General features: G+C 40.8%; 1 protein-coding gene across 1 annotated transcript; it reads left to right on the top strand.

The window, feature by feature from the left end:
- Positions 1–21,281: 21,281 nt before the first annotated feature.
- HSPA4 (heat shock protein family A (Hsp70) member 4) lies at positions 21,282–63,765 on the top strand (the record flags this gene model as incomplete). The annotated part of the gene is made up of 19 exons (XM_079702641.1): positions 21,282–21,388; positions 31,851–31,908; positions 34,158–34,298; positions 36,162–36,284; positions 41,748–41,847; positions 42,507–42,640; positions 45,575–45,819; positions 49,754–49,830; positions 51,540–51,691; positions 52,185–52,291; positions 52,700–52,833; positions 54,047–54,228; positions 55,497–55,586; positions 57,549–57,701; positions 58,587–58,712; positions 59,955–60,062; positions 61,751–61,870; positions 63,169–63,330; positions 63,521–63,765. 19 exons carry the CDS (start codon positions 21,282–21,284, stop codon positions 63,722–63,724), a joined length of 2,523 nt encoding a protein of 840 aa, XP_079558767.1. The 3' UTR covers positions 63,725–63,765.
- Positions 63,766–72,089: the final 8,324 nt, after the last annotated feature.

The raw sequence follows: 72,089 nt of genomic DNA, 5'->3' as shown, positions 1-72,089 counted from the left end.
GTGAATAGTCTAAAGAAAAATAATTTAGCATAAGGGGTAAAGAGTGATTCAGCAATGGGAGTTAGAGAAGGTGATGTCATGCAACCTTGTGCACATCTTGTTCCTTAAAAAGTGGAATCTTACTCTCTGTTCTGTTCCTCAGCTTGCTTTGTTCATTCCTCACTGTGTTTATGGACATCTTTTCCCATATCAGCACATGCAGATCCAATTCATTCTTTTCATGTATTATGTTATATGGATTACATGGATATTCCACAATTTATCCAACCAGTATCCTGTTGTTGAACAATTAGATCATTTAACACAAAGATGGAATGAATAGATTTTTAAGCACTCACCCATGTTTCTGTAACATGACTTCCTAGAAGTAAAAGTGCTGGGTCAAAGTACATGTGTATTTTTAATTTTGATAGGTTATACATTTTGCTCTTTTTAAAAAAATATTTATTTATTTAGGCTGCCCCGGTCTTAGTTGCAACACGCGGACTTCCTAGTTGCGGCATGCATGCGGGATCTAGTTCCCTAACCAGGGATCGAACTCAGGCCCCCTGCATTGGGAGCGCAGAATCTTAGCCACTGGACCACCAGGGAAGTCCCTATGGCTATATATATATATATATATATATATATATATATATATATATATTTTTTTTTTTTTTTTGCAGTACGCGGGCCTCTCACTGTTGTGGCCTCTCCCGTCATGGAGCACAGGCTCCGGACGTGCAGGCTCAGCGGTCATGGCTCATGGGTCCAGCCGCTCCGTGGCATGTGGGATCCTCCCGGACCAGGGCACGAACCCCTGTCCCCTGCATCAGCAGGCGGATTCTCAACCACTGCGCCACCAGGGAAGCCCTATCACTTCTTTATTGACTTGAAATGCCACTCCCTCATAACTAAATATGTACAAATTTAATTTGTTTGGACATTCTGTTTTCTTCCAAAGATCTGTTTGTGCCAGGATTTGTATTGCTTTAATTTCCATAATTTTATAGAATATTTTGATATCTGGTAGGGCAAGTCCCTCCTAAATATTCTTCTTTTCCTCAGTTTTCTTTATTGCTCCTAGGTATTTATTTTTCTAGATGAACTTTATTCACAAACTTTCAAGTTTTCCACAAAATATTAAGATGTATTTGTCAGGTAACTTTAAAAAAATTTTTTTTTTTTTTTGGTCACACTGTGCGGCTTGCAGGATCTTAATTCCCTGACCTGGGATCAAACCCTGGCCCTGGACCGCCAGGGAATTCCCATTTGTCAGCTAATTTTAAAAGAAATTGCACTGCAGGGACTTCCCTGGTGGTCCAGTGGTTAAGACTCCCCACTCCCAATGCAGGGGGCCCGGGTTCAACCCCGGTCGGGGAACTAAGATCCCACATACCGCAACTAAGCACGCATGCCTCAACTACTGAGCCCTTGCTCTCTACAGCCCATGCTCCACAACTAGAGAAGCCTGTGGGCTGCAATGAAGAGCCCTCGTGCCACAACGAAGACCCAGAGCAGCTAAAATAAATAAATAAATAAATTTTATAAAAAGGAAACAAATGGCTCAGGAAGAGCTTTAACAAAAAAAAAAAAAAAGGAAGAAAGAAATTGCACTACAGCAAATGTAAAATGGCAAGAGACAGAATAAGATATAACAAATAGAAAGGAGGAAGCAAATGATATTTTTTGTGATGATTTGGTTTGCACACCTGGAAAACCTACAAGAGTTAACTGAAAGCATCTAGATACAGGGGCCAGATACACACACACACACACACACACACACACAATACAATAATATTTTGGTTTTTCAGGACTTCTCTGGTGGTCCAGTGGTTAAGAATCCACCTTCCAATTCAGGGGATGAGGGTTCAATCCCTGGTTGGGGAACTAAGATCCCACATTCAGGGCAACTAAGCCCGCACGCTGCAACTAAGACCCGACACAGCCAAAAAAAAAAAAAAAAATCTTTTTTTCAACAGCAAGATCAAGCCAATGTAGCTCTTTCCCATTGAGGCCCATGGACTTGAGGGACTCTCAACTTTGTCCAGAGGGCTCAGGCTAAAAGTCAGACACTAAGTACTGTAAACCTTAATGGGTAGAAGCTGAAAAAAATTTAAAACTCTTGTGAAAGCTGAAAGTAATTTCTAGCTGGCAAAAATGAACACTTTAGGAGGGAAGGGGGGAAGGGCAAGATAGAGGTAGGGGATTAAGAGGCACAAACTATTAGGTTTGCTACAAGGATATATTGTACGGGACTTCCCTAGTGGTCCCAGTGGTTAAGAATCCACCTGCCAATGCAGGGGACATGGGTTCGATCCCTGGGCTGGAAAGATCCCACACGCCTCGGAGCAACTAAGCCCGTGAGCCACAACTACTGAGGCTGCGTGCTGCAACTACTGAAGCCCATGCTAGAGCCCGTGCTCCACAACAGAAGCCACCGCAATGAGAAGCCTGCACGCTGCAACGAAGAGTAGCCCCCACTCGCCACAACTAGAGATAGCCCGCGTGCAGCAACGAAGACACAACACAGCGTCCCCCCCAAAAAAAGATATACTGTACAACAGGAGGAATATAGCAAATACTTTATAATAAGTATAAATGGAATATAACCTTTAAAATTTGTGAATCACTATACTGTACACCTGTAACATATAATATTGTATATCAACTATACATCAATCAAAAAAAAGGAAAAAAATGAACACTTTACTAAGACTTAAGCAGACTATTCTTTTACCCTAGGAAAGCTTCCACCAAAGTGTCTTATAGTTATGTAAGATGTGGGGGAAAGGTGGGGTGGTGGGATGAATTGGGAGATTGGGATTGACACATATACACTAATATGTATAAAACAGATAACTAATAAGAACCTGCTATACAGCACAGGGAACTCTACTTCACATCGCTGAACAGCAGAAACTAACACAACATTGTAAAACAACTATACCCCAATAAAAAAAAATTAAAAAACAAAAAAAGAAAAAGAAACTGAAATTGAAAGACTGGTTTTGAGAATTAAACCTTACCTCAGCTAATGATTTTAATTGACACTATGTTGCTGTGAAACAAAGTTGGATTTATTTCATAACTCAATGTTAGAAAACAGTAGGAGATATAGACAAAAGGTACATTTTATTATGTGGTATTTATTTTCCATGATATATTCATTTTGGGACAATACACTTTTTTAAAGCTTTATTGAGGTTTGGTATACAATAACTTGCATATATTTATAGTGTATGAAGATGAGATTTGATATTTATAAAATATTTTATATAAGCTTTTTATAAGGCTGAAATCATCACCACAATCATGATCATGAACATATCTATCACCACCAAAAGTTTTTTTTTTTTTTTTTTGCCGTACGCGGGCCTCTCACTGTTGTGGCCTCTCCCGTTGCAGAGCACAGGCTCCGCGGCCATGGCTCATGGGCCCAGCCGCTCCGCGGCATGTGGGATCCTCCCGGACCGGGGCACGAACCCATGTCCCCTGCATCAGCAGGCGGACTCTCAACCACTGCGTCACCAGGGAAGCCCACCATCAAAAGTTTCTTAATGAAACACTGTAATTCCTGATTACCACCCCTCTGTCACCATCCTTCAGAAACCACTGATCAGCTTTTTGTCACTGTAGATACTTTGCAATGGGTTAAAATTTATATGAATGGAATAATACAGTGTTCTTTTTAACAATGCTTTTTTCACTCAATCATATTGAGATCCACCTAATTTATTACAATTATAGATAGTTTAATGCTAACTTGTACTCAACTTTATTGTTATTCGACAACTTGCTTATCCATTAACTTGTTGATGTGCCATAGAGCATGCCCAGTTGTTGGTTGTTATAAATGAAGCTATGAACTTTTGACTAAAAAAAAAAAAGATATGGGGGAAAGGTGGATGTAAAAGGATGGATGTGCTGGAGGGAGATTTGCATCTTTCTGAACTGGGTTGCTTTTGGTCAAGATGGTTGTTTCCTGCCCTGCCGCTGACCGGTTCATGAGCATCTGTGGTTAGAGAGCTGCACAGAACATAGCTTGCCACCTCATGAGCAAGGAAACGATACACTCCACAGGAACCTGTGCTTAGAAAAGTCCCACACTTGGCTTAATGCTTTGCTATTGCTGTCTTGAAATTCTTAATAACTTTTGAACAGGGAGTCTCACATTTTAATTTTGTACTGGGCCCTATATATATTATGTAGCTGATCCTGTTACCGAGTCCAAGCTCACTCTGCTGGCCACACGGCATGCCAATAAATCGGGAGATGAGGTGTTGAGGCAAGGAACAGCGACTGTATTCGGAAAGGCAGCAGACCAAGAAGACTGCAGACTAGGGTCCCCCAAAAACCAGCTTATTGGGGTCTGGATGCCAGTTTCTTTTATAGAACAGAGAGGAGGTGAGGAAGTAAATTTAGTAAAAAGGCCATTAGTTTTATCTGGCTTGGCCAGCATCGGGAAGGGGATGTGTTAAATTCTTCTTTTCTGCAGCCATTCACAGGTGGGCAGGGTCAGATTGTCTCCCTGTGACCTGAACAAAAGCACTTTAACATTCAGGCAGAGGGGCAGGGTTCCCTGTGGCAGGTCATTATGTATGATTATAATAACAAAAGCAACAGAGAGCAAAGGTTAAAGTCAAAGAAACAGATCCAACATGGAGTCTGATTTAATTCTTCCCTGTTACAATCCTGCACCAGAAGTTGGTGAATGTGTTTTCATAAGACTGTGAGACTAACCACAATGGAAACTAGCTCCACCAGGATCAGAAGAGGGGAGAGAACGGATCCACCAACTTTTAAGGTTTTTGCCCTTTCATTATGTTTTACAACTAGTTGTTGCAACTATTCAGGAAAAAGTGCTGTAAAATTGGACCCTGGTGCAAAATCAAATGTGGGTTCTTCCTTCATATGCCTTTGCGTACCACAAAAAGAGCTCTTCTCCTTCCAGTAGGATAAGAGAATTTGACTAACTTGGCTAAGTAAGGGAGAGGTTCAGAGCAGGGAGACCATTTGTTTTGTAAAGGGGAGTGGCCATGCAAGGGGACTGGTGGAAAGCCATTTGGGCCTCTGTGGATATGAGGCTCTGGTTCTCCAAATGAAAAACAGGATGGCCCTTCCATCCACCTCCGGGCTTGTGGGTGAGAGTGGTGCCTAAAGCTCCCTGGAGTGGGCTAAGAGCTGCCTTCCTCAATTATTTCCACTTTCCAAGGGGGCTTGAAACCTAAATACTCAAAAATTGTATCGTATTCTCTCATCTTCAGACACAGCTGCTTGGGTCCTTGGGCCTTGATGACATGTCTTGCTGTGATATAAAGCTGTGTGCTTTTGAGTCCAGGATTTGCTGGTTTAGGAGAAACGGAAGTTGACATGCTGAGAGAAGTAGAGAAGAGAGACAGAAAAAGACCTACCTAGACTTGATTGCCTTTTCCTTTGATTCTTTGGGTTATCACAGCCTTCCTTCAGTAAATCTCTTTTGTGACTAAGATGGTTCAAGTCAAGTTTCTGTGCCTTGCCCCCAGAGGATCCCCGTTTTACAAATTAAGGGACTGAGACTCAGATCTCTTTGTTAAGTGATTTATCCAAGGCCCACTGCCCTGAGCTTTTTCCATTACACAACTCTCCTTCCCCTCTAGCCAGTATTGTTTATAGTCAGCCCTCCTTATCTGCAGGTTGGGTATCTATGGATTCAATCAACCATAGAACGAAAATATTTGGGAAAAAAATTCCAGAAAGTTCCAAAAAGCAAAACTTGAATTTGCACTGGCAACTGTTTACATAGTATTTACATGTATTTACAATGCTATATTTATATATCATTTACATTTATATAAATGTATACATTTATACATGTATAAATGTATACATTTATATAAATGTATATAAATGTATATATTTATATAGCATTTACATTGTATTAGGTATTACAAGTAATCTAGAAATGATTTAAAGTACACAGGAGGATGTGTGTAGGTTTTATGCAAATACTGCACTGGTTTGTATAAGGAACTTGAGCATCCATGGATTTTTCAGGGGCATTGGGAAGTGTCCTGGAACCAATTCCCTGAGGATACTGAGGGATGACTGTATTTTGAGATAATATAGAACGAATTCCCTTATATCTTTTAGTATTCAATTGCAAGAAACACAAACAAAACTTTGGCTAAATAAACAAAGAATTTATTGGTAGTTTATTGGCTGGCTCATAATTTAGAAAGAGGACGTACAGCCTTGAGAAGGCCTTGAACCAGAAAAGTCCAGATCTTAGTCACAGGAGCTTGTGTGCTACCTCTTTAGGCAATTGCCAGCAGATGATCAGGTCCAACCCCCTGTGGTACCTGTGTGCCTCATCTCAACAGTGAAGTTCCCTTGTAGGAGTTTGCTTGGCTTCTTAGTGAGATGTGCCCATCCCTCTGGTGGGGGGTGGGACCCCACAGTTAGCAAGCCACCAGAATGAAGATCAGAGGAATACTTTAAGGAATGAATGCTGAGCAGAAAAAACAAAAGCTGTATATTATATCCTATAATAGGACCTCTTCATAAGATCCTTCCATGTAAAATTTTTCACAAGTGGACAACAGTGGGAGAGGTAACGTGTTTTACAAAGGCCTACAGGTGGCCAAACATTTAGAAATGTCATATAGGCACTTCCCTGGTGGGCCAGTGGGTAAGACTCCGTGCTCCCAATGCAGGTGTCCCAGGTTCGACCCCTGGTCAGGGAACTAGATCCTGCATGCATGCCACAACTAGGAGTTCACGTGTCACAATTAAAAGATCCTGTGTGGGGAGATCAGCTCAGTGCTTTGTGACCACATAGAGGGGTGGGATAGGGAGGGTGGGAGGGAGGGAGACGCAAGAGGGAAGAGATATGGGAACATATGTATATGTATAACTGATTCACTTTGTTATAAAGCAGAGACTAAAACACCATTGTAAAGCAATTATACTCTAATAAAGATGTTAAAAAAAAGAAAAAAAGATCCTGTGTGCTACAACTAAGACCCAGCGCAGCAAAAATAAATAAATAAATATTTAAATATTAAAAAAAAATAGAAATGTCATATAGCAAAAACAAAGGAAACTAGCTGAAATGAAGATACCCATCTCAGCTCTCTTTCCCTCTCCCTTTTCTGGTGAGGATGATAAACTTCTGTGCTCTAAATGCAAACATTTTAATTGCAAGGTCAGATATATGATGGTTGATTTATTAAAGTTCATGTGAAATTCGGAATGATGATCTAATATTTCTTCCAGACTTACCCTCATTCATCGAATGTCTCTGGCTGCCCACCCACTCTAGTGTACCTTTTCTGCGATGTGGGTCCTGATGCAAAAATGACTTTATCCCGGTTTGAGTTCGAATCTTGAAACCACACCCCTCCTGCCTTTATTAAAACACAAATGATCCATTTTCACTGTGGAAAAACTTAAAATAGAGATTGAGAAAACAATGCATATTACTTTCCACTATCTACAGATAGAGATGTCTGAGGTTTTATTTTAAAAAAATAAATTTATTTATTTATTCTTGGCTATGTTGGGTCTTCGTTGCTGTGCGCAGGCTTTCTCTAGCTGCAGCGAGCAGGGGCTACTCTTCGTTGCGGTGCGTGGGCCGGTGGGCTTCAGTAATTGCGGCTCGTGAGCTCTAGAGCACAGGCTCAGTAGTTTTGGCACACGGGCTTAGCTGCTCCGCGGCATGTGGGATCTTTCTGGACCAAGGCTCGAACCCGTGTCCCCTGCATTGGCAGGCAGATTCTTAACCACTGCACCACCAGGGAAGTCCCACAACTGAAACTTAACTAATTCTAATACATTTTAAAATATCATGGACAATGTTTCTGGAGAATTTTATTTATTTATTTATTTATTTATTTATTTATTTATTTATTTATTTATTTATTTATTTATTTATTTATTTATTTATTTAGCTGTGTCGGGTCTTAGCTGCAGCATGTGGGATTTAGTTGATGTGGCACACAAACTCATAGTTGTGGCACAATTATTTCTAGACACAATTATTTCTTAAGTTTTTGACTTTTAAAGAAAAGTTTTACTTCTGGTAAATGTAAAAAATATGGAAAAACACAGAATTTACTTTTAGGTCATTATGTGTATATAGATTAAACATTTGTAAAAATTTAGTATTGTCTATGAATGTATATCTTAAGGTTTAAAAAATATGAAGTGAGTAATATTTTACCGTACCCAACACTCCTTTCTGTGATAGATAAAACAACTAATAAAAGCTTTTAAAATTTTTTTCCAGGTTACTAGTGCTACTAGTGAAAAAACCCAAACTGGCCAAAATACTTAAAAATAAATACCTCTAAATCATTTTTCATTAGAATGCTAATCAGAAAAATACTAAATCAAGATTCAGTTTATGTGGTGTCTAAAGCAAAAAAGAAAATAGTAATTACACTTTTTTTTATGAGTAAGAGTGGCAAGATAGCCTCTTTCTAAAAAAAGCAGGTACATCCTAAGAGCACTTACATTTTTTGTGAGAAGCACTTTGTATAGCACCAGTTCAAGTTCAAGACGGCTCTGGAGTTGTCAACAGATCCTTTTCTTGTACTTGCCATGGGTAAATTTGCTATAAAGTTTTTCTTTTTACACCATCTGGTTTTTAGCAATCTTTTGAGAATTTGGAAAATTTGAATCAACTCTAGACATTGTTAAGAGTTGCTTCAAATTTCCAAGTATTACCAGCATTTGTAAATCTCCATTTTAGGTATTATACCTTTCCATTCATTACATGTTGAACCAGGATTATTTTTGTGACAAAACATTTATGCCCTGTCTCTGCATTTTAAAAATACTAACTGTTGGAAGTTCCCTGTGGTCTAGTGGTTAGGATTCAGCGCTTTCACTGCCATGGCCTGGGTTCAATCCCTGGCTGGGGAACTGAGATCCTGCAAGGCACCTGTCATGGTCAAACAAACAAACAAACAAAAAAACTAACTATTCTGTCTCTTTTCTATTTTCTTCAGTGAAGTTTCATGAATCCATTTAAAAATAGATGTCATGAAGGGCTTTTTTTGGGAGGTATAATTGACACATATTACTTTCAGGTGTACAACATAATGATTTGTATTTTTATATAGTGCTAATGATCACCCCAGTAAGTCTGGTTAGCATCCATACGAAGGGCTTTTTATCATTGATAAATCCTCAAAGTGATTTTTTTTTTTCCTTTTTGGCTGTGCTGCGCAGCTTGCGGGATCTCAGTTCCCCGACCAGGGATTGAACCCGGGCCACAGCAGTGAAAGCCTGAAATCCTAACCACTAGGCCTCCGGGGAACTCCCTCAAAGTGAATTTTAATCCCAAGAATTTTTACATGAAGATACTTATTGCATTTAGAAAGTGGGGTTGTTTTTAAATTATATCTCTGATTTTCTTCTTTTTTAAAAAAATTATTTTATTTTTGGCTGCGTTGGGTCTTCGTTGCTGCGCGAGGGCATCCTCTAGTTGCAGCGAGTGGGGGCTGCTCTTTGTTGTGGTGCGCGGGCTTCTCATTGCGGTGGCTTCTCTTGTTGCGGAGCATGGGCTCTAGGCACGCAGGCTTCAGTAGTTGTGGCTCGCGGGCTTCAGTAATTGTGGCGTTTGGGGTTAGTTGCTCCGTGGCATATGGGATCATTCCTGCACCAGGGATCGAACCCATGTCCTCTGCATTGGCAGGCAGATTCTTAACCACTGCGCCACCAGGGAAGTCCCTTCATTCTGTTTTCGACAACTTTTTTCAAAGTACTTGCCATTTCTCCCATTCTCCCTCAAAGCCAAATTTGCCTTAATGTGGGCTAGAGGTCACAGAAATCCCTGCTCCCACCATCTAAGAGCTTGAAGGTATATGAATCAGTATGGTAAGAAAATAGCCCATTGAAATAAAGTTCCAGGGAAATTTGATTCCAAAGAAGCAAATATAGACTAGAAGTCTTAGAGTCTAAAGAACATCTAAGAGTTTTGAAATTCCTCACTGCTCCATTTCACCAGGCCAACTGCAGATAAAGCACAGAAGCCCCATCCTGTGAAGGATCAGGATTATAACTTGTATTGATAGTTTGCTAGATTTAATTTAATAACAGGTTATTTAATCAGGCTGCTATTGGTGAAATCTTTTGTGGTTTCCTTCTTTTTCCCTGACATTAAAACCGTAACCCAGTTGTCACCTAGAGGCTTCAGTGCACTTAGAGAATTGGGTAAACCTGGCTTCGATATCCAGGGTCTGGGGTAATTCAAAGACTACTCTACTCTTTTAGTGGTTTAATTCCTCTTAGTTTCCTGCCCCAGGCCACACCTGGATATGAAGTTGCATTCCCCTTTCATGTGCCCACCAGAAATCCCATCACACCAAGCGGCTCATGATTTTACTGAAGATTTATGGGCTGCTGTAAAGGGTGGTCACATTGTAGATGACATGACCAATCTCTCTCTCTGTGGCAATCAATGACCTCTCTCATTTCCTCTCAGATCCAGTTCCCTCTGCCCTCCCAAACTCCCACATTCCCTACACATTACCTTGTGAAGCTCTCTGGAAAGTGAAGTATAGTAAATGCCCTCCCCTATATATATAATGTTTATTTCAAAGCCCACCCAGGACTATCTGGATTCCTCAGTGCTCTAGGATTCTGGGAGAACATCTTCTTCCACTGCATCAACACTGTGAGACATCTTGTGGGGTGCCTTTCCAGCTCATGATGACAGTCTTCTGAGACTGGGATTAGTGACCCTGTATTCCCAGGTATACTTGACTGAACCAGCTTGACTGATCCAAGCTGGACCAATTAGGGTCTCTTACCTGGGAATTTTATAATAGAACTGAAGGTCTTCAGTTTTCATCTCTGCATAGGGCTGGACTTGAAACATGTACATTCGGAGCTGACAGGCAGCCAGTACATGAAGAGAGAGAAATTGGGTCTACAGAGAAAGAAGTATATTAAGATACCTTTAGCTTCAAATAATAGAAATCTGGAATCAAAAGGTTTTATACTTGCTTGAGTGTGTCTGTAAGGTTCTCTGTTGACTGTCCCTGTTTCTCTAGTCTATGCTGATGGGTCTCTGTGCTAATACCCACTGTGTGGCACATGTCCAGGATAGATGTCCTTGGAGGGGCCCTCTGGGCCTCCTACTCCATAGTTCCCCGATGAGGGGATCCCAGCTCCAGCTTGACAATTCCTTCGCAATTGCTGCCTCCTGTTGCAAGGGTCTCTCCCAGCCAGCAGCTTCTTGGGTAGGATCTGGTGAAACAGTCCAAGTTCAGCCACCTCTTCTAATGTGCAGTAGATCCAGGGGGAATACTTATTTCCTTGTCACACCATATTACTTTCCTCTCTTGGTCCCTTCATATAGCTTGCTGTCTTCAGTTTTCTTTTCTTTTGTTCATATTTGCCCCTCCTTTGTTCAAAGCGGGAAACTGGCTAGCATGCTGCCTCAGCAAATGGCCAACTAAGGCATGGAATGGAGGTCTCCCTTCCCTATGTACCTCTCTCCAGTCTTTACAAGAGCCACCCTTCTCATTTGTTTTCCCTGGAGAGATAGCACCTTCTGCCCCTCTCCTACTGGGAAGAGAAAATCCCTTCTCATCATGAAGTAATTCTGCACTCCCCACAAAGCAAATCACCAAGTGCCCTTCACCACTCCTCACTTCTACAGAGACCTGGAAGGGTGGGGTGGCTGGAGTAGGGAGGAGGCTGGTAATGTCTAGTCTGTTTCTGCCTAGTCTCTTGGGGAGTTGCCTGGCTCCAATTACTGGCAATTTTCTTAAGGGTGTAGGTTAGTTTTCACTTCTTTGTTCTCACCTGTGGGCCCTAATCACCAATTCTGGAACAACTGGGAAAAATCTCACACAATATCCTATTAGAGCAACAACAGTAAGGACCACCTCTAATATTTCTTGAGCATTTGCTCTGTGTCAGGTAATGTACATTTTATAATAACTGTCTTATTTATGTGTCACATCAATCCTATGAGGTAGGTCCTAATATTTCCCCCATTTTGTAGGTGAGGAAACTGAGGCTTGTAGACTATAAGCCACTTGGAACTGGTATTCAAGCCCAGGCTGTAGGGTTAAGCAGTCTACTGTATTCCCTCTCTTGTATACACAGGGGAAGCATGCTTGCCCATCATTTTGTAAGGATATATTCCTTGAAGTAGAACTCTTGTCGCAGAGTATGCACACTTTTCCCCAAATGCTCTCTAGAACTACAGAACCAGATCATATTTTCCCTGATACCTTTGCCAGTAAGGTGTATGTATTGCAGTTTGTTTTATATCATATAATATTGTTTTTCCAATATGCTATAAAGAATAGAATTTCACTGTTGTTTTAATTAACATTTTAAAAAATCCCAGGTGAAGTTGAACATTTTATGTTTATTTGTCATTTGTACTTATTCTTTCTTTTAAACCATTTTATTATTTTATTTTATTTTTTTGGCTGCACCATGTGGCTTGTGGGACCTTACTTCTTATTATTTAGTGAACTTTGTCTTCTAATCTTTGGTCCATTTTTTATGATTGACTTATGACAAGTATGTATATATAAAGAATATTTGATGTCACATACCTTTTTTAAAAAAAAAATTTATTTTGACTGCACTGAATCTTAGTTGCAGCACATGGGATCTTTCAGTTGTGGCATGCAGGCTCATAGTTGCAGCATGCGGGATTCTTAGTTGCAGCATGCATGTGGGATCTAGTTCCCCGACCAGGGATTGAACCTGGGCCCCCTGCTTTGGGAGCGCAGAGTCTTACCCACTGGACTGCCAGGGAAGTCCCTGATGTCACATATCTTAAGGATATTTCTTCCCAAGTTGTTGTCAAAGAATAAATTTTTTATTGTGGGAAAGTATACAAAACATAAAATTCATCATTTTAACCATTTTTAAGTATACAATTGAATGGCATTAAGTATATTCACAATGTCAGGCAATCATTACCACTATCCATTTCCAGAACATTTTTTATCATCCCTAATAGAAACTGTGTACCTGGGAATTCCCTGGCAGTCCAGTGGTTAGGACTCAGTGCTTTCACTGCCGAGGGCGCAGGTTCAATCCCTGATCAGGGAATTAAGATCCAGCAAGCTGGGACTTCCCTGGTGGCACAGTGCTTAAGAATCCACCTGCCAATGCAGGGGACATGGGTCCGAGCCCTGGTCTGGGAAAATCCCACACGCTGTGGAGCAACTAAGCCTGTGCTCTAGTGTCTGTGCTCTAGAGCCCGTGAGCCACAACTGCTGAGCCCACATGCTACAACTACTGAAGCCCACGTGCCTAGAGCCCGTGCTTGCAACAAGAGAAGCCACCGCAATGAGAAGCCTGTGCACCACAAGGAAGAGTAGCCCCTGCTCACCACAACTAGAGAAAGCCCCCGCGCAGCAATGAAGACCCAACACAGCCAAAAATAAATAAATAAATTAAAAATTCATTAAAAAAAAAAAAAGATCAAGCAAGCCTCACCAGCGTGGCCGAAAACAAGCAAACAAAAACAACAGAAAAACCCTACCCCCCCAAAAAAAAACCCCAAAACTGTGTACCCATTAAAAAATAACTCTGATTCACCCTTTCCCACAGCCTATGGTAACCTCCATTCTATGTTCTATGAATTTGCTTATTCTAGGTACCTCATATATGAGGAATCATACATTTGTCCTTTTGTGCCTGGCTTATTTCAATTAGGATAATGCTCTCAAGGTTTATTCATATTGTACCATATATCAGAATTTCATCCTTTTTTAATGGCTGAATAATATTCCATTGCATGTGTATACCACATTTTGTTTATCCATTCATCTGTTAGTGCACACTTAGCTTGTTTCCACACTTTGGCTATTGTGAATAATGCTGCTGTAAACATTGGTGTATGTGTATCTATTTGAGTCTTTGTTTACAATTCTTTTAGGTTTATACCTAAGAATGGAATTGCTGGATCATATGGTAATTCTATGTTTAACTTTTTCAGGACAAAGTATATAATTTTTAAAAAGTTAAAACATACAAATATATATAGTGAGGCTATGTCAGTGATTTACTTACCTCAGTGAGGAGACCAGCAGGAGAGTAAAGCTGATTCAATGGAGAACTCAAGATCCTAAAGTGAAAGAAAGAATGCTGAAATTAGATTGCTAAGTTAAATACAAAACCTGTTATTGTTCTACAGGGCAATAAAAGCATAATCTTTGGGAGTATCTTTTCTACCAGATAGAAATCATTTGCATCTCTCCCAAACAAATACCATTTGTGATATCAATCTTCTACAAGTTAACAGCTAATTTTACAGAGTCTGGCGGTAATCTTTTTGAACTTTGTATTTATTGCTTTTCATTTTGTTTATGGTCTTTTCTGCATTCATTTTTCTATCTTTGCTTTTACTGTTTTTGTCTTTTGTTGTTGTCCTTACAAAAGATCATTATGTGTGTGTGTGCTTGCATAAATATATATAATGTATATATTCACCTTTATTTTCTGGTAATTATATATTTTTATTTTTGAAACTTAATTTGTAAACCTTTAAGTATCTGACTTACCAGGAATATATTCTTGCATACGGTTTGAGGTAGGGATCTAAAATTTTTTTCCCAAATGGTTAGCTAATGTCCCAATACCACCTCTCCCTCACTAGTGTGAAATGCCAAGTATCATATACTGGATTCTCATACTTGGATATGTTTCTGGAATTTTATTTCTGTTTGTCCTTGTCTTTTCTGGTACCAGTATCACAGCTGTAATTATTACTGCTTCATTACACTGTGTTTCCTCTTATAGAGGGAACAGAATGTCTCTGCTACCAGCAACCACGCCTTTAGTCAAAGAGAGCTACTTCTCACAGAGGCAGGGCAAGTGCCCAGCCTTGCTTCACAAGCAACAGCAACTCTCAAGTATTTCAGTGCTTTAGGAAATTCCTCTGAAAATTCTAGAGAAAGGCACCCACTTAAGGGATCTGAAAGTAAAGGCTGAGTGCTATGTGTGTGTGATTGAGAGGTGGGGGGCAGGGGGTGGGGTGAGGAGCTCATTCATGAACTTCCTCTCAATCACATAGTTTTACTTTCTGTTCGTTTACATGGAGATGCCAGATTGTCACTGTGTCCTCTCTGCTTTAGAAGGGGATTTTACTTTTAGAGAAGAAGCCCTAAGAAAGAATATAAGAGAGAAGCCCTAATGGAGGCATTTTCGTCACTCTACTGACATTCTAAATGACTGGAAGAGATCTTTTAGTGTGATGGGGCCTTCTTGGGGCCCTGGATCTCATCTCATTTAGGGGTAAGATGACATGCCAAAGACAAATATACTACGCTTTCCTGACTTCTCATAACAAGTGCTAGTACTACTGGAATAAAAAAAGATATCCCAAGCTCTGTTCACTGGCACAAACTACTGAATCAAGTAAGGATATTCAGCTGGGATCTTTTTATTGCTCTTTTCAAAAATAACTTTTGCCTTCAGTGGAAATGGCACAAAATATAGCCATATTTAATAGACTAAATAGTATTCTTAAAGGGCCAGTCATCCATTTCTGAAGAATGACTTATTAACCTCATTTCTACTCTTTGCTGAGTACCTATTCTTTCAAAGCATTTCAAGAATACATAAAGTCCTTATCATGCCTTTTGTTTCACAGTATCTCCATAGTGGAAGTTTCTTCCGGCTACCTTTTTTAGGCTTGTCTTTGTCTTGTCTGGAAGAGAAACTCTGATGCTTCCAGTGAGCTCAAGTCATCCCCTCTGTTGTTTCAGCCTGCTGTAGCTGTTGCTGCTGCCTTTGGCCATGGGGATGGATTCCTGTGCCACTGCCAGGAAAACATGTTAGTCACCCTCCTCTGAGTTAGAGCTTGCACTGCTGGCGTTCAAGTGTCAAACTGTAATCGTCTGTGATATATTTAGATTTTGAACTCACTTTGCATTTGAACATTAACTACATGTCCACAAGAAAATAAATGGTCCTCCTGTGGTTGTGAAGCCATGCCTGGGCAGAATGCCACATGAAATTTTTCATAGTAACACTGTTCATAGTAACACTGATTCTTTATCAAATTACACATATTCATACTCCAGATTCCTCTTTAATCAGGAAACCTGAAAAGTGAATTATTATCGGAGGCCACAGGGCCTTTTAAAATCATTGTCCTTGAGTCTTAGAGCAAGAAGCAAAGAGCATTCTGTCCTGAGACAAAGAAGCTCTATTTAGCTGAAGGGAAACCAGCACAGGATACACTGAGTCCTGATGAATTTGACACTTTAAACAAAAGATGGTAAAAGAGTTTTGTAATTTGCAGACATGAGATGGCAGGATAGCTCCCTGGTCGGCAGGGGGTGGGGGGGCTCCCTCTGTACTCAGGAACAGGACAAGCCAGAGCAAAACCCGGCTGAGTGGGTGAGAGTCTGAGCAGGTGAGAGTCACGTTTCTGGTCTCAGCAGACCAGACCAAGAGGCTGGACTTTGGGGGTGGAGTTGGAATGTCAGCTGCTATAGAGGTGGAAGAAGGCTGAGTCTGGGGCTGGTTGAGGAGAGGGTGGAGCTTATAGGTAAGGAGGCTATGAATCAGGTCAGGAAAATTATCAGTGATCAAAAGACCTAGATGAAGGGGTTAAAATTTCCTGATGGTATCAGTCTGTGTGGCCTGGAGAAATCTTTGCAAAGTTCACCCAGCATTTTAAGATTATAAAGAGGGAAAGGTTTGGGATACTGATGATACTGCAGGACGTATGTATAAGTGTAATCAGCCCGAATAAAGGCAAAAGAGTGAGGCTTTGGGAAAGGACCTCAGAATGAGATCATAGTGCTACTATGTAAGCAGATGGTATAATAGTGTGAGGAAGGACACTAGGATTTCAGCGAATTTGGAGTTAGGAGTGAACTGTAATGGTAGTTTCTATATCAGAAGAGTGTTAAGATTAGAAAAATGCTTGAGGGAAAAAACCAGGAGACTAAATTGTGCCCTACAACTCCTTATATTTATGCTTGTTATACTTGTACTTATAATTAAACAACGTTTAAACAGGTTTTCTTTAGACTTCTCAGTCTTTAAAATGACATTATTAACCTATTCATATCTCATAGAACACAGTTTGGGAAAGGCTGGTTTAACCTAATAAAAAAGGCACAACCAAATTCAACCATTATATATACATAACAAAAACACTGAAAGTAGGGAAAGTATTCCAAAAGGTCTACAGTGAATGACTAGTTGAATTAATTTCTCTTATTCTTTTGTTTCCCATATTTACTCTACGGAGCCTTTACAAGGAACATGAGCTTAAAGAAAGCAGTGGTGTAGTTGTAGGAGGCCACTTTGAAATCGGAGTTTTAAAAGTTATATAACCTTGGACAAGCTCTTTAACCTCATCAGGTCTGTTTTTTCATCTTCAAAATTGGAAAATAACACCCACTTAACGGGTTTGCTGTGAGGATTAAATGGATTATGATATCCAAATCACTCAGCACAATGTCTGGCACATACTGTAGGAGCTAGAGATGAAGTAATTACCATTATTATTGAGTTGTTAGAGCTTTAGAGTTTAAGAAAGGAGCGCTGGTTCAGCTAAGGGCATTGGTCCACTCACTGTGATATCAGGGAAGCCAGAACACACCATTATCTGAGTTTGTAGCTTACTTGTGAAGCAAATGATTCCAGAACCTGCTCCAGAGTATAGAACAGGATTCCACTGGACACCTGGCAGGGGAGATTATGAATTCCCAACTGACTGAGAAACTTTTGTCTCGTGGTAGGCAGGCTATGAACACTGTATACTGAAAACAAACAAACAAAAACTTTGCTAATTCCTTAGAACTAAATTTAATCATTGTATCAGAGAAAGGCATTTAACAACTTCCTTCTAAAATACACAAGATGCTCTGCTAAATGAAAAGAACTTGTGCTACACCCATGGTGCCTTTAACATTAAATATTCTGGCAACTTTACTGCTTCACAATCGATTCTTGGAAACTTGTTCCTTTAGATTCTTTGGAATTCTTAAATAACCTTTTCTGACTTCATTTATTTAAATATCCCAGAATAGCCTCTTGAGCTATAAGTTTGATGATCAAGGACACTATTTTTAGCTGGAAGAGTGCTCTCTGTGACTGATGTTATACTTCATTTTGAGAAGGACAAATTGTTCAAAAGATTGATAGAACCAATGGTATTTTAAACTGAAAGCAGTGCCAAGGCAAATAAGGCAGGTAGGTATGAAGTTGGAACACAAAAAGATAGGGATGTTTTTTGCCAGTTTAGCTAAAGGCTGGGGAGGCCTCCCACAAGATGGAAGGTAGAGACAGAGTCCACAACCCAGACATAGTGATCTTTTAGGTAGTTTAGGCACTTCAGCCTAGGTCAGGTTTGTTACCCAAAAACTGGGTTCCCCTCTTGTTGGGTGTTGAGCCAAAAGCCGCAACCAAGCTAAAGATCGGGAGAACGAAGGATTTATTACTTGCAGTTAGAAAGGAGAACACCGGGGATCTTTCCCAAAGCAGTGTCTCCCTGAACAGCAAAACTGGGGAAGTTTTAAGCCAAGAGTTACATGCATATCCATGAAAGGCCTTGTGTGGTAAATGCATATTCATGAAGGAGCTTGAGCTGAGGAGATTTTTAACATTGAACTGGGACAAAGCTTTAGGTGATTAAAGCCACAAGTGTCAGAAAAGATCAACATCATTCCATCCTCCACCTGGGTGGGGGCCTTAGCTCCTGTAGAACTTGAAGATGTGTAACATATTATGTACATCCCTTGAGGAGGAACTAGGACTCTGTTTTATTGCTGAACTACTGTTTCTTGACTGCTTTTCCTTTGTTCCTGCATTCCCTCACTTCCCTTACGATCATTAATTACTGAGACCTGTTCAACAGCAAGCATTGTGGCCAGGCTTAGATCAAAAAATGGCTTCGGCCAAATATGGCTTTTCTTACATCAAGAAAGCCATGCCTGGTTCTCTTTCTCCGTGGACCCCCTACCCTATCTGTTTACAGACTGGCTTGTTTGCCCAGTGCTTAATAACCCAGAGTAGACAGATGAAGACAGGACTCTGTCATAGGTAAAGCCAGTAACATCTTTGGTGTTATTGATATCCTCCTAGGTGGGAGAAAAATAGGAGACAGAGGAAGGAAGGTCAAGTACAATTTTTCTTATTTTTCTTTACTTTTAAAATTGTGGTAAAATATACAAAAGGAAACTTACCATTTTAACCATTTTAAAGTGTACAAATCAGTGGCATTATGTACATTCACACTGTTGTGCAACCAGCACCACTAACCAACTCTAGAACTTTTTCATCATCCCAGACTGAAACTCTGTACCCATTAAACAGTAACTCTCCAATCCCTCCTACCAGCCAGCCCCTAGTGACCACTATTCTATTTTCTGTTTCTATGAATTTGCCTATTCTAGGCGCCTTGTGTAAATGGAATTAGTCAATATTTGTTTTTTTTGTGTCTAGTTTCTTTGACTTAGCATGATGTTTTCAAGGTTCATCCATGTTGCATCGTGTTAGAATTTTGTTCCTTTTTAGGCTGCATAATATCCCATCATAGGTATATACCACATCTTAAAAACACATTCATGCATCAGCGGACATTTGGGCTGTTTCCACCTTTTGGCTATTGTGAATAATGCTGTGAATATGGGTGTACAAGCATCTGTTTGTCCTTGTTCTCTTTTTCAAAGGCTTTTTCTTCCTGCCTCCACACCTATTACAGCCTCAGGGAGCACTCAGTGCTTGTTTTTGAAGACAAAAACAGGTTTGATTTAGCCAAAATGTGAGAACTGTGTGGTGATTAGCAAGTTTAAAGGCACCCAACGTGGGCTTTGCTCCTGCAGACTGAGGTTCCTTCTTAGGCAGCAGGTGTGAAATAAAATTCATATTTTATGGCAAGACTAGAAAAATTTAAACAAAAAATTTTCTCTGCCCTTTCCCCCTCCGCTCCCCCATTATGTGTGGACCAAACTTGCCACCAGGTACTGGGACCCTATTTACCTGTCTAGCTACTCTTGTACTGGATTCAGGTTTTGTGGGGTTGAAGCTTATACAATGCTTAAGTATTTACAAAGTAAATACTTAGAATAAGACATCACATCAAATTACTGGAGACATGGAAATTCAGATTCCCTGTCTTCTGAGATATCTTTAAGCGATTTATTAGAAATGCTCATTACAAAGAGTTGCTTCCCGATTGACAGCTGGCTTCCCCACCACAACTGGAAGCCACCGTAACTCTCAGCAACTCCTTGCTCTCCTAGGTGCCCATGCAAGTGAGGGGTCCTGATGATTCGCTAGCTTCATTTCATCCTGCCACTTACAGGCTGGTCTGAACGTACCTAGGAGCGTGTCATCTACCTCAGTGTCTCTTGCATCCAGCTCAAGATATGCGCTTAGAATGGGTTGGGGATTGAAAGGCTTAAGTGCCGTAGGCTCCTCAGTCTGACCTAAGGACAGGAGTGGTTTAGAAAACGGTGCGACGAGGCTGAACGAAAAAAACAAGGCGGTGGGCTTGAGGGTGGAGTCCTCCCCTCCGCCGCAGAGGGCGCTGTCTTTGACTTCGACAGAGTCTTACCTAAGACTGCCGAAGGCCGCGTTCCAACGGCGGCCTTCTCTACCCACCAACCTACCCCAAGGAGAGCAGATGAGAGACGCCTCTGGACTTTGAAGATTAGTTTGTGCTCCCATTTCCCAACACAAGGTGTGGCGTAAGAGGTGCCACAACCAGAACTTCCTTTGAGATAAAGAAAAAAGCGGAAGTAGGACAAAAGCGCTTCCTCAGTATTTTGCCTCAAACCGGCTGTCCTACTTTCTTCTGGAAGGGGAGGTGCTCCACTGCTCTTTGCCGCCGCACTTAGCGTGGCGGCGAGGTCAGTGTACAGGCTCAACGGCCAACTCCGCCTCCCAGCTGTCTTTCGGCGGCCCTGCCCCTTCCCAGGTTTTTGGGCCTGGGAGTGACGTACACCTTTACGTAACTGGGGGGCGGGGCCTCAGGAAGAAAAGCGGATGAGCCGGAGTCTCGCGAGAACATTCCCTCTCAGTTCTCGCGCTGCTTCTTTACTCTCGTAGCGACGAGACCTTTCGAGATCTTCTCCGCCCCCGCTACCGGCGCCCAGGCTGCGGCCGCTGAGCCGGAGCCGGCCTGGGTAGTGTCCTCTGCTGCGGCCCTCCTTCCAAGAACCTAGGCGCTTGCGTGGCCCTCCGCACGTCTCCCACTAGCCCCAGTTCCCTGACCCACGCGGCCCGCTTTACGCGCGCCAGCCCCGCCGGGGTCCGTGTCTTGTCTTGCTGGCCGGACCCGGGCTCGAGCCTGAGCTGTAGCCGGCGCCATGTCGGTGGTGGGCATAGATCTGGGGTTCCAGAGCTGCTACGTCGCTGTAGCCCGCGCCGGCGGCATCGAAACGATCGCTAATGAATACAGCGACCGCTGCACGCCGTGAGTGTGGGCCAGGGTAGCCGCGTGCACTGGAGGTGGGGGTGGGGTGGGGAGGTAGCGCTTGCTCCGGTCTGTGACCCTCGCGGCTTGGGGAACGCGGGCTGGGTAGTCACCTCAGTTCCGAGCCGAGGCTCCGGTGGGTAGTGGACCCCCACTGCGTTTTAGGTCACTAGGGGCCGCGACCTCCCGTGTGGGTCTGCGCCAGGGGCGAGGCCTTTTTTCTGTGGCCCGCCGGCCGAGCGAGGTCTCCGAGTGGGTACTTGGACCAGCTGAGGCTGTGGGTAGGAGCTGGAGGGAAGGCAGGCCCGGGATGTGGGATGGACCGAGATTCTCTTTTAGAGGGCACATAATAGGCCCAGGGCGTACTGACGTCTCTTCAGCCCAGCTCAGAGTTGGGAGCTTTGCACACAGCAGGAGCTTAATAAAAGTTTAATTGAACAGGTCTGGCGTCTGCCGGCAGGCGGTAAGACAGTGCAGAGGCCGGAGTCCCACGTGAGTGGGGGGTGGGGTGGCGCCCGGAAGAGAGGGAGTCGGAGCACCGGAGATCTCCGGATAGGATTGGCACGGAAAGATATCAGAAAAGGATTTAATAAAATCGATACCTTTGCATTCGCTTTGGTTTTTCACGTCGCTTCAGTATATTGGACTGAATGTTGGGTCATTCTCTGCTGTCATTCTTTGCGCACCTATCCCTAACAGCGTTCCGCTTTCACGGTAATACATTCCAACCAGGGTGTTGGCTGCAATTGTTAATGAATGACTCAGGGGCTCACTTTGACTTTTAGAACCTATGGTAAGTTATGGAGCCAGTATAGACACAGCGCTAAGAAATCATGACTCACCCAGGTCTTTCCTTGGATAGGGTAAGAGTCTTTGTACATAGAGACACCTTTCAATCCATTGTCCTCCTCTGGGACAGAATCTTTTAAGAAGTTTCTGTTATTTGCTAGGTTCTCATTATGTCTCATTAAGGGCCTCTGTTTTAAGGCTCGTTTTTCACCCTACCTTTTGTTACACTTCTTCAGCAGTTTCTGGCCAACTCGATTGCTCCCTAACAGACTGATCTTTGCTACCCAGAAGGCTGACAACATTTCCCTTAAACTTATCAAATTTCTATCCCTTATTTTAGACGTAACCCATGTGCTTCCCCCAAAACGCATCCCAGATCCAAAACCACAGTTTGATATTCCTTTCTCAATTTTATTTATAGTTTTTAACTAATGAGATATAATTCACATACCATACAGTTAACCCTTTTAAAGTGTACAGTTTGTTTTTAGTGTAGACACAAAACTGTGCAACCATCAACACAATTTTAAAACATTTTATCATCCCACAAGAGAAACCCTGTACTCATTAGCAGTCACAGCCCAATCCCCAACCCTCCCATCTTCATAGTTTTTAACAGTGGGTCTAATTTGTATTTCCAGGGAAGTGTATTGTACAATGAAGTTTTTAAGTATTTAAGCATTAATTTCCTATTTGTTATTTTCCTCTCTGGATCCTAGTTTGCTTCATCTGTAGAGATAGTTTTCCTCAAGAAATTAAGAGGGCTAGAGCACTGAGTTAGGCATGTAACTTTTTGGTCTTTTCCCAGCTAGAATTAAACATACTTTAGTTCCAAAGTTAAGAGAATTCCAAATATTGGAATGAAGTGTTCCTGTCCTTTCTTTTAGGCTCTTATGCCCCCTTTTCTCCTTTAGACAAATAGTAACTACAACAGTTTTACCATGAATCTCATTATTTGGAACTGAAAGAGTTGTTTCAGAAAAGAATTTAATCTTCCCAGATCACAGTTAAGTTTGTCCCAAAGACTATTTGATGGGTGACCAGATACACCATGTAATTGTGATAAGAATATCTGTTTACTTAAAAGTAATTTTCCTTACATGTTCCTATATTTCCCGGGAACTTAGAGGGATGCCATACATTCAAGTAGTTTTTGAACTATGATCTCGATTAGCTTAGGTTTCTGTGTGGAGTCTTTGGCTAAGTAGAACATGTTGGGCAGAAAGGTTGATTTTTTTTTTAAGTAGTGATTATGGAAGAATGGATTTATCTCTCAGAGGTACACAGGGAGTGTGACATAGGTTTGTTTTAGTATGAGAGTGGAATGAGATGCAGGTTCTGGAGGGTTGGGTATGGTGAAAGTAACTCATTTAAAATTGTGGGTGCAACAGGATTTGAATTCCATTTTTTTTGGTTTATTTTGAAAGATCTTTTTTATTTGGGGAAAGTAGTATTTTTTTAAATTAGTTTCTGCTTTATAACAAAGTGAATCAGTCATACATATACATCTGTTCCCACATCCCTTCCCTCATGCTGAATTCCATTTTTGAGGAGCCAGTTGAGTCTTAACTAGAAGAGACCCTTGCTTTCCCACCAAATTTAGGCTTCCTTTCATTTTAGCAGATAATGAGTGCTTCTAATATGCCAGCTGTTGTGCTAAGCACTGAAGGTACTCTGATAAACAAGTAAGATCCTGCCATCATGGACATGGCTAGTGGAGAAAACCAGATGCTAAACAAATATGTAATTACTGACTGTGGTAAAGGCCCAGATGGGAAAGTACGGAAAACAATGACGGGGACCTAATTTAAATTGGATATGGGGTGGTGATGGAAGGTGCTTCTTAAAGAAGTGTCATTTAAGATGAAACGCAGAGGGTGAGTAGGGTTTTACCATGGAGGTTCGTGGTGGGAGCGAGGAAGAGTTGTTCCAGGCAGGAGGAATAGCAAGTGAGGAAGAACTGAGGCACACTTGACAGACTGAGAGGATTATAGCCACTTGAAAAAATGCTGTGAATTGAATCTACAGAGAAGTTAGGCAAGACAGGTTAGATTATGGCAGGGCTTTGTAAATCATGTTAAATATTTTAATCTAGGTGCTGTGGGTGATCCAATTGATATTTTAAAGATGTGATTGGCTTTTTTGTGGAGAACGGATTTATTTGAGAAGGGCAAGAGAAGAAGCCGGATGATGCTTAGGAGGATATTGCAATCATTTGGTCCACGTGGGGGTTTATGTTGCTCTTCACTGGTGTGGAAGCATGGGAGAAAAGTGTGGGCAGCTTAGAGATAAACTTTGGAGTTTTAAATTATGAGTGTCGTGTTGATATTTCATGACCATAGGCTTTGGAATAAGATGGAAAGCCTATTTTTATATTTAGTTGGATTATTACAGTAGAAAGAGTACAACCTTAAAGCTTTGGAATAAAAATGTTAACGGACTGCCAAACATTACAGGAGTTAGTTGGGCTGTACTGTACAAAATTGATAGGGTAGAGATGAGTTAACCTAAGAAGATAATTCTGTGTATGAATAGTTTATGTTATCATTTTCATGGACTTAGTTCCTCATAAAACAGTATATTAGGAATTTGAAGAGATGAAATAGTCTGTTATTAACTGCCCTTGAGAGCAAAAGCTGAAAGTAAGGTGGGTTCTGGCTAACTGGCAGATTAATATCTGATACCTTATTTGTGCAAGAAAAGTGTTTCTCTATGGAGTGAATATCTTTACACGTTGTAGATCTAAGTAGAGCGTCAGGATGACTGGATCTTTTGGGTTCAGTGAATAGGAAAGTTGATTGGTTAACTAAAGCTTCAGATTGCTAACACTTCACCTGTCTAATTGAGGTTATCAAAGTAGTTTCTTAGACTCATTTAAGAACTAAAATACAACTTTGTATATAGAATTGGTAGGTGTAATCCACAGGAACTTTATGTCATCAGGTTCTAAATTGGGTTTCCTAAATTAAAACTTTTTCTGACTTAATAAAATACTTGTTTGCTTTAACAACAACAACAAAAATAAAGTAAAATTGTTTCCTCTCTAATTATTTGCTGTTTGCTGTCTATCCTTGCATAACTTTTTCTAGACTTCTACAAATATACGTGGGGGCGTGTGTGCCCATATAAACAAATAGGATCATACTATATTTTGTAACTATTTTCTTTCACTTATACTTTAGACATCTTTCAGAGTCAGTAAATATGAATTTACCTCCTTAAGTACATAATAGTCCATATTATGGCTTTAACATGCTTTCCTCAGATGTTCAGGTTGTTTCTAAATTTTTGCAATTAGAAATAGTCTTCAACAAGTCTTTTATATTTATGTTTACATGTTAATACTTTTATTTTTGTTGGATAGATTTCAAGATGTGAAATTGGTGAAAGGATATATATGCTTAAAATTTCAGTACCTATTGCCAGAATACTTTACAAAAATTTAAGGGATTAATTTACACCAGGAACGTAAGTGATTTCTCTGTTTCACTGGGGTTTGTGAGGATTATGAGTTAAAATTATATAAAATATTTAGCATAATGCCTGTTACATAGTAAATACTGCCCAATTATTTGCTCATATTGCTATTATTACCTTTTTGTATTTTTTTTTTGTTTGTTTTTCTTTTTTTTATTTTTTTAGTTTCAACCTTTTTGTATTTTTTATTCTCTTTATTAATGGACCATATACTGGGACAGTAAAATGAAATCTATGGAAGTTTGCCTTTAGGGGTTATCAAATATGTAGCTTTTAATGTGTAAATCTTATTGACTCAGGAGTTTGTGGTTCTTAAGGAATTGCATATCTTGCTAGTATGAGTTGTTTGATCTGTTCGATATCACCTGTTTTGGGTATTTTCTCGTTCTGGGCTAAGGCAGTGACCATGGGGTACTCTGATTAACCTAATAACCATTTCCATGCCAGTTTTGCCTGCTTCTCTTATTTGATAGTCTAAATACTATTGTAGGTTCTCTGAAAAACTCCTATTCTTATATTGTTTAAGAAATTGAATTAGAGTGAGAGCTGTCTGAATATCCTGAGAGTGGTCCTACACACACTTATAAACATGAAACTGTACCTTTTCAGGATCTGTGCCGGTTGCAGCTGTTCGTAACATCCTATCAGAATATGCATAAATGTTTGGTCAGTGGTATCTTTTACCCAGGAAAGAGAACAACGGCTATTCTCTGGTTTAAAAAGATGATTATTTCTAGGACTTAAAGATTAGAACAGAGAAGTCTTGAACTTGATTTAAATTAACTTTGTGTAATGTCAGCCTGTAATTTGGAATGGAGGAAAGGTAGTATCAGTCAAGTAGCAAGTGTCTTGAGTACTGCTGTTTTTAGCAGCATTAACTTGGCCTTGTGTACAGTATAGAGGAAGTGTAAGATAGAGTCCTGATGTGGAGATATAATCATTCTAGTTGGAAATATGAGTGACGTAAAGCAACAGTAAATAGAATAAGAATAGAGAGTACAATTATGGGCAAGGTTATTAAATATAGACCTTAATTGTACAAGTTCAGAGGACAAGTCACATCTGTGGGGGATGGAGTGATAAGGAAAGGCAGGAGTGGGACTTGAGCAAACAGGATTAGAATACATGAAGAAAGGATTGGGACAGTCTGCGTGAAGGTATAGAAGTAGGAATAAATCTAGAGGGTTTGGTAGGCAGTACAAAAGTATGTATGGGGACTTCCCTGGTGGTCCAGTGGTAAAGAGTCTGCCTCCCAGCGCAGGGGTTGCGGGTTCGATCCCTGGTCATGGAACTAAGATCCCACATGCAGTGGGGCAACTAAGCCCACGTGCCACAATTACTGAGCTTGGGCGCCTCAACGACAGAGCCTGCGTGCTGCAAACTACAGAGCCCACGTGCTCTGGAGCCTGCGTGCTGCAACTAGAGAGAAGCCTGCGTGCTGCAAGGAGGATGCAGCCAAAAAAAAAAAAAAAAGTTGAAAAAAAAAGTGTGTATGTGTGGGACCTGGAGTTTGATAGTCCTGATTTTGAATCCTGAACTCTAGTACTAGTTATGTTTCTGGGCACATTAACGTGCCTTTATTCAGTTCTTCATTTACAAAATTGGGTCAGTAATAGTTCTTGTCTCAGAGTATTTGGGAGAATCAAGTGTAGAATGCTTAGCACACTGCCTGGCATATGAAGGCTCAAAAATGAAAGCCGTGGGGGCTTCCCTGGTGGCGCAGTGGTTGAGAATCTGCCTGCTAATGCAGGGGACACGGGTTCGAGCCCTGGTCTGGGAGGATCCCACATGCCGCGGAGCAACTAGGCCCGTGAGCCACGACTACTGAGCCTGCGCGTCTGGAGCCTGTGCTCTGCAACAAGAGGCCGCGATAGTGAGAGGCCCGCGCACCGCGATGAAGAGTGGCCCCCGCTTGCCACAACTAGAGAAAGCCCTCACACAGAAATGAAGACGCAACACAGCAAAAATAAATAAATTAATTAATAAAAACTCCTACCCCCAACATCTTCTTTAAAAAAAAAAAAAAAAAAAGAAAGCCGTGGGACAAGGGCGCTTGACCTGCTTGGATGAAAGAGAGGCTTCCTGCCATAGATAGGGATTGCATGCAGGCTATGTGAAATTTTGGAATTTCCTGGTGAGTGGAAAATAGTATCAATACGTATTTCCTTTAAATATCTTGTTCCCTGTCCAAATCCTGACAGAATCATTCAGACACTGAAGATTTTTTAGAGTGTTTGTTGAGGAGAAACAAACTTAATGGGGGTATTTAGCTTCCCTTTTTGAAAGAATTACTTAATTTATTAGGATTGTATAGCAGTATTTACCTAAATAGTAATGGCCATCTCTGGTGGGAGGGTGTTGGTTGTGGAGTTACTGATAATCCCTATTTTCTTTTTTATACTTTTCTAATTTTCTACGATGAGCTTGCACTGGAAAGCACTGAATAGGTTCTAGCGTTGGCCCTAAAATTTGACGTAATCTTTTTGGGCCTTTTTCACATTTAAATATTAGATTTCTTTATGTAAGCTTTTACTTTAAAAACCCCTTCAATTTCTGCTGTTTAACATATCTACCCTCTTTCAGTTGTCCTTTTTTTTTTTTTTTTTGCGGTACGCGGGCCTCTCACTGCTGCGGCCTCTCCGGTTGCCGAGCACGGGCTCCGGACGCGCAGGCTCAGTGGCCATGGCTCACGGGCCCAGCCGCTCCGTGGCATGCGGGATCTTCCCGGACCGGGGCACGAACCCGTGTCCCTTGCATCGGCAGGCGGACTCTCAACCACTGTGCCACCAGGGAAGCCCTCAGTTGTCTTTTTGAAAAGGAAATGGTAGGACTTTTTATTCCTCACGATTTTAAAGATGGCTGAGTGGGTTTTAGTGGATAGTTTGAGAAGGTGAAGCACAATTTTCATAGCAAACTAGTTGGTATATTTTTGGTTTGTTCTTGTTTTTTTTTTTTTTTTTTTTTGTCTGTGCCATGTCTTGCAGGATCTCAGTTCCCCAACCAGGGATTAGACCCAGGCTATGGCAGTGAAAGCCCAGAATCCTAACCACTAGGCCACCAGGGAACTCCCTAGTTGGTATATTTTTTTGTATGAAACTCAGACCAGGGTTTCATTGGAGGTTTAGTAATATATAATGTTATTTATGATATGCCAGTCTCTGATAAATGTCCTTTAAAAGTGGATCAACAAATTTAATCCTTATAGCAACCATATTAGGTAGGTGTGGTAATTTCCCCCATTTTAGAGATGAGCAAATTGAATTTCAGAGCAGTTAATTAACAGGTCACACAGCTAGAAAGGTAGAGAAGGGATTCAGACAGACCCATACTGTCTAATTCTAGAGCCTGAGCTCTTTTTACTGTACATGCATTCAACTCAGTCAAATTGACCATAAAGTGGAAAAGCTAAGGATTCCTTTCTTTAATGTACTAGTTGGCTTGTTATAGAACTTTTTTTAGAATGTAAGAATTATGTAATAATATATTAATGGTTTTCTATAATATGATAAGAAAAGTGTGAATTCTGCCCGTACTTTGCAAGAGTTATGCCTTGTTTGAGGTGTAATTGCTATATTATGTGGTAAAGATTGATGTTCCATTAGTGACATTTGATTGCTTTGTAAGAAGTTGGGAACTGTTTGTAGTGTGTGCATATATAGACGAATAAAAGATGAATAATTTGAACTGAGACAAACTTTTAGTTAGCTTTTCAAGATATACGAACCATTTCCTATCACTTCTAAGGCAGATGTAGATTTTAAGAGTAAGTAAAAATGTTAACTGACTTCAAAGAGAATATTACCTAGAGCAGCTCTGTACGGTAGAACATTGTGTGATGATGGAAATGTTCTGCATTCACATTGCCCAAAGTCCAGTAAGTTTTAAGCCAAGTCTAATAAGTTTTAAGAGGTAGAAACAATTTTTTCTTGAGAGGGATTGGGAAGGCATCACGAGTGTGTGACATCTCTGGAGAATGAGTGAGATTTAGAAGGACCAGGGCATTTCAGGTGGCAAAAGTGGTAGAGCAAAGCAGGAGGATTGGAAGACTATTTGACTTGTGTTGGGGCACTGTGTGCTTGAGATTGCACCTGGAAAATGGGAGTGGGGTTGGGATTGTGAGAGGCCTTAGGTTCTGCATTAAGGAATCTGGACCCTATTTGCTGATAATGTTTTTGTTGGGAAGGTAATTAGAAGCAAGATAGATTCAGAGTTACCAAGGTATAATAGGAAATTAACCCTTCAACGGACATACAATAAAGTTGGGAACATTAATTTTTTCATTCTTAGAGCTAGTATCGTTTTGAGGAGATGAAGGCTTGAAAACAGGGCTGCAGGAAATAATGGAAGATAAATAATGTTGGCTTTTAGTTATGTTGGGATTGAGGTATTGGTGGGATGCATCTTAGAAATTCAGATCTGGTGGCTTTTAGAAAAATGTAAGTTTGCATGCATAGGCTAGAAGGAGTGGACAGGGTGAATGGAGTAGGTAAGATTATGGTGGGCAATTTCCTAAAGGGCTGTATGGGCTGTAATAGGAGAGACATTTAATTGGTACTCAGGAATTTTTTTTTTAGGTGATAGGTGGTATATTTGCAGAAAGGCTGAGCTTGATACCTGTGCTCTAGAGGGGCTACCTCCCAGCATGTTCTAGGCCCATAGAGCTTAGGGTTCATAGGAAATCTGATGAAATCCCAGGCTGTGTCATATTGATTCAGGGCATAGTTGCTTGTAACTGCTCTGGGAGATTGGCTCACAGGGATTCTTGCACCATTGGTTGTAAAGGGCCACTGAGGCAGAGAGGCTGAGCATTCTGCCAGTTTGTACAGGGCTGGTAAGGTTATCTAAGTAAAACAGTTCTACTTAATTAATAGGTCATCTAATGTGGTCAGATTTGGACCAAGGCAGTATGGCTGCAGAGCTCTTATTCTTACTCATTCCACTAAATTCGAAGAATTAGGGGTCCAGGGAGGATAGAGAGAGGGTCAAAGCTAGCTAGAGTGTAAAGTGTGGAGAAACGATCTATAGTCCTGACTCCCATTGCTTTCAGATTGTATGACTCTGGACAAATTTACTTATTAATACCTTTTTGGACTCAGTTTCCTCTCCTATAAAGTGGGAATAAGATAGGGTGCTTATGAGGATTAAATGAGATGGTGCATATAGGCAATTTATGCAGTCATTATTATTAAGTAGGAGGAAGAGAAGGCTTTACTAACCTGAGGGAGAAATGGACTCTGGGAAGAGCTTTGTCTTTTGGATTTTTTGGGGGTGGCATGGGTGAATTTGATCTTATTTTAGCTTGAGAGAAATCAGCTACTGGAAAGGGAGGTGACAAATATATGCAAGGTTCCAGAGTGAAAAACAGGGGGAAGCATAGAGACCATGATAGCAAAAACATCAACTCCAAAATAACTGACTTTTCAAGCTTAAACACAGTGTTTTAAAGTGTTTATAAGCAAGTTTCAATTTTGCTTTCTAAAATAAGCAGCCTATACATCAAACCAGCAGGCAGTGTATGAATTGATTTGGAAGAATGTGTTCTGAAGTGGGAATGAAGTTCCTTGTCAGAAATTGAGTCTTTAAAAAAAAAAGAAAAGAAATTGAGTCCTTGGAAACTAGTTCTAGAAAAATAACTTTTTACGTATTCAATATTTACAATAGGACAAGAGTTGTTTTCAGGGTTTATAGACTATTCTCTTGGAGAAGTTATGAGCTGTTATAAACACAAAGAACATTTTATTGATGTATTGATATGAAGGTATACTATTTTATATTGGAATTTTGAACACCAGACTTGAAGACTTAGAGGATAGTGGAGACTGGTTAGTCCACCTCTCTCCAGTATTTCAGACAGATGGTCATACCAAACTTGTACTTCAACATCTAAGTGATGAACTCCCATTATTCTAAGAAGCAACGCATTCCATGGACAGTTTACTCAGTAGAAAGGTCAAAATCATAGACTTACTGTGTGCAGTTAAAAAAAATAGGGCTTTTCGGCTAAGCAGATTTTTTTTGCTGTGCTGCGAGGCTTGTGGGATCTTAGTTCCCTAAACAGGGATCGAACCTTCCCCCCCTTGCAGTGGGAGCGCGGAGTCTTAACCACTGGACCGCCAGGGAAGTCCTTGCCTGCTTTGGTTTTGGATGCAATAATTACAGTAAGGTTTGATGCTTAAATGTTTGTTTTGTCTTCTAGGGCTTGCATTTCTTTTGGTCCTAAGAATCGTTCAATTGGAGCAGCAGCTAAAAGCCAGGTAGAATTTTGTTTTTCCCTAAAGTGACTTTTTTCTGTGGTTTGTCCATCCTTCCCATTCAGCAAGTATTTCAGTGCCCATTATGTGCCCAACACTGGGAGCCCCTGGGTGTACAATTGAGAGAGATGAACCTGAGCCTTCTTATGTACTTGAGTGACAAGCAAATAGCTTTTTAAAATAGCATGAACATATATAATCTGTTTAATGCGAAGTGCTAGGATGTTTGCTTGTTCCTGGGTATTTTATTTTATTTAATTGATTAATTTATTTTTTTGCGGTACATGGGCCTCTCACTGTTGTGGCCTCTCCCATTGTGGAGCACAGGCTCCAGACGCGCAGACTCAGCGGCCATGGCCCCCTGGCCCAGCTGCTCCGCGGTATGTGGGATCCTCCCGGACCGGGGCACGAACCCGTGTCCCCTGCATCGGCAGGCGGACCCTCAACCACTGCGCCACCAGGGAAGCCCTTTCCTGGGTATTTTAAATGCTCGTTAAAGTGTCTTGTTCTGTCTTCATCTTACTCATATTTAAGGTCAGTGTTGATCAAGGTTCTCAAGGAAGGAAAACATACTTGTAGAAGCACACTTATCATTAGTTTACTTTTAAACCAGGAACCTGACATATTTGCTGGTTCCTCTGTAACCAGAGCAGCAGAACCTGAAGAGTTCTATTTTCCTGAGTGGATGAGGTTGCTATAAAATTAAGGAGTTGCATGTTAGATTTTTTTTTTTTTGAGGTACGCGGGCCTCTCACTGTTGCGGCCTCTCCCGTTGCAGAGCCCAGGCTCTGGACGCGCAGGCTCAGTGGCCATGGCTCATGGGCCCAGCCGCTCCGCGGCATGTGGGATCTTCCTGGACTGGGTCACGAACCCTTGTCCCCTGCATCGGCAGGCGGACTCTCAACCACTGCACCACCAGGGAAGCCCTGTTAGATGTTTTAATAGTTCAATCTGGAGCAATGTATAGAATGAATAACTGTCTCTTTTTCTGGACCAGGCAGCGCCTAAGATTTATAAGCCCAAGAAAATGGTGCTTGGCCAATTTAATTAAATAGGGTGTTTTATAATCTCATTTTCAGAAAGTTCAAGATGTTTTAGGAGACAGTAGATAGCAAGTACAGAGCTGTTTTGAAACGTCTTTCCTTCTGAAAGTCCAGTGAATTCTTCCTGTTTTTAAACTTGCTTTCATTATTGAGAATAGTTATTGTACTAAACTGGCTGCCTAGTTCTAGGTTGACATAGTTATTGTGATACTGAGTTTCTACTTGGCAGCTTACTGAAACAGGGCCTGACTTTGGAGCCCTCATATTGTTTTACAAAAGAACTTCTGTTTGCGCCTTTTGACATTCCTGATGCAGAGGAGCTCTGCTGTTTTTCCTTGGGACTTGTTGTACTTACTTCTGCATTGGGAAGAAGAGCCTATAAGTCTTAAGCAGAAGTTCATTCTTAAATATTTTGAATGTCCTTTGCCAACATTTTTTCCCATAAATTATAATACTTTATTCTAGAGAAATTAGAAAATATAGATGTAAAAGTGTAAGGAATTTGGAAGTTAGCATACTACCATTATCCAAAAATCACTGTTAATATCTTAATGTGTAACCTTTTGTACTTTTTCTAAGCATATAAATGTTTTTCTCCCCACCCCAAGAAAGTGACATCATATCATATAGATACTTGTCTCCAGACTTCTAAAATAATCTTAACCATTGTATGGATATGCCATAATTTATTAACCCATTCCCCTGTCATTTACCCTCTAGGCTCTTTGCAGTTTTCTGCTGTGATAAATAATGCTCTATCAGTTTATTTGCATTATCTTTGTGTCATCTTTTTTTCCTTTATGGTAAGTTTTCTTCACTAGAATAACTGAATTGATACATACTGCCAGATTGGCCCCTGGAAAGTTTGAATCACAAACTACGGGTAATTTTTAAAAGATAAAAATTATTTTATGTAAATGTTTGTTAGAAGTTTAAGAACAGAGAATACTTTTATAAGGGTAATGACCTGTCTTCACGAGGAAGTAAGGCAATCTGGGCTCTGGTCCTAGCCCTGCATGTGACCTGTACAGGTCCCTCACTCCTCACTTTACAAGCTAGCATGCATCGTTCAGAAAGGTTTAGTTCTGAAGAAAACTAACTCAGAAGGAAAATGATTCTAATTTAATCCTGAGATTGTTGAATTTTTTTTCCCATAATTTAATTGCTATCAGTCTTTCCACTCTTTGACTCTGATACACTTTTTCTTAGGTAATTTCCAATGCAAAGAACACAGTCCAAGGATTTAAAAGATTCCATGGCCGAGCATTCTCTGATCCGTTTGTGGAGGCAGAAAAATCTAAACTTGCATATGATATTGTGCAGTTGCCCACTGGGTTAACAGGTATAAAGGTAAGGTTTTCAAGATAATACCTTAATGATTGAAATACAGTATTTTATGTTATCAGGTCATTGTATATTATACCATTCTACTTTCAAGTTATAATGATAATGGTGACAAATGCTTTGGAAAGTCTTTTGGTAGTAAAGACCATTGACATCTTTTGAATAATCTGGATTTTATTTGGGAGCCATAGGTGGCACTGTTAATAGGGGTTGGACAGATAGGTGGTAATGATGTGAAGTTAACTGCCATTGCTACTTGTCTTGCTGACTAATGCAGCAGTCTTGCTGGTGTGACTTTAGTGAATGACTTCCGGAAGAGCAGGCAAAGAAATCAACACTTTAAAGTCACTGCCAGATATGTGGTCATACTCTTGACAGTAGAATTGGAAAGGTGTTGTTCTTTTGGGGAAAAGGGAGTTTAGTCTTTGCTATCTCTGCAACATCTAGGAGAGTCTCTTTGTGAAGCATGCAGTGAACTGATCATACAAAAAAGATTAGAGGCTGAGGGATGGGTACGGTGAACACATCTGTCTCTCTTGCACTCAGGTGGTAAGAGGAATCCAGAAGGGTTTTTGAGCTTTTCAGGCAACTGAGTTTAGAGAGAGGAAATGTGGTGTTTGAGACACCCCATCTGGAGAAATCAGGATCATGGGAACAGGTTCACAATCCAAGAGATGATGAGAATTGTGGAGAAAAGGTAGTTAATTGTGCCATTGTAGCTGAGAATTCAGTTGAATTTGGAAGTGAAGAATTTTGATAACTGAAAAATGATCGCTGGATTTACTTATGATATTTTCAGCAATAATTTTAGAACAGTTTGAATGGGCCTACTAATGGATAAATATGGAGTGCAGAGGAGGAAAAAAGGAAAGGGAGCTGAGGAAATGGGGGATACTTATAGTCAAGAAAGAAATAGGATGCATATTGGCAGATTTAGTCAGAAGCGTTACAAGTGCCAAAGGAGAAAGAGACTAGGGAGAAGACCTGGGAACAAGTGGATCCAAGTATGAGCTTGGAGGAATTGACGAAGACTTAATTGAGAGAAGAAGAGGTAGCTTTGAAAGAGGCTCACTGGGAGTGTTATTTCCCCACCTTTATCATGCAATAAAGTGACACACTGTTAAATTCTAAACCAGAATAAATTATAGTTGGACTGGGGAGTGAGAAGGTGGTGTTCAAGTTGAGTTGGAGCAGGAACTAAAAGAAGAAAGTGACATTTTCTGGTCTGGGTTGTACTTGGGGAGTATGGGCATGTGGAATAGGACCTTATCTTACTTAGGCAGTCTTCAACATTTAAAGTTTGTAACTGTTGTCAAAGTTGCATACCTTTATCCAAGTGTAGGATATCTTGAAGCTTTGTTTGCCGTTTATTCTTTAATTCAACAAGTATTTATTGTGTCAAGTTTGTCCTCCGTGTTGGGGCTATGACAGTGAACAAATCTGACAAAAACCATTGCGTTAGATTGGATCCTAATTAGGACGATGTTCATAAAGTCAACACAGTAAACAAAGTAAAATACACACAGTACATCAGATGGTAAAAAAGTTTCCACCACCAGATCCCTTTATGGAGGGACAGTGTGGGTCATAGTGAGCTATACCAATTTGCTTCTGCCCAGGTAATTGTCTTTAAGTTTTGTTGGTGGTCACAATGTGCCATTTACATAGTGGTCCTCATCTCCAGATATCACGCTTGACAAGCATGTTAAAAAGCTAAAAGTGACCTTCAGGTTATTTTCGCTTCTAAAACTAGCTTTCTTAATTCTTTCCTGAGTTAATGTTCCATTGATGATTTAGAGATTATTCATTTTAGGTTTTTAGGACATGAAGAAATATTAAGTTTACATCCTTTTTTTTTTTTTATTGCAGGTGAAATACATGGAGGAAGAGCGAAATTTTACCACGGAGCAAGTGACTGCCATGCTTTTGTCCAAACTGAAGGAGACAGCAGAAAGTGTTCTTAAGAAGCCTGTCGTGGACTGTGTTGTTTCGGTGAGTTTGATCCCTACACATTATTGGGGTCTTGCATGAAGAAGCAGAAAGAAGAAAGCTGTTAATTGAAAATAAAATTGCTTTTTGTCTTAGGTGGTAATGGTTATTTTAAGAATTTATCAAACTAGTTCTCATATTCTTGAATATTTTTTTCTGCCCCCTAGTTTTTTTTTTTTTTTGCAGTACGTGGGCCTCTCACTGTTGTGGCCTCTCTCGTTGTGGAGCACAGGCTCCGGACGCGCAGGCTCAACGGCCATGGTTCACGGGCCCAGCTGCTCCGCGGCATGTGGGGTCCTCCTGGCCCGGGGCACGAACCCGTGTCCCCTGCATCGGCAGGCGGACTCTCAACCACTGCGCCACCAGGGAAGCCCTGCCCCCTAGTTTTTGCTCATGATTCTGTTATTCTGTCTGTTTAAAGGCTTATCTCTGAGCCCACTTCTTCCTGGATTCCTTCTAGCACCTAGCATAGTGCCTGGCACATGGTAGCCACTTGTTTGTTGAATTAGTTGAATACTCTCAATTAGAAATGCTGTTTTTTCCTTCATTTCTATCTCTGTATCTTCACTGTTTTTGTATCCAGCGCTAAAGGCAAGGCAGCAGTAGACTTCATCTTGTCTTTTCCATTTCCCTATTTAGATGGAAGCCTGGCTGTTTGTAGCTTTGTGCTTGTAGTATGGTGAAGTCCATAGGGACTGTTGAAATTTGGGTGGTTGTATTGGCCTTGCCAATGAATCTCCTCATTCTGCCATTGTTATCTGATATTTTAGCTCTTTGGCCTCCTTTGCCTTTTTAATTTTTTATTTATTTTTTAAAAATTTTATTGAAGTATAGTTGATTTACAATGTTGTGTTAATTTTTTCTCTACAGCAAAGTGATTCAGTTACACATATATATGTTCTTTGCCATTATGGTTTGACACAGGATATTGGATATAGTTCCCTGTGCTGTACAGTAGGACCTTGTTGTTTATTGGAATCTTTTGTCTTAATTTTGGTGCATTGATTGGCAAAGCAAGGACTGTTAGGTGGCTTATTTCACCTCACAGTTTTTTTTTTTGTTTGTTTGTTTTTTTTGCGGTACGCGGGCCTCTCACTGTTGTGGCCTCTCCCGTTGCAGAGCACAGGCTCCGGACGCGCAGGCTCAGCAGCCATGGCTCACGGGCCTAACCGCTCCGCGGCACGTGGGATCTTCCCAGACCGGGGCACGAACCCGCGTCCCCTGCATCGGCAGGCGGACTCTCAACCACTGCGCCACCAGGGAAGCCCAACCTCACAGTTTTTTGACTGATGGATTCCTTGGTTCTTGGCTATCTAGTAAAGTAGTACTGACATTTGTCAGGAAGAATTGGCTTATGGCTCATAACCCACATTTTGGGGATGCAAAGAATAAGAATGCTACTTCCCTTAAAGAGCTCAGATTCAATACAGGCACTGTATTTCTTAGATGGTTTCTGCCTTCCCCCAGATCTCTGTTGGACTTTGAGATTTGTCCCCATTTCCTCCCATCTACTGCCCTAACTTTGATTCTGAATTTTGCTCCATGCAGAAGTAAAATTTATGTAAAATGGCAAGACTGCCTGAGTGGCTTTTCCAGCTTTTGGGATCAAGTTAAAAGGCGATGAATTAAGTTATGTGTTGGGGGTCCTCAAGAGTTTTGGTGATTTGATAGGAGAATTTACAGGACTCAGAATAAAGCCATATTCACAGCTAAGATTTATTATAGTGAAAGGATGCAAAGCAAAATCAGTAAAGGGGAAAAGTACATGGACAATGTCTGGAGGAAACCAGGTACAAGCTTCCAAGAGTCACCTTCCATTGGAGTCAGACCAGAAGTGCTTAATTCCTCCAGCAGCAAGTTGTGACAGCACATATGAAATGTCATACACCAGCAAAGTTCTGCCTGAGCCTTGGAGTCCAGGATTTCTATTGGAGGTCATTCACATAGGCATGTTACGCCTTGCATGTACCAAAATTCCAGACTTCCAGAAGCAAATTAAGTGTAAAGCATAAACTACATTGTACAGACAGTTTAGGCACAGTGAGCCACTCTTATAATTTAGCGAAAATTTTCTGTTGATTTAGGGAACTACTTATCATTCAAATTCCTAGATGCAGAAAAGGGCCAACCTTGCCATCGGGCCTAAGGATAGTGGTCTCTGGCCTCTGTGTGAACTATTTTCTGCACAGTCTTCTCTGCACAGTCACTGCTCTAGATTTTGGTACTATGGTATATCTGATTGCTATGTAAATAAGGCCTGGGTGGGTTTTGCTTTATTTATAAATTGATTATTTGTTAAAATATAAGCTTTATTTTTTGGGGAAGGTAATAGTAGCCCTCGTGTTCAAATCAAGTCAGATGTGTAAAAGGGTATATGGGAAGCTTTAGCACATCTGTTACCTAGTAAGTAGATTTTCCTTCCTAGAGGTTACCAGTTTTACCACTTTGTTACAGATCTTTCCAGAGGTTTTTATGTACCCAGGCAAATATGTATAGGTCCTTTTTTACTTTCATTTTTCTTTTAGTATATTTTGGACAATTTACCTTATATATGTTCCATAGCAGTAAAGAGGTGCTTCATTCCTTTTAGTGGAGCAGAGTGTCGCAGTTTATGTGTACCATAATCTGTTTAGCTAGTCTCTTCTTGTTGGACATCCAGGTTGCTTCCAGATTTTTTTTTTTAATTGCAAGAATACTACAATGAGTAAACTTGAACAAGTATCATTTTGCTCTTATGTGATAAGTTTGTAGGTTATAGGCTAAATTTCTAGAAGTGCAATTGCTGGGACAAAGGATATGTGTATTTTAAACCTTAACAGCTGTTGTTTAATTGCCCTTTAGAGTATTTGTGCTGATTTACACTTATATCAGCAATGCATGAGAGGGCTTGTTTGACCACAGCCTCACCAGCACAGCTTATTGGTGTATTAAATAATTCTGATAAATAATGGTAGCAAAGTGTGTGTGATTTTAATGCTGATATTTTACTCTTTAGGTAAACTAGAACATTTTAAAATTTATGAACCATTTTGTATTTCACTTTTTGTGAAATGTTCCTATCCTTTCCTGATTTTATTTTGAGTGTATGGTCTTTATTTTGATTTGTAGTTCTTTGAATATTAGAGAGATTAACTCTTTGCTGTTTTATGATGTGAGTTGCAAATATTTTTCCCCATTTGGTTATTAGAATTTTTTAATGAGTCAAATGTATCAACCCCCACCCCCGCCTTTTTCTTTTTTCTTTTCTTTTCTTTTCTTCCCCAGCAAAACAGTCTGTTATTTTTATCTCAGCAGATGTTCTCATTTGGCACCTGACATCAAACCAAAAACCTTAGTTCGGTGGGCTGAGGCCATTTGTAAACTTAGTATTTGTAGGTCTCAATGCCTATGAGCATCAGAGCACCTGCCCCCCCTCTGATCCCTTAGGGATGCCTAAATCTGTCTCAGGTGTGCTAACAGTGCTGGCCACAGGGTGGTAGAAAAGTCGTGGCACTGCCATCTGCTGGGATAGGAACCCAAGCTGCTCCTTGAAAGCAAGTTCTTTTCAGGTCTCCAGATAGGGTCCCAATTATGCTCATTCAACATACTCTTGTCTGCCTGGGCTGGAATGAAGAAAGGACCATTTTCCCCAGTGGCACAGGGGAGGATTCACAAGCTGGTTTACACTTTTTAGAGCTCAAGCATCTAAGGAAGTCTTGTCTTAGGGGCTGGAGCAGTGTGCTCCCAGGTCGGTGCTGCTACCCAGGGGAAACTCCAAGTCCAGCTTGGCAGCCTTTGCACAATGGGTACTTTCCCAGGATCCATGAAAATATTCAGAGCTCATCAGAATGTTTTACTTATATGCAGTTTACAACTGTCAGAGGAGTTCAGGACTGTCGGGCCTGGGACTCTTATCAGGATCTCATTTTAGGATTAGTTATTCAAAGCATGAAATAAGGGGGAATACTGTTTTTTTTTTTTTTTTTGCCATACTATGTGGCGTGTGGGACTTCCCCGACCTGGGATCGAACCTGTGCCCCCTGCAGTGGAAGTGCGGAGTCTTAACCACTGGACCACCAGGGAAGTCCAAGAGGGAATACATTTTAAGGATCGAGGCTGCTCTTTGTAGCCCTGCTGAAGCAACTATTTCAGACATGATCAGTACAGAGAAAAGTGGGTACTCAGCAGGGCACAGCTGGCTTTCAGACCCAGACTTCTTCAGTGGTGTGGTTGAAGAGGGACTTCAGCTTGGGCATTCTATCAATAGCTTATCCTTGGCAAGGCTGGTTGACCCAGCAGGTGCAGATCAAGAGCAACCTCAGGAGAATGAAGACCAGAGACTTGATCAGGTCAAAGGAGAGCTCCCGAGTCTGCTCCACCAGCTTCTGGCATAACAACATCTTGAAAATGAACTTGAGGCTAAGAACTCTAAGGACCCAGAAAAGGCTGAGCATGGCCAGCTGCTTCTCTCTGTCCTGGAAGAGATGCACGGAGATGATAGTGGGGAAGTAGGTGCTGAGCCTGTTAGCGGCGAAGAAGGGCACAGACATGTTTCACCAGAAGAGGCTGGGAGCCAGGCTGTCCACACGCAGGGTCAGTAGCACAGAGAACACCAACAGGGCCAGCCAGGTGCACGAAGATCTTGAAGGTAGTGAAGGCCAGCCACTGTTGGCGAGAAAAGCATCACGCAGGTTGTGCGAGCCAGGGACAGCCGTACGTCCCACCCACCAGGCTGTGCCTCCAGTCCCCACAGGCCTCACTGATGTCTGCCGTTGTTGCTGCCAGGCGAGCGAGAGGCAGCGAGAAGCCCTGCCTGCTGCAGCCTTTTGCCCAGGTGTGCCACTGATCTCCAGGCCCTGGCTTGGAACCCAGCACTGGCCACCGGCGGACTCCACCTTGACCTGCCAGTTCTTTTGGGTTTTGTGTTATATTTAGAAAATCCCATCTTTTCTTTGACGGTAAAGATTCCCTTTTATTATGGTACTCATGATTTTTAAAAAACATTAAATTTTTTTTTTTTTTTGCGGTATGCGGGCCTCTCACTGCCGTGGCCTCTCCCGTTGCGGAGCACAGGCTCCGGACGCGCAGGCCCAGCGGCCATGGCTCACGGGCCCAGCCGCTCCGCGGCATGTGGGATCTTCCCAGACCGGGGCACGAACCCGTGTCCCCTGCATCGGCAGGCAGACTCTCAACCACTGCGCCACCAGGGAAGCCCAAAAACATTAAATTTTTGATTTGAAATATATGTTGGTATTAGGTATATAGTAAGGATACAACTTTATTATTTTTTCTGTATGGCGGTCCATTTGTCTCAAGACTACTGAATAGTCCAACTTTCTCCTACTGGTTTGAAATACTTCCTTGATCATATACAGAATAAATTGCTGTAAGTATTTGAGGGCGTTTCTGGATTTTACTGTTGTTTGACAGGTATATTTTAAATGAGGGTTCTCCATAATACAGTAAACTTTCAAATTTTTTTCATAGGTTCCTTGTTTCTATACTGATGCAGAAAGACGGTCAGTGATGGATGCAACACAGATTGCTGGTCTCAATTGCCTTCGATTAATGAATGAAACTACTGCAGGTAAGAGACTATTAACTGAAATTTTTGACTTGCTCCATCTTGAAGGTTGTGAAATCTTAAAACCCTAGGGTTTCTTGTTCCCTGTTTTGCTTGGAGCACTTACCACCTGTGTGTCATAGTATTTTTGGATACTCTGTCACATTCTATGAAGAGTTCACCTGAGAAGTGCTTTTTCTGTATCCTCATAGCACTTACTTTGGTATTTAATTGCATTCTTGTTTGGAAAGGAACACATTTATTGTGTGTTTGGAGCATTGCTTTGGTTTAAATATTGGGTTTTTGTCCAACTTGTGGATTGGTGGAGTTACAGGGGTGGGGTATAAAGCAACATCTCAGCGGGTAGAATATATGGGAATATTGAGATGGCACAAGGATAGTAGAAACATGGGAAGAAATGTTTGGAGAAGTGGAGGAAGTGGTTTTGGGAAAAATTGCCAAAGTTGTTGGAATTGGAAATTGGAAATGTAAGGAAGCCTAAGTGAATGTCGGCATTTAACTCTTTGAAGTTAGTGTTCTTCATGAATAAATCATGCAGAGCTTATAAAGATTTTGAGTCTTTCATGGATCTGTATACAGAGTCTGTTTTTTCCTACTTAAATGAATTTTAAGTTTAGTACTTAAATGGTAACATTATGTTGAATTTTTTTCTTATTGTGTAGTTGCTCTTGCATATGGAATCTATAAACAAGATCTTCCTGCCTTAGAAGAGAAACCAAGAAATGTAGTTTTTGTAGACATGGGGCATTCTTCTTATCAAGTTTCTGTATGTGCGTTTAATAGAGGAAAACTTAAAGTAAGTATGTTTTTTCCAGAAGACTGTATTACAAGTGTATGGTAATTAGGAATTTATGAGAGACAACTTAAAATAATTGGTTAAAAAATTTTGTTTCACTAGTGGAAACTTGGTATGAGCCATCTGAACTAGAAATTAGGTAGGTAGGGGTTGGGTGGAAGTTGTAAGCCCAAAATAATTTATCAAGAGTTGACATGGTATGAAGCAAAGAGCATAGACCTTGAGGAAGAAACTCTTAGAGTCCTGAGCCTATTTTTCTTATCTATAATGTGGGGAAAATAATGCTTGCCTTGCAAGCTTACTAGGAGGAATCTTTAACATGTAGTCCCTTCATATATCTTACACTGAGGATTGAGGAGGTGATATATGTATTCTCTTAAGATTTTGAGTGGTCTGGGAACAGGATGGAGTGAGTAGAACTTGGGTGGCTGAAAGAAACCAGACTAGGGGTTATATTCTAGATGTCTGGAGATGTTAGAGCTCTGGAGAAAGCAGTTTTGTACACAGAGAAGTGTAGCAGTGTTAATGGCAGAGAGGGACCAGAGGGTGATCATGGTCACAGTTGAAAAAAATTTTTTTAAATATGTATACACATTTCCTGTATTAGTCTCTTATTAAGGTCAAATTTATATAGAGTGAAAGGTATAGATTTTAGGTGTTCAGTGAGGGTTTTTTTTTGTTTTTTGTTTTTTTAGCGGTATGCAGGCCTCTCACTGCTGTGGCCTCTCCCGTTGTGGAGCACAGGCTCCGGACGCGCAGGCTCAGCGGCCATGGCTCACAGGCCCAGCCGCTCAGCGGCATGTGGGATCTTCCCGGACCAGGGCACGAACCCGTGTCCCCTGCATCGGCAGGCGGACTCAACCACTGCGCCACCAGGGAAGCCCCAGTGAGGCTTTTTTTTTTTAATTTATTTTTTTTTAATTGAAGTATAGTTGATTTACAGTGTGTTAGTTTCAGGTATGTAGCACAGTGATTCAGTTATACATATATATTCTTTTTCAGATTCTTTTTCCCTTATAGGTTTTTACAAGATATTGAGTATAGTTCCCTGTGCTATGCAGTAGGTCCTTGTTGGTTATCTATTTTATTTATAGTAGTGTTAATCCCATCCTCCTAATTTATCCCCCCACTTTCCCTTTGGTAGCCATAAGTTTGTTTTCTTTGTCTGTGAGTCCCAGTCGAATTTGATGGTATATGCTAGTTCCTCAGTGGGATATAAAATCAGTTCTCTAGCTTGGTGATTTTATCTAGAATTTGCTTAAGAACCAAGGATATTTTGAGTATTTAACTATTTGGGTTCTGTATCAAGGTTCTTAGTGCCAGGTCTAAACTGGTTTTCTGCCTCCAATTTAGGGGTTGGTCGAGTGGACTACCTATCCCAAAATAAGTACTTGTTAGGTTTGGAGGGCATTTTGAGTTTCTCTTTGTTACAATCCTGTTTCTTTGAAAACTCGACTTGCCTCTGCTTTATATTCTGATTTGTTTCTATGGTTTATGTTTTTGTTTTGTTTTTTTAATACAAACAAATCTTTGGGATGGTTGGGAAATAAGAGGTTCACGATTTTTACAGATGTGAATGATGGACCAAGTGTTAGTCTCACTGTTTAAGCTTTACTTTTATCCATAATAGGATTATTTCTAAATTCCATTTTGTACTCTCACTTTTTAACTTTAATTTAATTATTTACTTTTAATTTTATTTATTTATTTTTGGCTGCATTGGGTCTTCGTTGCTGTGCACGGGCTTTTCTCTGGTTGCGGTGAGCGGGGGCTACTCTTCGTTGCAGTGCACGGGCTTCTCACTGTGGTGGCTTCTCTTGTTACGGAGCCAGGGCTCTAGGTGCTTGGGCTTCAGTAGTTGCGCGGCATGTGGGCTTAGTTGCTCCGCAGTGTGTGGGAGCAACATTGGCATTGTTGCTCCCCGGCATTGGCAGGTGGATTCTTAACCACTGCGCCACCAGGGAAGCCCTCTCACCTTTTTAGACAGAAGATACTGGCCATAATTTAGCCTTGTCTTTGAGTCAAAGTGATGTGTATTAGTTTCTGCTTCATTATCAGCTGTTAATTGTCAGTTTTCCAATTTTAATTAAAACTTGATTATCAAAATACTTACTATAAAGTCAAATTTTGGAACATTTATGTATAAAGAAAAGACATTCATGATCTTACTACAGTTTGATGTATTTCATTCTAGTCTTTTATGAAAACAAAATTGGAATTACACAGAACTGTGTCTTTTTTTTGTTTTGTTTTGTTTTCCTCTCCTATGAGTTCACTTATTAAGAAAAACTTCCTGAGGACATTTAACATTCTTTGAAGAGATTGTTTTAAGGGTGTGGGTCATCACTTATTTAGCCAGTCTTCTATTATTGGATCTGATTAGATCTAGTTTGCTTCTAATCTGCCAGAGATTTGGAAAAGGATAACCTAACCTAATTAGTCTTCTATGTTGATTAGAAACAGATAGCAGTGAGTTCGGGCTTTAGCATATTTTCTGGTAGTAAATTGCATAAAACTAAATAAGCCTTTGGTATTATTCACGGTTTTGTGGTAGCAATAAGACTAGAACTGTACATGACATGTTAGTGTATTGGGCCTTGAATTATAATTGTTGCTTGGAGTCAGATTGGTGTAGTGGAGAAAGCATAGGTTTTGGAATTGAGGTTGGGTTTTGAATTCTACTTCGACCACTTAATATCTTTGTGACCTGCATATTATCTGATCTATCTAGGTCTTTGTATCATCTGTAAATTGGGGATTACAATGTCTCTTTCCATAGTGGTTGTAACCATGATTAAATGACACATGCGCATTGCCTTGTTTCAACCTTAATGTCCCTTCTTGCCTTTTTATTACAGCTTACCACTTAAATATATATCATGATAAAATTTTAAATTGGTTAGTTTTTGAATTAATTATCATCTTTTTTCAAAGGTTCTGGCCACTGCATTTGACACAACACTGGGAGGCAGAAAATTTGATGAGGTGCTAGTAAATCACTTCTGTGAGGAATTTGGGAAGAAATACAAGCTAGACATAAAGTCCAAAATCCGTCCATTATTACGACTGTCTCAGGAGTGTGAGAAACTCAAGAAATTGATGAGTGCAAATGCTTCAGACCTTCCTTTGAGCATCGAATGTTTTATGAATGATGTTGATGTATCTGGAACTATGAATAGGTAATCATATTAATATTTTGATGGTAAACTGAACTGTGATGTTTCTCTACTTATATTAGCCTTAATTAGCTAATTGTTGAAATTATATGGATGTTATATGATAACTTCAGTTCTGTAGGTAAAAATTAGAGGCCATTCAGGATCTTGCCTTTATTTTATTTTAAAAAAAATTTATTTATTTTTATGTTTGGCTGTGCCACATGGCACATGGGATCTTAGTTCCCTGACCTGGGTTCGAACCCGCACCCCCTGCATTGGAAGCGCAGAGTCTTAACCACTGGACCACCAGGGAAGTCCAGATAGTGCCTTTGATGTGAAGGCTGGGTTTGGTTAGTCTAATAATGTAGACTATTAGGTTTGTTCTGGTTATTTGAATATTCCAGGAAATTGGCAGTTCCTTTACATGTGCATGTATTACACGTGAGTTACCAGTTTTCATAAATTCAGGGCAAAGTGCTTTAATGCAGGATTAAACTGAATTTGCTTTAGTCATTGATTCAGAAATTGGTGTTTTTGAGTAGTTCAGTATCACTTGAGGACAACAGGTCTTTTTGTATAATACTACAAGAATTCTGGGTAACTGACATTTCAGGGCTATCCTCAGAAATACCCAGATTGCTTCTGTTATCTGGTTAGGTTGCTTGGATGTTCTTCAGTATGTGAACTCTACTGGTAGAATTCAGGCAAGACTGATGGCTTGTTTGGAGAAGGGCGGCCTGAGCCATCTTCAGAAAATTGAGATGGAGTCAGAATTGCTTTTAATCTGCCAGAATTAGATTACTGTGCCTAGTAACCAGATTTGTAGTCACCTTTCTCTTCTACTTGAAAGTGATGTTTTTCATTTTTATTAAACAGCAACTTTTTGTGTATCTATGATGTGTTAGGGGGAATCATACAGTATGTGTTTGGCTTCTTTTGTGTCTGGCTTCTTTAACTTAATGTTTCCTAGGTTCATGTATTAGTACCTCGTTGCTTTTTATGGCAAATAATACTACATTTGTGTGGGTATATCACGTTTTATTTTTCCATTCATCAGTTGATGGACATTTGGGTTTCCACCTTTTAGCTATTGTGACGAGTGTTTCTATGAACATTCATGAACAAGTTATTTGAGTATCTTGTTTTCAGTTCTTTTGGGTATATAGCTAGGGGGGGAATTGCTGGGTCATGTGGTAATCATATGTTTAGCTTTTTGAGGAATCACCAAGCTATTTTCAACATGTCCAGTGCATCTCTAGTGGCAGCGCACACTTCTCTTCTAAAAGCTCAGAAGGGACTTCCCTGGTGATGCAGTGGTTAAGAATCTGCCTGCCAATGCAGGGGACAGGGGTTCGAGCCCTGGTCTGGGAAGATCTCACATGCCGTGGCGCAACTAAGCCCATGCACCACAACTACTGAGCCTGCGCCCTAGAGCCTGTGAGCCACAACTGAGCCCTCATGCCACAGCTACTGAAGGCTGTGTGCCTAGAGCCCATGCTCCGCAGCAAGAGAAGCCACTGCAGTGAGAAGCCCACGCACGGCAACGAAAGGGTAGCCCCCGCTCCCTGCAACTAGAGAAAGCCTGTGTGCAACAACAAAGACCCAATGCAGCCAAAAATAAAAAATAAATAAATAAATTCATTAAAAAAAAGCTCAAATACTTATTTCACATAAAAGTGAGTAAAATATAGTTACCATATGATTCAGCAGTTCCACTCCATACCCAAGAGAAATGAAAGCACATTTACACAAAAATTTATATATGAATGTTCATAGCAGCACTACTTATAATACCCCCAAAATGGAAACAACCGAAATGCCCATCAACTGACAAAATAAACAAAACGTGATATATCCATACAATGGAGTATTATTTGGCAATTAAAAAAAATGTTGTACAGATGCGTACTGTAGCATGGATAAACCTTGAAAAGTTTATGCTACATGAAAGAAATAAGTTAAAATGGACTACATTTTGTCTAATTCTGTTTGTATGAAATGTCCAGAATGAGTGGTTGCCTAGGGCTGGAGGGTTGGTGGGGGAGTTGGGAGAATAATGTTAATGGTGATGAAAATACTCTTTTATAGGGTGATGAAAATGTTTTAAAATAGATAGTGGTGATGTTTGCACAATTCTGAATATACTAAAAGCCATTGAATTGTACACTTTAAATGTGTCAGTTCTATGGTATGTGAATTAAATTTCAATAAAACTTTAAAAAAAGGAAAAACCTCTACTGCTGCTGCTGCCATCTTTCTAGAATGCTCTCTGTACCTTTGCTTTTCATGTTTTTATTTTGGACATTTTCAAATATGCAGCAAAACTGAAAGAATTTTACAGTGAACCTCCTTATCCTGCCACTTAGGGTCTACTGATAATATTAACTGTACTTGTTTTTTCCACATACCTATTGATCTGTTCATCTAACCATCCTCTGTCTACCCATCAATTTATTTATTTATTTAGACAAAGCTAAGAGTTTAAAAAAAATATTCATTCATGCATTCTTCTCCAGGTCTTAGTTGCGGTATGTGGGATCTAGTTTCCCCACCAGGGATTGAGCCCGGGCCCCGTGCATTAGGAGCATGGAGTCAACCACTGGACCACCAAACCATCATTTTAAACTGTTTTGGTTGCTACACATCCTCACCAAATATTGGTATTAGTGATCTTGAATTTTTGCCATTCTGGTGGGTGCATTCTATACCTCCACTATTTTTCTTTTTTTTTTTTTGAGATGTAATTCATAAAAGTCACGCATTTAAAGTATATAATTCACTGGGTTTTAATATATTCATGGAATTGTGCAGCCATTACCACAACCCAATTTAAGAATATTTTCATCACCTCATAAAGAAACTCTAAATGAACTATCATTCTGTGAAGAGACATGGAGGAACCTTAAATGTATATTTCTAAGCAAAAGAAGTCAACCTGAAGAGGCTGTATGATTCCAACTATATGACATTCTAGAACTATGTGACATTCTATATGACAACTATATGACCTTCTAGAAAAGGCAAAACTATGGAGACAGTAAAAAGATCAGTGGTTAGCCAGGGTTCAGTGGAAGGGAGGGATGAATAGGTAGAGTACAGAGGATTTTTAGGGGAGTGAAACTATTCAGTATGATGCTGTAATGGTGAATACTTACACCATTTGTCAAATCATATAGAACCCTAATTTATACTATCATGTATCAGTATTGGCTCATCAGTTGTTAGAAATGTATCTTACTAATGCAAGATGTTAACAGGGGAACCTGGGTGTGGGGGTAAGAGGTGTATGGGAATTCTCTGTACATTTTGTTTATTTCTCTGTAAACCTAAAACCAGTCTTAAAAAATAAAGTGTATTAATTAAAGAGAAAAAAATATCTGTACCCATTAGCTGTTTTTGTCCATCTGTTCTTCCTCCCCCAAGCCCTAGGCAGTGGTTAATCTACTTTCTGTCTCTTTGGAGTTGGCAGTTCTGAACATTGCATATAAATGGGGTCAGTCATATATAACGTGTTCTTTGTGATTGGCTTATTTCACCTAGCATAATGTTTTCAAAGTTCATCCATGTTCCAGCATGTATGTCACTTTTATTGTTTTTGTTCCTTTTTGCTGAATACACCTGATGGATAATTGGGTTTTTCACACTATTTTGCCTATGAATAATGCTTATGTGAACATTCATGTGCAGATTTTGTGTGGTCATGTGTTTTCAATTGTCTTGGATAGATACTTAGAGTGGAATTGCTGGGTCATATGGGAGCACTATGTATAACATGCTGAGCAATTGCCAAACTCTTGCAAAGTGGCTACACCATTTTACATTCCCACCAGGAATGTATGTGAGATCCAGTTTCTCTCCATCCTTGCCAGTACTTGTTATCTGTCTTTTTGATTATAGAGATTTATTTTACATAAAAGTGGAATGTGATTTAACCTATTATTGTTCTTTTCCATAGAGGCAAATTTCTGGAGATGTGTGATGATCTCTTAGCTAGAGTGGAGCCACCACTCCGTAGTATTTTGGAACAGGCCAGTAAGTATTATTGTGACTGTTCATCTTGGGCTCTTTGGAAAATGTTAATTACTTTCTTTTTTTCCAGTTTTACAAATTTTCATTGTATGAACTACTTCAGTGCAATATGAAACTTTTTTTTATCAATATCGTCCCCCTGGAGGACCTCCAGTAGTGTCTAGGGAAATCTGATAGTTTTCCCAGGAAATGTAATTCAGATTCAAAGATGGATTTAAAGTCTCAGGTATTTCATGGTGGTAAAAATTGTCTTTAGCAGTGTTGCTGTGGTAGTCTTGTAGGGTTTTCTTGTCAGTGACTTTTGTTGAAAAATAAGTAAAGGGAGGATATGATAATCACATACTTAACAGGATGCTTTAATTTTATCTTGGGCTAAAAGGTGGAAGTTTGATTTAGGAATGCATTACTAATGCTCCGCAAACCTTTGACAAACCTTTTCTTAGAGTTCACTCTTGTGTTGGTTGCTATTTCATGGTGTTGAGATGTACTCTAATCTTGACACAGGCTCAGCTCTTAAATCAGAATGATTATCACAGATGGGCATGTTCTTTCCATACTGGGTCAGCCCATTTCTTTAAATAGCCCTTCTCAACAAGTTGTCAGTGTTTGTTGCACAAAATGTGACCAGGAAACCAGGTGGGTTTTGTTTTTTTTTTAATTTTTATTTTTGGCTGCGTTGGGTCTTTGTTGCTGCGTGTGGGCTTTTTCTAGTTGCGGTGAGTGGGGGCTACTCTTTAGTTGCAGTGAGTGGGCTTCTCATTGTGGTGGTTTCTCTTGTTGCAGAGTACGGGCTCTAGGTGCGCAGGCTTTAGTAGTTGTGGTGCACGGGCTTAGTTGCGGCATGTGGGATCTTGCCGGACCAGGGATTGAACCCGTGTCCCCTGCATTGGCAGGTGGATTCTTAACCACTGCACCACCAGGGAAGTTCCAACCAGGTGGTATTAAGAGGTGTTTTATGAGTGACAGCAGAGCCTTGGTGTGTACCTTCTCTCCTTCTGATACGAGGAGATTGTACCTGTGTTATAATCTGGCCTATGCTTATACTCTGGCTGGAGTGCTGGAGTGGCTAGATGTGCATCTGCATACTTTTTTTTTTTTTTCATGCCATGTCAGGGATAGTCCAATATTTTGAGGCTCTTTTATTTTCCTTATGGCCAACTTAATTATTGATTTTTTTTTTTTTTTTTGCGGTATGCGGGCCTCTCACTGTTGTGGCCTCTCCCGTTGTGGAGCACAGGCTCCGGACGCGCAGGCTCAGCGGCCATGGCTCACGGGCCCAGCCGCTCTGCAGCATGTGGGATCTCCCCGGATCGGGGCACGAACCCGCGTCCCCTGCATCAGCAGGTGGACTCTCAACCACTGCGCCACCAGGGAAGCCCCCAATTACTGATGTTTTAACATTTATTTGTGTGAGGCTGTTTCCAAGATTGTAGGACTTGTACACTGTAGGACATTAGGTATTCCTGACTCTCACCTCTTAAGTCCCAGTATTGTTGTGCCACTCTGCCCTCATTATTTTTAGTGCGTACCTGTGTGTGTGTGTGCGCCCTCACGTGTTATTGTGGAGGGGATTAGGAGTGGTGGGGTTTTGTTATGCATTTGTGAATTATTTTGTTGTGATAAAATGTTATATTGCTCTTTTTATTTCACTGTAAAATACTAATTAAAAGATTCTTTTAATATAAATGTCTATTCTAATTGTTTTTAAATAGAGTTAAAGAAAGAAGATATTTATGCAGTGGAGATAGTTGGTGGTGCAACACGAATCCCTGCAGTGAAAGAGAAGATCAGCAAATATTTTGGTAAAGAACTTAGTACAACACTAAATGCTGATGAAGCTGTTACTAGAGGCTGTGCATTGCAGGTGAGCTTGCTTTCTTTCACAGGTAGCCATTTATAGGTCATTGTAAATACAGCAGTGGTTTTATGTATCCAGCTAGTCTGAGGTTAGCTCAGTGATCTTAAGGTCTAAGATTCTAAAACTTCTGTTTTAAAATTGGTATCAGAAGTGGTGTTCATAAATGGAATTGTTTGTACTATATAACATGTAATAAGATGAAATAAGTTACTAGAAACATACGTAAGCCTGAAATACCACTAGAATTTGGCATATTTGTTGCATGAAGTAGTGTTATACATCAGTTAAATAAAGGTTGAGGTTAATAGAAAAGTAATAAGGAATAGCTAGATTATATGGGTGGTTTTGACAAATGATAGACATTTATAAACCACTTATTTAGGTACTATTAAGTTATTAATGTAAATAGATGTCTTCTGAAGTCATTCTTTATAGGTATTGTAATAATTAGTTCATATGTCTACTTGCCAAATGGAATTTTTAAAAATTATTATTCTAGTGTGCAATCTTATCGCCTGCTTTCAAAGTCAGAGAATTTTCTATCACTGATGTAGTACCATATCCAATATCTCTGAGATGGAATTCTCCAGCTGAAGAAGGGTCAAGGTAATAATGTTTTTTAATCATTTTTGTACTTAAGTGTTAAGTCTTAGAAAATACTCTCCATTTCAAGTTATACACATCTGTAATATTTTGCCGTAGTGCATGAAGCAAAGTGATTATTTAGTCATTCATCAGAATAAGTTTGTGTCCTTACTAGCTTCTTTTATTTGATCCTGCTGAAATAATTGGTGCCTTTTATATGCTGATTGAAGTATATATATATGTTTAAAACTGACACTAGACACACACACACACACACATATTTTTTTTCTTGGGAACTCTTATAATCTGCAAACAGCACCAGTTGAGAAGAGTAACTAGAGCTATACAGTAATTACAAACCTAGAATACATGGGTAAAAAGTGTTAGCAATGTCCTAAATTTGTGTTTTTGTCTTTTTCCTCTGTTCAGCGACTGTGAAGTCTTTTCAAAAAATCATGCTGCTCCTTTCTCTAAAGTACTCACATTTTATAGAAAGGAACCTTTCACTCTTGAGGCCTATTATAGCGCTCCTCAGGATTTGCCCTATCCAGATCCTGCTATAGGTAAGTAAAGAACTGGGAATTAAAAAAAAAAGAAAAAAAAATTACGTGTGCTTGGGAGAACTGGAATAGCAAAGCAAGTAGAGTATGCTGAAATTTAGGTATTTTAGATCACGTGCACAAAAAAACCACTTTCAGCCGTATTACCAGGTTTAGAACCAGCAGGATGGTCATTATTTAATTGGATCTCCTATTGTGGGCTGTAGTTCTTTTCTTTTCTTTTTAATTAAAAATTTTTTAGTTTTTATTTTTATTGATTGATTGATTGATTGATTGATGCTCTGTGCGACTTGAGGGAAGTTAGTTCCCCGACCAGGGATTGAACCCACGCCCTCGGCATTGAAAGCACAGAATCCTAACCACTGGACTGCCAGGGAATTCCCTGGGCTGTAGTTCTTGGTTAATGCACATTATTGTTATACCTTGTGCATAATGTGGTGCTAGTTACTGAAAGGAGTTGAAGAGATTCAATTCTGACCCTAACATAGAGTTAGGTGTACACAGAAAATCATTAGGAAATTGTGATAATTAGTATCACAGGTTATGGAACCATGTTGGCTTGAGTCTTCATTGACTCTGAGAAACTTAGAATCTGGATATAATACCAGTCGAGGAGAGAGAAACTGGAGTTAATATGATAATTACAGAACTAGAATACATGGGTAAAGTATTAGGAATATCTTGAATGGCACTTAGAAGCTTGGAAAGTTAACCTACTCTGTTTTCCTCATTTGTAAAACAGGACTAGGTGTGATAATTCATACTTTACAGAGTTTTATGAATTAAAAAACATAAGCAAAACCCTGGTATAGTAACTGAATCTAGAAATGGCAGTTTCTTGATAAGTGACAAGCAGTATGGAATCACTGGGGTTTTCAGTAGAGGAAAGTGGGACAAATCTAGGAATTTATCTGGCAGTAGCCTATAAAGATGAATTAGAATAAGGCACTGGAGGGAAGGACATGTTTGAAGAGTTAGGAGGTACTTGAGTCCTTAATTGAGACAAGATAAATAAGAGTTTGACTATATGTGACAGAGGAAGGAGAAATCTGATGATTTAGTAAGATTCTGAGAGTGCCCACTTGGCTTATTTGAAGTATCATGTTACTGACCTTTCACTGAGAAATGGACATAACCTGGCAGTATGGGCATGTATTTGTGTTTGAATTCATCCTTTTAGGTTATGTGTTCTCTTTTGTCTTTCTTATGTCCTTAGCTCAGTTTTCAGTTCAGAAAGTCACCCCTCAGTCTGATGGCTCCAGTTCAAAAGTGAAAGTCAAGGTTCGAGTAAATGTCCATGGCATTTTTAGTGTGTCCAGTGCATCTCTAGTGGAAGTGCACAAGTTTGAAGAAAATGAGGAACCGATGGAAACAGATCAGAATGCAAAGGAGGAAGAGGTAATCTAGACAATCTTATACAATTTTAGGCCATTCATAATGGCTCAGAGAAATTCTAGCAAATTGTCTAGAAATTCTAGAAATTCTAGCAAATAGACTGGGTGACAGCTGCTGAGAGTAGGTTTGCATGTGTACCCCATCATATGTGAACTAGCATGCAGTCTTTTTTTTTTTAATTTTTTTAATTAACAAATTTAATCAGTTATACATATACATATGTTCCCATATCCCCTCCCTTTTGCGTCTCCCTCCCGCCCTCCCTATCCCACCCCTCCAGGCGGTCACAAAGCACCGAGCTGATCTCCCTGTGCTATGCGGCTGCTTCCCACTAGCTATCTACCTTACGTTTGGTAGTGTATATATGTCCATAGCATGCAGTCTTTATACAGAATTTGTATAGAAGTGGGACATGGTTGGCTTCCTCCTTCAGACCATGCACCTCTCAATTTGACTTATTCTCGGTTCTTTCCGATTACTGGGGAATGCTGAGTCTCAGTTGATTATTTCCACAGGTAGCATAGAATTCACACTCATTTGTTGGAATCATGCACTGGGTCTTGTACTTATTGTGTATAAAAATCAAGGCTTTATAAAACTATAAATGTTTGGGGTCTCATCCCCACAGATTTTGTTTGACTTGGTCTGGGCTAGAGCCCAGGTGTCAGTTTTAAAAGCCTCCGAGGTCATTATAATGTGCTGCAGGCATTGAAAGCCAGTGTGATTCAAGGTCTCTACAAACTTCTCCCTTCTTTGTCATTTCTGTCAGCCTTTGTTCTTTTAACACCTTTAACAGAATTTTCAGGGTGTCCACCTCCCCTAATGTACACAGTGGTTGTACTTTTGAGGATGGAAAGACTGATTTAAAAACTGCTAGAAAAAGTTAAGACTTTTGAGAGAAATGTATTCATGAGGAAGCTAGGAGAAACTCATGCTTTCTTCAGATTTTATTGTGTTAAATATTGCCACGCTGTGTGCTTATAAGTACTGCTATGGTTTTACAATGTAGTTCTATAGCCACTGTTATTTATATAAGGACGAGGCAAGAGTTATTTCCATTGTACAGATGTAGTAACCGAGATCCAGAGAGGAAAACTTTCATGTTCTAAGTGTAAAATATGTGTTATAGCTGGAATTTGAGTCTGGGTTGTCTGATTGTTGGTAATTAGCAGGAATTCCACATCATGTGATTTTGCCAATGTGTCATGAAGGTTTCTTAGTCTTTCACTAGTATTTCCTAGTTTCAGGATTTGATGTGACCTGTTTTTCAGAAGATGCAAGTGGATCAGGAGGAACCACATGTTGAAGAGCAACAGCAGCAGACACCAGCAGAAAATAAGGCAGAGTCTGAAGAAATGGAGGTATGAATTGTGTTTTAGAGTATGATTTGTCGTCTTTTTTACATAATGGTTTTGGCTGACCTGTTATGTCTTGGAAGGGAATTATATTAGAAATCTTCATTTATCTGAATAGTCTTTAAAGCAAGATTTTGTAGTATGGTTGGAAAGTATCTTTGGCAAAATGGTCTTTGAACTTTAGTCTGGATGGTTTGTGGGAAGAAAGCACTCAGAAGCCTTAGTTTTACTAGGCTAGTGATTGGTTCATGCTGGTTTCTGAATGGCTGTTACTAATAGTCATCCTACCCATAATTTATTCTTTACTAATAAACAATGAAAGATGTTTCTTTCAAATTTTGTCAGCTCTCTGAAACTTGTCTTTTTGTTGAAATACACTGTTTTAAAATATATTTTGTAAGAAATGTTAATATTTATCCCAAGTATTTAAATGGATATGTAGCATTTTTGGATCCTTTACAACCTGTTCTTTAACTTTAGAGTTTTCATGTTTAAATTTTGTCATCAGCATTGAAAACAGCTTTTCTTACAAATTATTTGACATTGCAGTGTATAATTTCACCTTCTAAGGTATTTCTGATTGTGGCATTTAAAAGGGTTTGGCAGAGCCTTTAGGAGGCTTAAGTCTGGTACCCATTTTCATGTCAGTTAACAAATTTTATTCCTTTAGCTGTGCAAATAATTGTAAAAAAAAAAAATGGCAGAGGAAATCATCCTCATAGATGCTTTAGTGTACTGTAGGCCTTTTCCAAGGTGGAAGACCTGTTATTGCCTGGGTTGGGGACAGCAGTGGGTAAGAGAAGTACGTATTTTTCTGTGTTTGGGAAGGTCGGGGAGGAGAAAGGAGAGAGGTGGACCCGCCTGCCTTCCCCTCCCCGCCCCCCAATGCCATGGAGCTGTGGCAAGTTTCATGGGGTTTCTTATTTATGTTCCTTCCCTGAGGTGGCTCGGGAACTGACGCCTTTCATAGTATTGTTTCTAAGGGAAATAAAATACAAATGAGGCATAAATCAGCCCTGACTTAAGATTTGGACAGGAGATGGGGAAATGACTTTGTATTCTAGATTATTTGAAAGTTACAAATAAAAAACAACTGGAATGGATATTTTTCTAATTTGTGGATCAGCAAGAGCTTTCAAAGCGTAAAAGCAATGAAAGTAATGAGAAAGGAAAAGGTGGATAGATTCAACAATAAAAGCTTGCATAGACAAGTAATAGAAGATTAGAAAAAAACTAGAAGAGTCAATCACTTGGGGGGAAAAATCACAAAGATCCCAAGAGAACGCTGGATGAAATATGACTGGGCAATTTGAAGAAATAAGTATGTCTTATAACTGTGTGAAGAAAGGTTATTGACCCAACGAAAATAATAGATCATGGTAAATGAATTCCTTTTTTTGGCCAGGGTACAGTGGAATGGATTCTTTTACTCCTTGTGAGAATGTAAATAGGTGCAGATACTCTGGAAGTCATATTACTACTGGATTTCTGATCCTTAAAAATTTCATACCCTCTCCCCACTAATTTCCTATGCATGTTCATATGTTTAGATAAGAGTGGAAGAAAATTAGAGAATATTTAATAGTGATTATATGTTGATAGTGGGATTATGGGAGGTTGTTTTTGTGTGTATATATGTAAATAAGTGTATGTGTGTGTACAGATCAGTAGTGTTAAGTATAATCACATTGTGCTACAGTCTTTTTCATTTCGCCAGACTAAAACTACCTATTAAGCAACAATTCCCCATTCCTCTATCCCTCCTCCCCCGTCCCCTGGCAACCACCATTACTTTCTGTCTCTATGGATTTGACTCTTTATAGTCAAAAATATTTATATTTTTAACTTTCCAGATATTGTAAGAACACAAACTAAGTTAATAAAAGAGCAAAACCAGCCTTTGAAACATGACTCATTTGGAAGTTTAAGAGTCTGTATAAGTGTTCTTAATGATTTCTATTATTTTAGACCTCTCAAGCTGGATCAAAAGACAAAAAGATGGACCAGCCCCCTCAAGCCAAGAAGGCAAAAGTGAAGACCAGTACTGTGGACCTGCCAATTGAGAATCAGCTGTTATGGCAGATAGACAGAGAGATGCTCAACTTGTACATTGAAAATGAGGTGGTTATTTTAAGTCTTTTAGAACAATAAGCTAAAAAGTTAACGTGATCGTAGTGTTCAAACTCTTGTCTAGTGACCTTCATGTATTTTAGGTTGTATGGGGTTTGAGAACAATTTCAGATTTTGGGGTATTGGAGGACAAGTTTAATAGATCCCAAGACATAACATCAAAATTCTTTTATGGTGATATTATGTCTTTATTGCTAAAAACCCTGTTTTGAGATCTTTGACATTTAGGGGAGGTATCATTCATGTTTGGGTGTGTGAGTTTGATTGTTCACTAGCGATTGGGATGTTTGAGGCCAAGGTCACGGAAGTTGATCAGCAGGAGAAATCACATTAGCCTTAATATTTTGTTTACTAGTTCCTTTCCCTGTTGCCAGTCAATATGTAACTCTAGTTATGGTGAGCGATGCAAGGTTTGGGACCCTGGAGCACAGTTATTCAATTAATTATTGTCTGTGAGGTTTCTCATCATATATACATTGGATCTTAGAATAGTTTTGTTTCATAGACCCTTTAACATCTATACTATATGAATAGTTTGATATTCCTGGGTATGTAATACAAGCAGAGTATACTCACCTTGTGACATTGAGCTAATAGTTTCTTAAAGTTCTCTTGTCTTAAATTCTTTTCCTTATTTTTGCTTTTGAGTTTCAGCATCTTGGTATTTCTTCTATTGCTCTTTTTTTCTAAGCACACCCACAGAACTCTCACTTGATCTTCATAATTTACTAAGGACTGATGCTTCCAGCTCTCTTTCCGTGGATGATTCGCAGAACTAAAAGGATTTGAGGAAGAAGGCTTCTCTACTTTTATATTACTTAATAGTTAAGGGGAAATTGTCTCAGTTTTCTGAATGTCTAACTGTACTGTTCACAGGGTAAAATGATCATGCAGGATAAACTAGAGAAGGAGAGGAATGATGCTAAGAATGCAGTAGAAGAATACGTGTACGAAATGAGAGACAAGCTTAGTGGTGAATATGAGAAGTTTGTGAGTGAAGATGTAAGTATGTGCCTCAGCGTGCCTGCTTAGTGTGCTTCCTCCGGCAGGATCCTTAAATGTAGTTAACAAGGGAAGTTTGTATCTGTAGGTATACAGAAAAATGATTAAAAATGCACTTTTTTGGGGAAAAGTTTTATATCGTTTTATTTTCTATTGATGGAGTGTTTCCCAAAGGTTAGATGTTGTGCATCACTCTTTTTTTGGTGTGTCACTTTTTTTTTTTTTTTTTTTTTTGCCGTACATGGGCCTCTCACTGTTGTGGCCTCTCCCATTGCGGAGCACAAGCTCTGGACGTGCAGGCTCAACGACCATGGCTCACGGGCCCAGCCGCTCCGCGGCACGTGGGATCTTCCCAGATCAGGGCACGAACCCGTGTCCCCTGCATCGGCAGGCAGACTCTCAACCACTGCGCCACCAGGGAAGCCCTGGTGTGTCACTTTTTTTTTTTTTTTTTTTTTTTGCGGTAGGCGGGCCTCTCACTGTTGTGGCCTCTCCCCTTGCGGAGCACAGGCTCCGGAGCACAGGCTCAGTGGCCATGGCTCACGGGCCCAGCCGCTCCGCGGCATGTGGGATCTTCCCAGACCGGGGCACAAACCCGTGTCCCCTGCATCGGCAGGCGGACTCTCAACCACTGCGCCACCAGGGAAGCCCCTGGTGTGTCACTTTTTGATACATTTTTGCATGCTATTATTTACCTAGTATTTTTCTTGAAATCAGCTCACTTTTCCCTGATGTTTATTTTAACTCACTTCTTAAAAAAAATTCAGTATAATTGACATATAACTTTATATCAGTTTCAGGTGTACAGCATAATGATTCGATGTTCGTATACATTGTGAAATAATTACCACAATAAGTCTAGTTAAACATCCATCACTACACGTACTTAAAAATTTTTTTTTCTTGTGACGAGAACTTTTAAGATTTATTCTCTTAGTAATTTTCATATATGCACTACAGTATTATTAACTATGTAACTCACTTAGTTTTAAATGTAGTTTTTAATTCTGAAATTTTCAAACATATCCATATGTCCCCTACAGCGGAGAAAATGGTGTAATAAACCCCCTTGTACCTATAAAGCAAAATAACATTTTTTCAATCTTGTTTTCCATATCCCCATCTCTCCACTCCCCTGTATTTTAAAGAAAATCCATATATATCATAGTTTGTGCCTGTTTCTTCATTTGTGAATCAACTGATTTTTGACTGACTAAATTGCAACATTTCCTTCATCTTTAGGACCGTAACAATTTTACCTTAAAACTAGAAGATACTGAAAATTGGTTGTATGAGGATGGAGAAGACCAGCCAAAGCAAGTTTATGTTGATAAATTGGCTGAATTAAAAGTGAGTGACTCTTGAAAGCAGAAATGCTGTAGTTTCCATGGAGAGTATCTCAAAATTGAGAGTAATTCTCATGTTAAGTAATTGAAGGCAGGTTGAAAGTGACTGAAGAGCTATACTTTTTATCACTTAGGTTCACTATCTTTCTTTCAGAACTTTGTAATAGCAAAAGAATTTTTCTGAAAATTGAGTTTAGACCTAAACTGTTTCACTGAATTGGAGCTTGAGTATGTTCTTGGTGTCAAGAGATTGAAAGACTAGCAAGATGCATCCCTGTCCTAAAGGTACTTGCAATGCAGTTGGAGCAGGGCTGCGTGTATACAGCTTTGATTCTCAATAGAGCAGAAGCATCTGGTTTTGTATTTAAAGAAGCTGATAGTTACACGTTAGAGTTAAAAGTACAAAGAATTATTTAAAGTTGAGGCCTTTTTTATTTTTGGCGGTACACGGGCCTCTCACTGTTGCGGCCTCTCCCGCTGCGGAGCACAGGCTCCGGACGCGCAGGCTCAGCGGCCATGGCTCACGGGCTCAGCCACTCCGTGGCACGCGGGATCCTCCCGGACCGAGGCACGAACCTGCGCCCCCTGCATCGGCAGGCGGACCCCCAACCACTGCACCACCAGGGAAGCCAGAGGCCTTTTGTTTGGAAAAAGATGCAGATACACAAGAACTTTTTGCATTTCTCTGGATTACTTAGTTTCTTGTCAAACTGGGCCATTGTGACTAACCTCTGGAATGGAATTGCTGAAGGACAGTGCCTGCAGTTTCCTGTCATTCTGGCAAGAATATTAAGAGTCTCCAGTGAGATCCTTCCCATTGAGGTTTTTGATTTACTTTTTATTATGGGAGATGTCCAACACATGAAAGGAGACAGAATAATAGCTTCAACTGTTGTCAACTTATGTCTGGTTTTGTTTTATTTCTGCTCCTTTCCACTCCCAGTTATTTTAAGCAAGTCTCTCAGGTTATATTTAATCCAGAAAATTTCAATGTGTATTTAAAAGAAAATGTAGCCTTAAGCTGTACCATTATCACACGCATAAAAATTCCTTAATATCACCATATATTCAGTCTGTTTTCAGGTTCCAGTTGCTTCATAAATTATTTTTTAGTTTCTTTGACTCAGGATCCAAACAGGGTCCATACATTCTGTTGATATGTCTCTTAAATCTGTGTCTGTAGTTCTCCTTCCATCATTTCTCCTTCCTTACTTAGTTGATGAAAAAACTTGATCATTCGTGCTGGAGGATTTATTCCTGGTCTGGCTTTTGCTCCTTTTCAACTCTGGTGTTTAATCTTATCTGGTAAATTGATGGTTGCAGCTGGAGGCTTTGTCAGATACAGGTTTAAAAGAAAATTTATTTTTTATTTTTTCAAGTGTACTTCATATATGGTGAAGTACACCATATCACTGTCTGGAGGCACCTAATTTTTTGTTGTCTCCCTAATGTATTTTGAGAACTAGGGTTCAAGTGACAAGTTGAAGTGGCTCAACTTGGAACAGTATTGAGGTATATTCTCATGTAGACTGAGGATATATTTCAACTGGCTGGGGAAAAATACTCAACTTTTTATATATAGAACATGGAGATTAAATGTATTTTAATTCATAATCAATCTTAGTAGAAAGATACTACTCTTACAGTTTAAACTCCCCTGTGAAGAATTTGTATATTCTCTCTTCTGTTAAGGATCTAGGTCAGCCTATTAAGATGCGATTCCAGGAATCTGAAGAAAGACCAAAATTATTTGACGAACTAGGGAAACAAATCCAACAGTATATGAAAGTAATCAGCTCTTTCAAAAACAAGGTATCTTTTTTGTTTTTTTTCTTCTCCTCTTCCCTATTATTGTTTCAGTAGAGTTAAGTTTTGAGACATGTACGTAGCAGTTTTTTGTTAACTGTTGTTTAATGATAGTATTTTCTTTTTGGATGTTAATGTAATGTATAATGTTTTATATAATCTTACTAAGAACCCTGGGATTTGCTGCTTTTCTTTAATAAGGGGACTATGGAATTGAGCAGTATGATTCAGCTTCCTTTTCTTGTTATGAAATGTTTGATCATTGACTTAACTTGCTCTATTTTGGTGTTAGAACACATTAGGCAAATAATTTGGTTTGTTATGCAGATGTAGGACTGTCTCAACAATAAACTACTTTCATTTTTTTTGAGCACTATATGATATATACTCCTTAAATATATTATCTGATTAAATTCGCACAGTACCCTTATGAAGTAGGTGGTAGTATCAACATTTGTAGATAATTTCTAACTTCTTTAATCCTCACCCAAGGTTACTATTGGGGGAGCTGGGATTTGGCCTGGGGTCTGATTCCAAAGTTTGGGTGGCTCCCAAACTTTGCTAAATGGTTTGGTTAACTCCACTATTATACTCCAGGTTCTTGATGTATTGTCAGTGTAAGAAACTTTAAGACAGATAAATTGAGCTTTCTAAAAAAATTACTTTTAATTAAAAAATTTTGCTTCTGAAAGGCCTCTTTTTTTTTTTTTTTTTTTTGCGGTACGCGGGCCTCTCACTGCTGTGGCCTCTCCCATTGCGGAGCGCACAGGCTCCGGACGTGCAGGCCCAGCGGCCATGGCTCACTCGCCCAGCCGCTCTGCGGCACGTGGGATCCTCCCAGACCGGGGCACAAACCTGTGTCCCCTGCATCAGCAGGTGGACTCTCAACCACTGCGCCACCAGGGAAGCCCTGAAAGGCCTCTTTTAAAAAACTGTACTCATTATTATTTTGGTTCCTAACACGGATGGCTAAATCTCAGGTCTCATACCTAATGACATGTTATTTTTTTTTTTTTTGCATTGTGAAATTATAAGATTTTGTGTAAAGCATGTGCTATTTATAGTGCTGAAACATTTACCACCTTGTGTAATTTTGGCCTTTAAATGTATTTCCTCTGTGTTTTAAAAATTGGGGTTACTTTTCTGAATTCTTCGGGAATTGAGTGTCTATGTAGTTTGTGAGGCTAGATGGGCTTCATTTTGGGAAAGATTGTAACTTTTTGAAAGATGGTGAAGAACTAGGCAATGTTTGAGTAGGGACAGTATCATCCTTTGACACTTGTCTGGTTGGCTACTGGTTGCAGGAGGACCAGTATGACCATTTGGATGCTGCTGAGCTGGTGAGGGTAGAAAAAAGCACGAATGAGGCCGTGGAGTGGATGAATAACAAGCTGAATCTGCAGAACAAGCAGAGTCTGACCATGGATCCAGTTGTCAAGGCAAAAGAGATTGAAGCTAAAATTAAAGTAATGTATGATTTTTAAGATTTAATAGTCTTTTCTAGTCAGTCTCATTATTTATTATTAATAGGAGAGAATTTCATTATTGCATCTTTGCTCTGGCTTGGGGACAGGGTAGGAGAGGGTGGACTTGGATTTTAGTATGCCATGTAAAATTTGTTACAAGGAACCACAGTTTTCTCTCCTGTTGTTCTAGGAGCTGACGAGTATCTGTAGCCCTATAATTTCAAAGCCGAAACCCAAAGTGGAACTTCCAAAAGAGGAGCAAAAAAATGCAGAGCAGAATGGACCAGTGGATGGACAAGGAGACAGCCCAGGCCCTCAGGCTGCTGAGCAGGGTACAGACACAGCTCTGCCTTCGGATTCAGACAAGAAGCTTCCTGAAATGGACATTGATTGATTCCAACAATTGTTTATATTAAAACAGACTATTATAAAGCTTTAAGTTGTCAACTTTGTTCTAAATATCAACTAGAGCAATTAAATACTGGAGATTTCTTAGTTTTTAGGGGATTTGGGTGGCGGGGGATATAGGTAATGTATGGAGCATTTTGACTTCGAAATAGTTAGATACAGAAATGAAGTGCATTGTATCTTTTTCATAATGGTACTATTTAGAAGCCCAGTTAGTCTTACTGAGCTTATGCTTCACTCCTTTTATGTTTAATCATGCTTATACAAAGAGACGTTTGTTTTAGAAAGTTGAGCTATAGCACAAGCTATACCTAGCTATCAAGCAGACTTTTTATTATGACATATATGGCAGGAACTCTAATTGTGCTTCACAGATCTACTGTGGAGATTGCGACAAAGGCTCCCCGCTTGGTGTGGGGATGGAGGAGGGGTCTCCCTCTGTTTCTGAGGACTAGAGCGCATGGCATGGATTAACAGAGAACAACAGAGGTATGCTCTGAGCTTCATCACATGTCAGTCAGCTCCGCTGGGACTCCCACCCTGTCTTCCTATCTTCCCATCTTCCCCCAGTTAAAGGAGCTACTATTACAAATGCAGTGTGTTGCTCCTGGGAAAATAGATCCTTTCACCTGGAGCAAGTTGTTAACTGAGGATTTTAGACCTGCAGGCTCTTCCTAAGAATGTGTGTTCCTGAAAGTATGTCCACTAATATCCCAAGTATCAAAGTCTAAATAATTTTCTCTTCGGAAGGTTAGAATTGGGTAGATGTACTGTTGGATATAGGCCTGGTAAATTTAACTGAGGGATTGATTCTTGTTAACTATGGCGTGAAGATTTGTATCCTGGCCTGCTTATTCAGGTGAGATGTTCTGTGTAAAAATTGAGGTATAGCTTGAAGTCTTACGACAAGAGTTAAAAGTTCTTTTTTCTCATTCACAATCACTTACGTGTTGTGTTAATATCTGTCATGAATCTTCCAATTTGTATGTGTTAAAACAGACAGATCATACAGAAAACTAAGATGCACTGGATTGTACTGGATGAGTCTGAAATAAGTGTTAAAGAAGTGTGGTGCTGACTTTAGCAACACCTCATTCTTACTGTGCAGCCAGTGTCAGGAGCACCAAAGCATTCCCTGTGACTGCCCTTTGGGCAGTGCTGATAGGAGTGAGGCATTTTGGAAACTAAGGGAAACCTGTAGTATTAGAGGCCAGAGCTGGTACCTGCCCTAGAAACTGTTACAATCTTTGTTGGTTACTTTTTGGACCTTTGTAATTGTTAATCTGTATAACAGAGAGCTGCTCTGTTAATTTTGGCCTATGTTGTTAGAAATAAGATTATACCTTGCATATCTAGAATACGTTTCTGTCCATCTCTGCACTAAAAAATTTAGAGTGTTACAAGCTCTAAAGTGCTATAGAGAAACATCACTTAGAGGAGGAAGGTGGAAGTGTATTTATGTTGGAGTGTAAGCATGTGTGGAAGCCTCGCAGCACCAGGACTTGGCCCTGTTCTTAGAGCCTCCTCTATCCATTCTCTACCTGTCCTGCTTCAAGAGTTCCAGCTGGCCTGCTGTGAGGCCAAGAGCTACTTAGGAGTGCTGGCTGCAGGATTAAGCCAATTCTTAGGCAACTGACTCAGTTCCTAATGGCCATTTCTTCTAAAAATTTTCTTTTGTGTGTGGGGGAGGGTGTGGGTCTTGGGATGGGGGTGAGTTTGAGGTTTAAAGTTTAAACTAGAAATAAGATGATGTGGTCTGCTTGCTCTCTGTTTAGATAGGCTTTAAGACCAATTGGATTTACATGGAGGCCAGGCCAGAGAATGGTAATCGATGACTTGTGTGCAGACAAGCATTTATCCAGGTTGCATTGTCCCAATTGGTTTGTTAAAGCTCCAGGTTACGTTCTTACACAAAGAAAAACATTCAGTAAACATGCGACAAGTTTTAGGAAAACTTAATAAAAAGAAACCTGTCTTACACTCAAAGGAATGGTTTTCTTAATTTCATAATGAAGGGTGTGTATGTGTGTATGTTTGTATGTTTTTGTGTTTTAAATAAAAACTCTTCTCTAGAGTTAAGAGTCCTCTAAGCAAAATTCCAAGTAGTTAACATTTGTCAGAGACCTCCATTCTGAAGAACATTTGAGGCTTAGCACACTGGGTGGTAAGAAGTAGCTCTTTCCATACTTACTCTCCCATGTTGAATGTTGGCCCAGTTCTCTGACTTAGAAATCCTTAGCCTCGCTCCTGTGACTGGGCCTTTGAGGGTTTTGATATTAGCAGGAGGTGGGTTACAGCCCTATAAAGGCCAGTGCCAGGACTGATGACTGCCCCTTCAAAGAACAGGACATGGCCCAGAATGTGCTAGTAACAGTTGTTACCAGTGACAGTTCCAACAGTGTGTGCATGCATGTGTGTCTTGGTGTGTATGTGGGGTGGTGTTGAGTGTTGAAAGGGGGTGAAGCCACCAGAGGAGACGCTAACTATACAAAGCATAGGGCCTAGATGGGGAAGGGTCTGGGGCCTTCCTCCCTGTAGTCCTGCTACTTAACAGTCCCGGTGCCAGGCCTACCAACAGGGCCTGTGCCCGCCACCTTCAAGAAGTGTCTGGAGTAGTCTTTTTTTTTTTTTTTTCTGGGCCTCTGTCTTAGAAGAGTAGACACCTGGTAGTATGAGTGGGAAGCCAGCTAGCTGATGATTATCCAGAGTGTAGCCATTTTATAGGGCTGTTGGAATCAGCCTGGAAAGAGTAGCATACCTGTTTACCCAGGAGAGATACCAGCATCCCCGGTGTCACTGGGGAAGAGGGTGTTGGAGGCAAGCCAGGGCTGGTGGGACGGTTTTGCAGTGGGGCAGCTTCAGCTTAATGTGAAGAACTTCTATGGCTCCCATCAGGTTGATGAGAATTCACACAGAGGCTTTAGACCAGTGGCCTTTGAGATGCCTACCAAACATCTTGAGGGATTTTTGTTGGGGCGCTGTCAGAGGTGGTAGGGCTGAGAGACTGGAGTCCTGGTGTGGAGCACTGGGGCTTTTAGCCTGACCTGAGAGTGACAATGTTTTAGGGATGCTCATGTGATATGTGCAGAGTGAGTGGGGCCTGGGGGAAGTTGGAGGTAGTGGAACTTTTTATAATCACGTTTTAGGGGGATGAGCCAAGTGAAGGGGGAAATGGTAGGTCTTGGTACAGGAGGAAGGGGGACGATGGAAAAGTGACTTTAAAACAAAACCATGCTGTTAGAAGCAGAGGAAGTAGTTAATCTTTATGGGGTAATGACAAGGCAACTCAGGCTAGGCTTCAGGGGCCTCCCGACATTTTATATTGATCTGGCTTTTGGTAGTACACTTTGTATACTTGATTGATTTCAATCATTTTTCCTTAAGTAGCTTTAACAGATCATTTCTTAATGTAAAATTATAATACACATTGTAAAACAATATGCACAGCTTCCCATGTTTGGAAAGAACATGGAATGTGTTTGCATAAATATCAAAACTGGATAGGTGTTTCAAAATGAAATGGTTTTCTCCCAGTGTGGGATTGTGAGTGATTTCTGTTTGTAAGTTTTTGCTTGTTTGTATTTTCTAAGATTTATGTACTAAGCATTTTGGAATTTTATAATATTAAACAAATTAAAAATATATTTCAAAAAGAATGGCTCCAAGGTTTCAAACCTGGAATAAAAGACAATAGACATGTGGAGCTTCCGGTCTGCAGGAGTCAGTGCAGATGTTTGTGAGAATCTGGATAAGATTAGGAAATTGTACAGACATGGAATCAAGAGATCCTGAAGCTACAGTTGGATGTGGAAGGAAGCTTTGGGGGTCAGGGTGTGTTCTTCCTGCTTTAGAGAGCAAAGGATGGTGTTTGGCTGTGTCAGGAAGAGGAAGTGGAAGCTTTGAAGGAAACAAGCAGCTGCCAGAGGGGAATGATCATCCATGAGGCATGTTAGGGCGGAGGGAGATTTGAGAAGTGAGAGGTGGCAGTGGCCAGTGGGGTTAGATGCTGAGAGGATGCTTTAGAAGGGGGGTAGCTGGGCTTTGTGGGCGTGCAGTGAGGCCTCGGGTGGAGGAGAGTATCTGGTCAGGAAGCTTGGCCTAGTTGAAATGAGGGATCTGCTTGGGGAGGAAGGAGGTGGGCAGCATCCGAGGCCCGCTGTCTTGTGTGCAAAAGGGGATAGTTTCCTCCAGTTACCCAGAGACCATGGCATTCCTTTCCTGGGTGGTGCTCCCTTGCCTCTGGCTGGAGCAGCCCTGGGATATGACTCTCAATGCCCTGGTCCGCTGAGCTGGATTACTGCAATTTGGAGCAGGTGCCGTAACTGTAGAAATGAAGGAGGTGACCTCTTAAGCAGCAGGGTAGGAGGCAAAATGGAAAAACGGTCATGTTGTTGGGATAGGAGCAACATTTCCAGGATGGTAATGGAGGGAATACATTTCTGGGGGATCAGGGAAGGGAAGATCCCAGAGGATGTGAAAATACAGACTGGTTTCTAGATCTGTCCAATAACCATGAGCAAGTGCCACGCTAATCCTGACCTTGCCACTCCAGTTTTGACACATGCTGTAAGGGCAGGGAGGGAGAAAATGGGAAATACTTCTAACCTGGGATTTGCCAGGTTCAAGGACAACAAGCAGAAGAAAAAATGGAGCTATGTTTGAGGCCATTTCCATTAGTTGTGTCCGTATGTACATCCTTCAAAGGCCAGGTAGACTGGTAAGATTTGGAGTCCTGGATCAATGGAGGGAGAGAGAGCACTTAAAATTCTTATCACAAGTAAGCAGGCCCTTACCCACCGCATACATTGTTTTTTCTACCTGCACATTATCTATCTATTTTAATTAATTAATTAATTAAGTTTTGGCTGTGCTGGGTCTTCGTTGCTGTGCGCGGGCTTTCTCTAGTTGCGGCGAGCGGGGCCTACTCTTCGTTGTGGCGCACGGGCTTCTCGTGGTGGCTTCTCGTTGCAGAGCACGGGCGCCTGGGCTCTAGGCACACGGGCTTCAGTAGCTGTGGCTCGAGGGCTCTAAGCGTAGGCTCAGTAGTTGTGGCTCACGGGTTTAGTCGCTCCATGGCATGTGGGATCTTCCCGGCCCAGGAATCAAACCTGTGTTCCCTGCATTAGCAGACGGATTCTTAACCACTGCACCACCAGGGAAGCTCCCTCTACATGCACTTTAAAATTTAAAATAGACTGGTCTACTATTTGGTCAAGACTTGGCTAAATGCTTGGGGGAGAGAAAGCTGGAAACACTTGGAAAACCGCCTCAATGCCTCAGCTTCCAAGATGTAAATCCCAGCAGAGCATTGCTGAGGATGAGCTGGATCAGTAGATGTTTCAGAAAAGGATGACCCAAATGATAGGGTACCTTTCAGCAATGCCGGTAGGCAGTCTTCTAGAACTCACATGAGACTGCCATGAAGACCAGGAGGGTTGTGTGTAATAGAACTCAGAAAATTGAGAGGGCTCATGCAGTCATAAACAAAGCCCCAGGCTGGGTGAGGGGCCTTTCCTCTGTGACAGGTCCTGTCCGTGTTTATTCTATATCCTTCAACTGAAGGATGGACTCTGCCTAGTTCACAACTGCCCCCTGCAGCCAGCATGAAGCACGAGATACTTGAATACACACATGCAGTATTTTCATGAATAAAAAACTCAGAACATGAGAACTATTCTTGAAAACATGATTCAACTCTCCACTTTGTGGATGAGGAAAAGGCCAAAGCAGGCGAAGCTGACAGAGCAGGTGGATGGCAGAGCCAGAAATCCCTATTCCAGCTATTTTGAAAAACGTTTATCTTCTGGAAAGGTGTGTGCCTAGAATATGGGGCTTTTTTCCCCAAAAACAATTGCTCTGCATATTACATCATCTGGCTCCCTGAAAATCCGACGGCCCTCCTCCAGTCCTGATTTGGGGTTGTGTGAGCTGCAGTGTTGAAGCTGCCACTTGAGGGCGGCATCGCTCTTCCTTTGCCTGGGGTCAGGCCCCAGTAAAGGCTTTACTCCTTGAGGAGTCCCAGAAGACACTAACACACCATTGTAAAGCAATTATACTCCAATAAAGATGTTAAAAAAAAAAAAAAAAAAGAATGCAGACCTCCATCTCCTCTCCTTCAGGGTAGCTAAGAGCAAAACAAGTGTGGTTTAACAGAGGCCTCAGGTGAGAAATCAGAGAACTTTTATGGACTTTTGCTAGTAAAAGGTCCTTATCACTCAAAGTGTGGCATCACTTGTTGTAAAAGAATATTGGGGACTTCCCTGGTGGTGCAGTGGTTGAGTCCGCCTGCCAATGCAGGGGACACGGGTTCAAGCCCTGGTCCAGGAAGATCCCACATGCTGCGGAGCAACTGAGCCCGTGTGTCACAACTACTGAGCCTGCGCTCTAGAGCCCGCAAGCCACAACTACTAAGCCCACCTGCCACAACTACTGAAGCCCGCAGGCCCTAGAGCCCATGCTCCGCAACAAGAAAAGCCACTGCAGTGAGAAACCCGCGCACTGCAACAAAGAGTAGCCCCGGCTTGCTGCAACTAGCGAAAGACTGTGCACAGCAATGAAGACCCAACACAGCCTAAATAAATAAATTTATATATATAAAAAAAGAATATTGGACTGACCCCAGATCTTGAGTAAGTACCCAGCCCAGTGCTTCTCAAATTCAGGTGGGGCTCTTGCTAAAAGGCAGATTCTGATTCGGTAGGGGCTTGGGAGACTACAGTTCTAACAAGCTCCCAGGTGATGCTGATCATGGACCATATTTTGACTTGGAAAAAAACCTCTAGGAGCCTTAGTTTCTTCATCTGTGTAATTGTGATCACACCAGTTCTGCCCATCACGTGAAATGATGGATGTGGAGGACATTCTAGACAAACAGGGATAAAGGTATTGTGAGCACCAGGCATGTAATTTGCCTTTTTAAGCCCTATTAGCAGTGCAAGGAGCAGCTGACCCAGGTATAAGCAGTCCCAGGGCTGTGGAGGAAACTTCTTTCTTGCCCTTGTCCTGCCAGTAGCCCAGATTCCTAAGGAACGTTGTTGATGGGCAGCCTAGGGAGCTGAGAGGCACTGACCTCCTTCTGGGGGGCATGGTCATTAGCCCCTGGGTTGGAGAGGGAGTGTTCCTTCCTGCCCCTGAGCTGCACATGAATCCATCCTACCTAGTGCCAGAGGACACTACTTGTGACTTGAGCCTATCCTGTTGACTCGGTGTGATCCCACTGGTAGCCCCAGAAGGGGGCTGCTCCTGACCTCTGTAGAGGTTAGGGTCTCCAGGTGTGCATAGAGATTCCCGGGAATCAGCTGTATGACTCTCTGAATCCTGGGCTCTGCTGCAGAGGATTAAGACCAGCTTCAGAAGAACTGGGGTGAATTTGAGCCTCCAGACACCTAGTTTAGTGTCCCCTCCTTGCCTCGTGGTAGATATCCCCGTTTGAGTGATATGAAAGACACAAGGCTTCCTGGTGTATGAGGGTCCTCAGGCCTTCTCCTCCACCCCCTTCCATTTAAAGAGGATTATCTCCTGCCATTGCCCGCCCTCTGTGAGTTCTGTCTTGGCTACTTGTTTTCCAGATTTCTTTAATACCAAATCAGAACAGGTTCAAGAGATTGAACTGAAGCAGCAGGGGAGAGAGAGTGGTGGGGAGGATCCTCCCTGTGGATCAGCTCCTAGACTCTCCTCTGAGGTAAAGCAGTGGCTCAACTGTGCCTCTGAAAGCCTTGGGGAGCCTGTTAAAACTCAGGTTACTGGGCCCTACACTCAAGAGTTTTTGAGTCAGAAGGACTGCTGTGGGGTCCGAAGATCTGCATTTCTAACAAGTTCCTGCTGATGCTGATGCTTTTGTTCTGGGAATAGAGAACCTGGGTAATGGGTGAAGGGGAAGTGAATGAGGCTGTTAATTGACAGGATCCACAGCTGAGGGTGAAGGTGGTTGTGGGTTGGAGGTATAAAGGGAGAGACTGGAGGAGAGCCGTGGGGAGTAGGAGGTGAGGAAGGTGCAGCGTTCCTCTGGAAATGCCAAGTCAAGTTTGGAATTTCTTTGAGACTACTTGTGATGGCAGAGCGTTGTGTCTCTTTGGACACAACATCTAGTTTACACTTGTCCTGGCGTGACTGGGGCACTAGTGTGTGGGGCTTCTCTTCTCCAGGACCAGTGGCCTTCGGCGTATCTCCACGGTGCATCTTATTTCCCTGGCCCTCACAGGATAGGTAAGTCTTGTGATTTCTTACTCTGTGTGTGTCTTTCTCCTGGCTGTGCTAAGAGCTTCTCCAGGGTGGAGAAGCATTTGCTGGGTTGAGTTCCCTTCTCGAATTGGGCCCACAGGCTCCAGAGCCCAGCTTCACGTATGCACACC

The sequence above is a fragment of the Hyperoodon ampullatus genome (genome assembly GCF_949752795.1).
Source record: "Hyperoodon ampullatus genome assembly, chromosome: 4".
Classification (NCBI taxonomy): domain Eukaryota; kingdom Metazoa; phylum Chordata; class Mammalia; order Artiodactyla; family Ziphiidae; genus Hyperoodon; species Hyperoodon ampullatus.
This window is presented reverse-complemented; position numbering and strand designations above follow the sequence as displayed.